Below are 72,089 nucleotides of genomic sequence, written 5' to 3' on the forward strand. Positions count from 1 at the left end.
TGTCTGTAGTCTCAGCTCATGGAAGAAATCAAGTTTTCCTACAGCGTATCACAAAGTTACCACGTTTAATGAAGCCAGGGAAAGCCTTTTACATTTCCATGCAGTAACATAAATGGACTTATTTAATAATTATTATTTTATTTCCCATCATTATGAGTCTGCAGGTATTTGACATATTCAAAGGGAAGATTTCAACTTTACAGTTCTATGACTAAGCTTTGCACAAATGAGGATATGGATGCCTTGAGGAAAACCAACGAGTGGAAATTTTTTGTTATTCCTATGGAGAAAAAAATGGGCAGAGACAAGACTGTTGTCAAATGTACAAAGGATTATCACAAAGGATAGTGAAAAGACTATAAAGTCTGAGCAATGAATCAAGAGAAATAATTTAAAGTTCAACAGAAGGATTCACTCAATTAAAAAAAATCATAGTAGAAGAGTTTGTGAAAAAAATAGGAAACATTTCAGAATTTGAATAAGTCCTGTTCTCTTATCTTCAAGAGCAAGTAAATATTCAAGAAATTAAAATATTATGAATCACAAACTTCAACAGGTCAACCTAATGAGGTGAATAAATCAATAAAAGACTTTGTGAAAAATAAGAACAAATCTTGGAATTTAGGTAAATTATTTCTGATATCTTCAAGAAAAAATAGATCCCTAAGAAACTAGAACAGTTTGTCTTCACTTCAGCTTTGAGAAAAAGATATGACTAAAGTCTTTCCAATATATGCTCAAAGAAAATTCAATGTCCCAGATGACTTCTCTAAATAAACCCTTGGAAGAAAATATGGTCACTAAAGAGATATTAAATATCACTTCATCATGCAAATAGCTTTTACCAAATCTCCAAAATAAGATGGATCTGTGTTACAAAACCAGAAAAAAGTTTAATACCAGAGAATTTGATAAATTACTAAATCACATCATCTCTCAAAGTTGCAGTCAACCCAGAATGTATATAATCAGTACGGCACACAGCTTTTATTTTTTTTTATTGAGAGGTTTTCATGAATTAAAAATTGTTAGTAGGGAGGAGTCAGTCATTGATATTTTTACAAGGGGACTGGGCATCACCGTTTGTCTTCTCTTTCATATCAAGCGGCACATACAGCTGCTAATTACTTTGTCACTAGGTGTAACTAATGCTCATCGTGGCTGTTAGATGCTGATTGCCTTCTGAGCCTCCCCTCAATGTCATGTCAAGCAAAATTACAGTGGCAATGTAGCAAAACTAATTAGGCCACACTGACCTTAGCAGTGGGCAGTTCTCATCGATCTCAGCCCAAGCTTGTTAGAATTTTGAAAAATGAAAACAAAATAGAAAAATATTTCTTCTCGCTACTAGCCCTTTCTAATCACCTATTCATTCCAAGTGACATGAAATTAATGAGTCCTCTTTCAAAGGGGCAACATTCAGAAAAGAAATGAGAGGGAAATCCTTTGAGATACACTTTTAATTACACGTCTGCCTTAGTCAGTTTGGACTGCTATAACAAAATACCATAGACTAGTTGGCTTAAACAACACACATTAATTTCTCCAATTTGGAGAGGTTAGGAAGTACAAGATCTAGGTATAATATTTATATTAATGCTTTATGCCAACACACTCAATGGTTAGGACCCTTTTCCTGGTTTTGCAGATGGTCACCTTCTTGCTTTATCCCCACATGGCAGAGAGAGAGAATATCTCTCTCGTGTCTCTTATAAGGGCACTAATTCCATTCATGAGGGTTCCATTCTCGTGACCTAATTACTTCCCAGGCTCCACCTCCAAATACCATCACCCTGGAGATGAGGGCTTCAACATATGAATTATAGGGGGACATAAACTTTCAGTTCATAGTGATGTCAATCCCCCATTTAAATGTGTGTGCTGCATTTTTTTTTTAATATTTTATTCATTGACATGAAATCATTTTAGATAAATACTCTTTTCAAAGGAGCAATAGAAATGACATAAGGCCATTAAAGTGTCAGAGTCACATTAAAATGACAGTCTCTATTCAAAACAGTGAGAAATTACATGCTTATTTTAAGATTCAATATTCAATATTGAATGTTTTCAAGATTCAATATTTCCTAAGGTTGCCTGTTAAGAGAAGAAGAAATACAAGATTTTGCTTCAGAACAAGCTTACCTGATTCATCTATTGATGACAAGGAATTTCATTTATCACATCATGATTTCTGAGAGAAATTCAGGTGGCAGTTCTCTCAGTTGCATTTGGAGAATGTTAGCACTGGTACTGCTTTATGTTCTAAAATGTACTTTGCTTTACTGTTATATCATCACTAAAACCAGATTCTGGAGTTCCTGTGTTACTTGTTGACTTTTTTATATAAAATCAAATTTCTAATTGATTTACATTTCACTCAAATATACAGAAATTCTAGCAGAAATATAAGAAATAAAATGCTAAAAATGTCAATATATCTATCATCTATAATATGCATATGGATAGAGAAAATGATTGCTTCAAGTGTAATCAAATCATCTCCTACAGCAGTGAAACCTTTCAGAAAATATTTTAATTTTTTGAGCTATATAATATCAAAATAAAGACAGAACACCACAGATTACACTGTAACACAGAATATTTAGCTTGTGAGGGTAGAAGCTTTCTTTTTGGTTGTTTACTAATGGCGTTGGGTTCTGAGAAAAATTCATAAAGTTTTGTACTGCTGAAATCTAACCCCAAATACTAGGAGAGTAAATTCTTCCTATTGAATGCCTAGTGATGCTTAACCAGAGAACATATTTCTAAACATAATTCATTAGTAGCAGCCATGTATTGTATGATTTTAGCAATTTTTAAAAGGAATCAATATGGGAGCAGTTAAAGAGACGTGGAGAAAAACATATGGACACCAAGGGGGAAAGGGGGGGTGGGATGAATTGGGAGATTGGGATTGACATATATACACTATTGACACTATGTATAAAATAGACAACTAATGAGAACCTACTGTATAGCTCAGGGAACTCTACTCAATGCTCTGTGGTGAACGAAATGGGAAGAAAATTCAAAAAAGAGGGGTGATATGTATACGTATAGCTGATTCACTTTGCTGCACAGCAGAAACTAACACAATATTGTAAAGCAATTATACTCCAATAAAATTAATTTAAAAAACCACGTTGCACGTACATGTGTTCCACAGGTATTCAACATATAAAGGGTAATGATGTTTGATACCTAAATGTTCAATGATAGAGAAAGGAAGAATGATAATGTTGGTATGAAGTGTATGAAGACTTATACAGCCTTTGAAAGAGGTAATTATGAAGATTATATGAAAACATAATCCAAAAGTAATGCCAAGTGACATGCAGAATTCAAATGTATAGCTCTAACTAATACAAGTTAATAAACTTACATTTATATGTTTCCCACAACTCTAACAATTGGTCACAAAGTCCTATTGGTTAAGTTTTTAAAATGTCTCTCCCATCTGACATCTGTCTTCTTTCTTCACTAAACAGTGTCACTTCCTTAGTTCAGAACTCTTTTTCTTTTTCTGGGTTATCAAAATATCCTGGCTCTCCTGCCAACAAATCACTCTCCACACCACACTGTAATGTCATTTTGCAGCAACTCTCATCAAGAGGAGGAGTACCCTTCCCTGATCATTTAATTGGGTCCTGCGTGGTGATTTGTTTTAAGCCAATGGAAAATAGAACTGACATCACTTTTGTTTTATAGTCAACTCCCCAGCTGCTTTAATGCCTAAGTATTAGTTTTTAGGGAGGAACCTGAGGAGGTCACTCTGCTCTCCAGGCTTGCCCCAGCTTTCTGAGCCTTTAGAAAATAGCTATCTTACTGTCTGCAAAGGCCTGGAATGTCACAGAGGACTTCTTATATCTCTCCTGTCATGTCTCATATTTGGAGGGCCCTGCCTTGCTCTCATAGAAGGGCCCATGTACTCAGCAGAAATATCACCCAAATTTCCCTTTCTCCTCCAGATTTTAGCATAATACTGCATTATACTAGATGTCAACTTATGGGAAAGAGTAAACAGGTGGATGTAGACCTATGCTGTGACTGGGCTCTTCAGACTAAGTTTCTTAAAGGTTCAACTAGTTTCTCATTACCCCAGGCTGTGGTATATTTCTCCTCTTCCTACTACCTCGCCAGGTATAAGAAGTAATCAAAGCTCTCTGTGCTCCAAGAAAGGGCTCATTACTTTCTGGAATTCCATTCATCACCTTTTGTTTTCATCATCTTTTCTCAGATGGGTTAAAGCTAAAACATTTTCATAGAACAACAATAACAACAACTAAAATTCCCATAGTCGTCCAGATGGTTTTGTTCAGGCAAGAGTGATATCTCTTGCAACTTTCCACATTCTCATTAGACGCTAAAGTCTGCCTTCATGGATTTTTGCTCACCATTGATGATAGAGATGTTCAGTGAACAGCTGTATGCTTGGGAATGTACATATGTATATCACCCCCTGACAATTTGGTATCTAGCCTGGTCTCTAAATTTAATGTTTTATACAGGTAAACTTAAAAGGATCCCTTCCATAGATTCAGTTCTATTGGGAATGGAAGTATTAGATTTAAATGTCAATATTAAAGATTGGTCAATATTTTTCTTCCAATAATTCAATAAACTGACAAATCTGTATTAATATGTTAATATATTCATAGTTAAACTGCATAAGTAGAGACTACAGTATAATCAGAGTCAAGCTGGTCTTAACAGTATGAGAAGACTTTCCAAAGTTATATTAAGAAAAATAGTATGTGATTTTAAAACAATCTGTGAGAGAATAAACAAAAACTCTATAGAATATTACTGAAATTGAGATTGAGTCTCATAAGAAGCTTGAACAACTCCTAGTAGAGGAAACTCATCCATTAAGAACCATCCTGCAGATCTAGCCCTGAAAAATATTGTACAAAGTCTACCACCTGATTATTCCTACTATTCTTGTCTTCATTCATTTTGTCGCTGCCATACCAGCATTTCCCCCTATTTCTCAAACAACCTAAGTGTGCTACTGTCTTAGGACATTTTCATAGACTCTTGCTCTGCCAAAAACCTTTTTCCCTTGGTTATGACTATGCCTTCTCAGCCCTTTCCTTCCTTAAGTCTCCGCTCAAATGACACCTTTTAGCAGAAGCATTCTCTCATGAACATATTTAAAACTGCAATGACATTCCTGTATTTATTATCCTCTCTACTTGCTTAATTTTTCTCCAGAGAAATTATTACAATCTAATATACTATATTGTTTTCTGATTTATTCTCTTTATTATTTGTTCTCTCCCAGCTTCCCAACTACCACCACATACTTGATCATAAGCTGTAAAAAGGCTGAATTGATTTTTTTGTTTTCTCACAGCTTCCCTCTAGTGCCTATAATAATGTCTGGCCTATAGCTAACTGAGTGAGGAAAGAAGGAAGGAAGGAAGGAAGGAAAGAAGGAAGGAAGGAAGGAAGGAAAGAAGGAAGGAAGGAAGAAGCGAGGGAGGGAGGGAGGGAAAGAAAGGAAAAAAGAAAAGAAAAACCTTGAAGTATGGGATCTGGAATCAGATTACAAAGTTTAAAAACTTCAGCTGTCTTGCATACTATAAGTTTTCTTGACCCCTATGAATTATGAATATGAATTCCATAGTCTTTATTTGAGAAGTTTTAACATCTACCTCATAAAAGCTTTATAATTTAAATAAGGTAAAGCCTATATGAGAGTTCCTGGAAAACAAAGAGCTTGAACACTTGATAAACATTTTTATTACATACATTTTAAAAACTGAGCCAACACAGTATTGAAGGAGAAGAACAAAACTGAAGGACCAATACTACCTGATTTCAAGACTCACTATAAAACTACAGTCATCAAAACAGTGTGGTATTTTTAAAAGACTAGACAAATAGATCAATGGAATAGAACAGAGAGCCCAGAAATAGATACATGTACATGGTCTAGTGACAACTAATCTTTGACAAAGGAGTAAAGACAATGCAATGGAGCACAGAACGTCCTTTCAACAAATGGTGCTGGAACAACTGGACATCCATATGCCAATCAAACAAACAACAACAACAAAAAAAAACTACATGAATCTAGGCACAGACCTTACACTTTTTACAAAAATTAAATCAAATGAATCAAAGACCTCACTGTAAAACACAAAACTCTAAAACTCCTGAAAAATAACATAGGAGTAAACCTAGATGACCTTGAGTATGGCAATTACTTTTTAGATACAGTCCAAAGGCACATTCTATAAAAGAAATAATAAGCTGGATTTCATTAAAATTTTTGTAAAAATCTGTTCCATGAAAGGCAATGTTAAGAGAATGAGAAGACAAGCCACAGACTTAGAGAAAATATTTGCAAAAGACAGTTGATAAAGGAATATGATACAAAATATAAAAAGAACTCTTAAAACTCAACAACAAATAAACAAACAACCTGATTTAAAAATGGGCAAAATATCTGAAGAGATAACTCACACACAAAAAAAGAAATATAGGTGGAAAACTAGCATATGAAAAAAAATTTCAGCATTATATGTCTTCAGGGAATTGCAAATTGAAACAACAAAATACAATTACACACCTATTAGAATGCCCAAAATCTGGAAAACTAACAACACCAAATGCTGGTGATGATGTGGAGCAATGGAAACTCTCATTCACTATTGGTGGGTATGCAAAATGGTATAGTCAGTTTGGAAGACAGTCTGGCAGTTTCTTACAAAGTGAAATACACTCTGGCCATACAATCCAGCAATCATACTCCTTGGTATTTATCCAAATGAGTTAAAAACTTGTATCCATACGAAAACCTGCAAAAAGGATGTTTATAGCAGCTTTATCCATAATAGCTAAAACTTGGAAGCAACCAAGATAACTTTCAGTAGATAAGTGGATAAACTGATATATCCAGACAATGGAATATTTTTCAGTGCTAAAAAAAATAAGCTATCAAATCATGAAAACGCATGAAGGAAAGGTAAATGCATATTACTAAGTGAAAGAAACTAATCTGAAAAGGTTATGCACTGTATGATTCTAACTATAGGACATTCTGGAAAAGGCAAAACTATGGAGACAGTAAAAAGATTAGTGGTCACCATGGTTGAGGGGAGGGAAGGAGGAATAGGTGGAGCAGAGAGGATTCTTAGGGCAGTGAAACAATTTTGTATGACACTATAATGGTGGTATTATGTCATTATACATTTGCCAAAACCCATAGAATGTACAACACCAAGAGCAAACTCTAATGTAAACTATGGACTTTGGGTGATTATGATACCTCAATGTAGGTTCACTGATTCTAGTGCAGAATTTTGACAGTGTGAGAGGCTGTGCATATGTGGGGCAAGTAGTATACGGGAAATCTCTGTACTTTCTGCTCAATTTTCCTGTGAACCTAAAACTGATCTGAAAAGTAAAGTGTATTTTTTTTTAAATAAAGAAATATGAAAACATTTTTAAAAAACTGGAGACGTCCACTACTGAAAACAATAGGCTAGATAATCTGAATTAACTTCCAAACAGAGGTCAACTAAAAAAGCCAAAAAAAAAAGCATTAAACATTTTTTTTTCTGTGTTAAAGCTTTGTAGATTTGATACTATAGTCAACAGTTATGAAGTCAAGAGTTTAGAGCAAAAGGAATTAGCGTGAGAAGCAAAACTTTTAGGTCAATTTTCTTCTAAAGACAATTCTAAAGAGAAAATGAGAAGCTGGGCAGCATTGTTGACAGCCCATTATCGGGGAAGCACATTTTGGTCTGAATATGATAAATTACAAGTACACCTTGTAGGAATAAAAGCCCCATTTTGAATCTTAATCTCTAAAATTGGATTGACATATTGCTAATGCCCCTAGCATCCTACCAAAAACAAACATATTCTCTCTATAGGAATATATTATTATCTTAGTTCACAGCCTTTTTTATTCCATAAATAATGGCTGTCCCTTAACCCCCCAATTGCTAATCTCATGAATAAATAAGACCACATAAATAAAAACTAGGAACAAAAGCAGAGAGTAGAAACAGACCCACTGAGGCTCCTGATAATGGTGTCATCAGCTACAACCTTTCATATGACTACATTTAGAATCCTCCAGGAGAAAAAAAACTGAGTACCACCAAAAAAAGAGCCACATAAAAATTCTACAACAAAAAAATAAATACAAAATTTTAAATTGAAAATTAATAGGTGGTATATGTTCAGACTGGAATAGCTGAATAAAGACTTAGTGAAGTGAAAGCAATATAAAAAGAAAATATACACAGTGAAACATGGAGAGATGATGAAATGTAAATTATCAATTGACAGCGAGAAACAACAGCCTGCAGCAGAAAGTGGAAATTTGGCAAATTATAGCCCACAACCCAAACCTGACCTGTAGCTTGCTTTTGTGACAGACACCATATGTGGCTCATAGGGTCGAAAATATATTCTCCGGCCATTTACAGAAAACATTTACTGACATGTAGAATGGAAAAATAAAGTCAACCAAACTTATGTTTGGACCCAGAGAGAAACAAGTAAGATAATAGGGAAGAAGCAATTTTGAGGAGATAATGACTGAGAATTTTTTGCAACTGTGACTATAAAGACCACCACACATGGAAACAATACTTAATAGAGCAGAAAAGTGAAGGACCAAGCAAATTTTAAAATCAGCTAGAAAAAAGACTGAGTATCTAAGAGGGAGCAAATTTAAACCTATAGCTGATTTTGGAAACATTGGTCGTTAGAAGGAAATGTAATAACCCAGAAAAAAATACAAGAAAAAAATTGAGATTTTGCCTCCAACAGATTTTCACTGAAGGAGATAGCAAGGGAATGTTAGTTACTCAGGCAGAAGAGAAAGGATCCCAGAAACAAGGTCAGAGAATGAGGAAAGAATGAGAGCAACGGAATTGTTTCAAATGTGGCTAAATCTAAATAAATATGAATTGTAAAAAATAAACAATGTGGGCTTCCCTGGTGGCACAGTGGTTGAGAGTCCACCTGCTGATGCAGGGGACACGGGTTCGTGCCCCGGTCTGGGAAGATCCCACATGCTGTGGAGCGGCTGGGCCCGTGAGCCATGGCCACTGAGCCTGCGCGTCCGGACCCTGTGCTCCGCAACGGGAGAGGCCACAACAGTGAGAGGCCCGCGTACTGCAAAAAATAAATAAATAAAAATAAATAAACAATGTTTCCTGTAGCTCTAAAATATTCATAGAATTGAAATAATTGTAAACAATAGCACCTAGATAGAAAGAGGCTAAATGGTGCAAAAGTGTCTAAGACCTCTGCATTGTTGGGAAAAAGATTAAAATATATTATAGAAAGGCTTGAGAAGTCAGGTTTGCATGTTCTAGTTTCTAGGATAACTGAAAGGATGAGTAAAATAGTCTATAATGCCCAAGCGAATAAACGGATAAAGTGGAATAATAAAATAATCAAAAAGAAGGTAAGAAAGAAGAGAAACATGGATATAGAATAGAAGGAACAAATGGAAAAGTAAGCAATATTATAGTAGATTCAAACTGAAACATGTCAGTAATTATATTAAATGATATTAGAGTAAGTGTTCTAACTAAAAGACAATAATTATATGACTGGATAAAACCCAATTACAGGCTGCTTGCAAAGAATAATGAAACAGGCATATAGAACACTTGAAAGAAAAAAAATGGAAAAACATTTTTCATGGGTGTTCTAACTAAAACAAAGCTTATACAGCTGTATTATTGTGAGACATAGAACAAAATGTATTGTGATCTGCCCCTAGTTCCTGGCACAGAGCTCCTGAAATCCGTGTAATTTCCTAAATGATAAGAGCATTAGGAGCATCTTTTTTTTCTAATATATGCTCCTTGACCCTCGTTCCTCATACAGGGCTCGTGAAACACTTAGATTTTCCTGCGGAAGAGGAGGATTCTTTTTTCTTAATGAGGCATCTCTTGTTGGGCTCCTGGATGAGGCTAGGCATCTGAAAGACCAAGCCATGATTAAAAGCTTGGAGTCTGCAGCCTGCCCCCCATCTCTTGAGAGGGGAGAAAGGCTCAGGGCGGTGTTAATGATCCATCATCATACCTACCTGATGAAACTCCAGGGTTGGTGCTAGGAGAGGGGTGCGCCTGGAGAGGGCATGGAATTTTTGTGCCCCTTCCCACATACTTCTTTTTTTTTTCTTAACACATCTCTTGCATCTGGATGTTCATCCATATCCTTTAATAATAAACAGGTAAACAGTATGTAAACTGTTTTCCTGAGTTCTGTGACCTGCTCTAGCAAATTCATTGAACCCAAGGACGGGGTAATGGGAACTTCAGAATTATAGCCAATTGGTCAGAAGCACAGGTGACAACCTGGACTTGTGATTGGCATCTGAAGTGGGACTTAGCCCACTTCAGCTTCAAGGTGTGACTGAGCCCTTAACACGTGGGACTTGATGCTAGCCCCAGGTAGTTAGTGTCAGAATTGAGTTAAATCATAGGACACCCAGCTGGTGTCACAGAACAGCTTGGTGGGAGTGGAGGGAACCCTACATACCTGGTGTCTGAAGTAATGTGAGTGTGGCAATAGCGTGAGAGTAAAGTAGACACACAGGAGGAAAGACTCAGACTTTCTAACACAATTACTATCAAACAAAAATGGACTACAGCAAAAAGCATTACTAGAGATAAAGAGTTATTTGACAATAACACAAAGTCCATCATTAGGACTGACAACATCAGAAAGACATACATTTTAAAATATGTATATACCTAATAACATAGTTAAAAATGATGAAGCAAAAACTGACTAAAAGTAAAAAAAGACAAATCATAAAGTTCTCCTAAAACAAAATTTCTCAGTAAATAATAGAACAGAGACAAAAAAAATCAGGAAAGACAAAAACTATTTAAACAGTAAGATTAACAGAACTGACCTAATTAAAATATATGAATCAATGCACTAAACAAATTCAGCATACACATTCTTTTCAAATGCACATGGAACATTTATTGCCTTTCAGCTTCTGTGGGCTTTTAAAAAAATCCCCCCAAATTTCAAAAGCTTGAACACATGTTTTCTGACAAAAGTGGAATTAAGATAGATAAAGAGTAAAAGATAGCAAGCAGAAATTCCTGACTTTTGGAAAGTAAACAATAAATATCTAAATATCTCATACATCAAGGAAGAAATCACTAAGGAAATGAGAAAATATTTGAATTGAACATAATAAAAATATGATATATAAAATGTGTAGAATGTAGCTTAAGACATGTATAGAGGGAAATTTAAAGCCTTAAATTCATATCTTAGAACTTAAGAACTGAACACGTTGAAAAGTTATCTAGAAATCATCCCATGACACTAAAAGAAACACAGCAAATGTAACTCAAATAAAGTATTAGAAAGCACATAAAAAGTGAGCAATTAAATAAATTAAATTAAACAAGTAATAAAGGGCTTGACAAAATCAAAAGGTTTCTAAAACATAATAAAATAGGTAAATTCTGTCAAGATTGATCTTGAAAAATGAGAGAAACAGAGAGAGAAATAAAAAAAAGGGAGGGGAGAGAGAGGAGAAATCCAAATGGATAATTTTATGAATACAAAAAAAGGACTTCACTACAAATTCAGTAGACACTGAATGTGATCACACCATATCATAAGTGACTTTACACCAGTAAATTTGAAAGTGTAAATAAAATATACAAATTGGAAAGCACACCAAAACTGATATGAGGAAAAACAAAATTCAAAATAATTTATATTTACTAAATAATTTAAATCTATAATCAAAAACACTCCCACAAAGAAAATTTCAGCTTTAGAGGTTTCATCTTACAAATATTATTTAAGGAATAAATAATACCAACACCCCAGAAACCCGACTTTTTGCAGAGCAGAGAAAGAAAACACATCCCAATCACAGTTAATGATGGAATATTAAATGTTTTCCCTCTGATATTGGTTACTAGATAAAGATGCCTGATAACATCACTCCAATGAAATGCTGTATGGGAGCTTCTAGAAAATAAAATAAAGATAGAGAAATAAGATATATGAGGATTGAAAAACAAAGAAAAAATTCTCATTATATTTAGATTACATAATTGACTACAAACATTTGTTAATTTTAGAATCCATAAATAATTTGAGTAAAGTCACTAGACACTATATAAAAATCAATTTTATTCCTAAATGTCAAGAATAAGAAAATAAGAATTTTAAATGCCATTTAATTAAAAGGTTCAATATTGTAAATATGTAAATTTTCCGAAACTGTGATATAGCTTCAATTAATTCACAATAACATTTTTAAATTACCAAGTTTTTGTTTTGCTTTGTTTTTTGTGGGATGGGAGTGCAGAAATTGATTATGTGATTCTAAAATTGATATGGCAGTGCAACCAGCCAAGAATAACTAAGACTCACTAAGAACAAAGTAGGAGGTTTGCTCCACAGAATATCAAACTTATATAAAGCTACAGTAACTAATATAGTATAGTATTGGCCCAGAATTGAACTACAAGACCAAAGGACCAAAAATAGATCCACGTAAACATGGAGACTTGCTTTATTATAAATGGGTAAAGGACAGTCATTAATAATAGATAAATGTAAAATAAATTAAAATTGTTAATAACAATAAAAGGTTGGTATTTGGTCAATTTAATATCAATATAGAGAAAGGATACCAATCCTTAGCTTCAGATTTCACACATAAATCAATACCTTTTTAACTCTAGATCTAATTATGAACACTATTTCAACAAAAATTCTAGAAGTCCATACAGAGACTACTTTTGTGACTCTGGGTAAGGAAAAGATTTCTTAAATTAGAAACGGAAGCACTGACCAAAAGAGCAAGAGTGATATATTGATCAGAATCACAACTGGGACACTGAAATGGCAAGCCACCCAGTGGAAAAAGATATTTGCAATACATGCAACAAAGTGCTCATATGCAGAATAATATAAAAGAACTCTTATGAATTGATAAGAAGAATACTGAAAATTGAACAGAAAAAAGGTACAATAAAATAAATAGAAGAAACTAACCAAATGCCTCATAAAACTTTGAAAAAGGAGCCAAATTCTAGGAAGCAATACATGTGAATTCTCCCACCGATATGGCTAAAATTAAAATGACTTAAAATGCCATGTTTTTCAAAGGTTGTGGAGCAACTGGATTTCACAAACACTGCTGCTGGAGTATAGGTTGGTTAAATAATTTTGTAAAATTCTTTGTTATTATCTACTAAGTGGAATTATATGCTGACATTCTGACCTAGCAATTCTGTTCCTAAGTATTTATACAACAGAAATTCATACACCAAATGACATGTCTAAGAACGTTCATGTATATTTTATTCATAATAGCAATAACTCAAATGTTCATCAGCAGAACAATCAATAAATAAGGACATAATTAAGTTAATTTTATTGAATTATAGCTACACGCAATAGCACGGATGGTCCTCTCAAACCTTTTGTTGATGAAATAAGTCAAACATAAATAAAAGACTACTTTTTTGGTAACATTCAGATTATAAGTGAGTCAAAACTAAAAAACAAGGTTAAAAGTTGGGATGTGACAAATTTTTATTAAGATATAATGAGAATTCTAAAACCACATGTTCAAAAGCATTACTTAAATAGTGGAAAATGATCTTAGGAAAAGTGAAATGGACAAGGTGGATTACATACCATAACATAATTCACCAAGATGAACTCCACTTAAAATCAAACACTTGTTAGATCTACTTTAAAATATTCTTAAAATATAAGGAATATTTGTTAGCCATGTGGAGGAAAAATAAATTTCTTAACTTTGAAATCACAGAAGAGGTCACAAAAAACACTGAGAAATTTAAACATATAAACTTAAACTGTTTTCTTATGAAAGTAAAAATTGATAATAATTCAGATATAGCAGTTCAAACATTTATCAGGATAAAATGAGGGTTCCAACACAAGTATATGAAAGGTTATAAGGAATTTTTCCAAAAATAAATACAATTACTAGAGTATAACATGCCAATATTCCTTCTTGCAAAGTATAGAAGAATCGCCAATAAAAGGACCTGGAATAAGCAGCAAAATTTTTATAACAGATAAAATACAAATGATCATAGTGAATGGACATAGTCACCATGAAATTGGCTACTTTATTCAGAACTGATGGCACTGAATTTTATGCATACCTTTTAGAAATTATGATAAGAAGTTATGACAAATATCTTATAATTATACATTCCTTTTCTAAATCACTCTGATTCTAGGATTTTACCCTAAGGAAATAATTCAATAGGATTCCAAACAGGTATGCATGAAAACACTGGTTGCATCATTATTGGTAATACTAAAAAAAGTCCAAACTTTGAGGACACCTAAAGAAAGCCTGGTGTGTCAAAATGGTAAAATTAATCCATACCCCGGCTTCCCTGGTGGCGCAGTGTTTAAGAATCCACCTGCAGGGCTTCCCTGGTGGCGCAGTGGTTGAGAGTCCGCCTGCCGATGCAGGGGACACGGGTTTGTGCCCCGGTCCGGAAGGATCCCACGTGCTGCGGAGCGGCTGGGCCCCTGAGCCATGGCCGCTGAGCCTGCGCGTCCGGAGCCTGTGCTCCGCAACGGGAGAGGCCATAACAGTGAGAGGCCCATGTACCGCAAAAAAAAAAAAAAAAAAAAAAAAAGAATCCACCTGCCAACGCAGGGGACACGGGTTCGAGCCCTGGCCCGGGAAGATCCCACAGGCCGCAGAGCAAATAAGCCCGTGTGCCACAACTACTGAGCCTGAGCTCTAGAGCCCGTGAGCCACAACTACTGAGCCCATGTGCCACAACTACTGAAGCCTGCACACCTAGAGCCCATGCTCCGCAACAAGAGAAGCCATGACAATGACAAGCCCACGCACTGCAACTAAGAGTAGCCCCCCCTCACCGCAACTAGAGAAAGCCCGCACACAGCAACGAAGACCCAACACAGCCAAAAATAAATAAATTAATTAATTAATTTAAAAAAATTAATCCATACCCAGTAGAAGACTAATTAAGACCACCATTCATAATCATTAAGAGTAAAATTTTAAGTATAAAAAGAAATATATAACAGTATCATACTATGATTGGGATTATGTAAAAAAAAGTATTTATGCACATGAAAGAGAATATACACAAATAAAAACAGTGATAGAATTATGGCTGATGTTTTAAAGTTGTTATTCTTTGAGAATTTGTCTTTAATACTAAAATGCCTATTTATAAGAAGAAAATTAATGAACAAATTTTTATTATTCTATATTCCTGCAAACTTACAAAGGACATAATGATGAATAGGATAGAAGCCATTAGAATAGAGAACATCATTGACCTTCTGCTTACGGAAGAATAAAATGACCTTCAAGATAAAGGGGGGGAAAAGAAAAGCAAACTGTTATGCATTAACCAAGTAACTTTGCTAATATCTGCCAAAGAAATGAGATGGGAAACAGGCAAAGTCTTCGCTGACCTTCCAGGTGCCTATGACACAGTATAACTTTGAGGCCTCAAATAAAAACTGCAGTCTATTGTACCTGACAGCAAGCTTTGCACTTTCATTATGCATATAATATCTAATAGATCTTTCGAAATCATTACCTGTCAAGAGGGGAAAAGAAAGGCAGAGGAAAAACCTTGAAGAATAGAGTTTGTCAAGGGTCAAAGTAAATGGCAATATACTTTAATAAGCAATAAGCTCCACATTATCTCTGGGTGGCCTATACACTCAGTGGACTGTGGTATCATAGATTGAATTGCAGAATAACTTCTTAGTGGCCCAGAATACCCTTCTGGGATATCTTTCTATTCATCAGTTTATATGTAGACCAAAAAAAAAAAAAAAAGTCGATGCCACTGTTACCCTAAGTAATACATAATTGAGAAGACAGATTTTTGAGCAACCAAAATCTTAAGATGTATTACATATTTATGATTTGTATTATCTTTATATTATCTACATTACTGTTTCCTCATATTAGTAGTAACACTGAGAACTAATCTTGTGTTTATCATCTTTTTAGCACTCAATATCTAAGCAATGTATGCATTCCAATAATAAGACGACAGAATAGGTATAATAAAATGCAAATTTTATTTGCTAACAATGAAGGAAAAATATTTTTCAGGTATGGCTCTTACCACTGCATGCCAGCCAAACAAGGGAAACTGCCTTTTCACAAACAATCCTGGATCTAAGAACATGGAATTTAATCATTCCTTATTCTCCCAAACATCCCACAGATCACAACCCAGTGGCCGAGTGACTGACATAGAAACAGAAATGAGCAGGAGTCAGATTACTCAGATTCTAGTCTGTGCTCTATTGTAGAACACTAGTCATCTTCTATACTTGAATCTCGATTTTCTCATTATATAAAAAGGAGTAAACCTTAATACATAAGATGGTCTCCAAAGTTACCACCAACATTAGGGCCCGAATTCTAACTGGAAGCTAGACAAAATTTTCCCCTCCTTTTCAATCATGCATGTAAGAAGGAAGCAAAATCGCTGCCTTGGTAGCTACTACAATACTTTTAAACAGTATGGCAGGTTGTTGAAGTCATACAATCAACAAAGTTTTAATGATGCGTACTACAAAAAAAACACAGACTCCCTCCTCCCCACACTACAAAGTCTAATGTGAAAATTGCCCTTGCTGCCAGCTTGCAATGGGCCTAAGGAAAAAAGTAGGGAATTCACTACCAAAATGTGTCTTTAATCTTAAAGGAGGATAAAGAGACTTTCAGGGTTTCCTGGGGCTTATGCAGTCTAGCAGAACACTGTAAATGTCAGAGCACAGTTTTTGGTGTATAGGTGGTTGGTTACCCTCCTTTTGCTGGACCTTTTATGGCTAAAGGTCATAAAAGATCAAATAGATATTCAATTGCCAATTCTAAAACAAAATACCTTTAGGACTACTCTTAAATAGGGATACTTGTTAAATACAGTTTAAAGCTGATAATTTGACTTTCAGTGAAAGAGCTATTTGACTGGACTTGGTGAAATATTTCCTTAACTTTCTGTCATGGAAGTCCTAGCTTTCTACCATCTTTGCCAGGAATTCTCCAAAATGTTACCATTTTTATTATTAATTCCCTTACTAATTCAATATTAATTCAGCTCATTTCACTTTATTAATTCAATATTAATTCAACTAATATTTACTTTCCTACAAATTCAATATCTATACGGCACTTAAACTAGGACTTAGAGAGAAATTCTATCCACCAGGAATACATAGGCTGGTAATTCCCTTTGCTGTATTTGTGTAAATGCAACATAAAATGGCAAGATAAATAGGTGAAAATATGTTTTCATCATTTTGCATTATTTAATTGTGGAAATACTACAGGAATCACTTATCAGGATTTTCAACTGCCATCTTACCAATATCCCTTACATTCAAATGGTCTCTGATTTTTTTCCAGGTTTTTTTCACTTTGTTTTAGATTGTACACCAGACTAGCACTGTCTGTATCATTAGACATTGACTCATATGTAATGTTATGTCCTGAGCTGACTCCCTGCCTATTCATCGAAGCAAGCGCTAAATAACAGCAAGCAATGTCACCAGGAAATTAGCAGGAATGACAAACACAATATACTAAAAACTGGCTATGCTATAGTTCCCTGGGAAATGGACTTAATGGCTGTCTAAACTTGAAAAAAAAATATTTTGTCTATATGTTATAGAAAGGTAAAGATATGTGCATATATGTATATGCATATGCTTGCATGTGTGTGAATAAACACATATAAATGTTGTATAAATGTATATTTTTGAGTGTATATATATATATACATACATATGATTTTGCAACCAAGGAGACTGTCATGTATTTTTAGAAATTTATGCATGGAAAATTAACTGAGGATTAGCTTGTTTTAAAACTTAACTGCAGATTTCACAAGAGGTAATGTGGAAAGCATGGATTGGACCCTTTTCTCATTGACTCTCTCTTTCAAGTACACCATGTCACTTACCATGTACTTCCAATTTCATATAGGTCAAATAAAAAATTTTATGGACATGCTTTTCTATGAAACCATTCAGTGATAATTCACACCTCAGAGCTACTTCATTCAATCTTTATCCATAAAAGAAATAAGCATATAATCTATTCTTTCAAGATAGTATCTCTCAAGAACATAAATATTCAAAAATTTCAGTGCAGTTTTCAAGAAATACCATTTATATGATCAGTATATTGCAAAATATTTATGGCGTGACATTCAACTCTTGTTGGCTCTACCTTGGGAACATTTTATTTTGTTTTAGTAAGCACAGTTTCTGCTCACAGCCTACCATTCAGAGATCAAGATGCACCCCCAGTTGTGGTAACATGTGGGAAGCACAAAGTCATGACCAACCCCCAAGTGGAATATTTGGGTATCGGCAAGAATTCTTTATTTTCCTGGCCACAAGCTGACAAACTCCATCTTTCTTCATACATTACTGAAACAGAGCAGAAAATATAAGACAGTTCTGAAAACTAAGACAGTAGACTGCCCACAGGAAGTCTCAGACTCTAAGGAATTGATATTTTATTAATTGAGTCATAATTTTTACCCTTAAGTGGTCTCATTTTATTGTTTTTGTTGCTGCTGCTATTTTTGTTGTTGTTTGGTAGCAAGGTTGAGGGGAGATAGATTTGGGGAGGTTTAGTAGGCCAAGGTTTTAATCCCAAAATAGTTCATTGCTCATCTGTTGGGAAAACTGCTAATATGATATTCACCACATGATTTATCTTTATGAGCCTTTATTCGCTCACATGTAAAACTATTTTTAAAAATATCTTACTTGAATGAATATTAAGGACTTGAAATATATAAAAGGTACTTATCACAGTGTTAAGTGCACAGTAGGTTCTCAATTAATGGGAGCTACTCATATTACTATCTTATTAATAAGTTTTAGATGCTTATTTAACATCAAATAACTAGAACAGGGGTTGGCAAAATTTTCTTAAAGAGCAAGTAAATATTTTAGGTTTTGTAGGTTAAGATAAAAATTCAATGATATTATGAAGATATTTACCTAATCATTTAAAATATAACCATTTAAAAAAAGTAAAATCTATTTTTAGCTCATTGGCTAGTAAAGATACAAAAACAAAGCAAAACAAAAAATAGAAGGTGAAGCAAGTCAGGGCCACCAGCCACTGTTGCCCACCCCTGAACTAGAAGATTAAAATTGGGAAAAAGAAGTAAAACAATTCAGCCCATTTCCAGCTATTATGGTAAAAAAAAAAAAAAAAGTAGTTAGTCTTAGCTAAAATGAAGAATAACCTGGGAATTGCATCTATCAGTCCTGTTATTATGCCTTAGAATAAAATTATGTCCTACGGAGGGAGCCTCAATTGTCTCATACTACCATCATCCAACAAATCCTAAGACAGGAAGTGCACAAACCTCCATGGGAAAAATTCATGACAGGGAAATTAGTGAAAAAACGTATGGAGAAAAATATGCCAGAAAAGTTTTCTTTGCTGTTCAAAACCAAAATATGTCCTTGTAAATGGCAGAAACACTGAGACTGAAGTATTCATTTCTAGATACACCAAAGCTAATAATAACTTGGTTATCCATTTATTAAAGTAGCATTTATTGTGCACTTACTATGTGCCAGACACTACTCTAGGTCCAGAGGATATATCAATGAAACAAACAAATGAACATCCCCGCCATTTTAAAACATACATTTTGATGGAGGATATAGGCAATAAACAATATGGTACATTAAAGGGTAATGAGTGCTAGTAAGTGTTTTGCATTAAGTACTCTAAAAAATAAGCAAGCAGGAAAGGAAGATACTGAGCAATTCTGTGTGTGTGTGTGTGTGTGTGTGTGTGTGTGTGTGTGTGTTATATGGGACACGGCAATTGCAATTTTATGTAAGGTGGCTAGGAAAGGTCTCATTGATAAGAAGCTGAAAGAGGTAAAAAAACCTTGCTCTGCAGTCATCTGGGGAAAGCGTATTCTAGGCGGAGGTAAATGAAAAGTCTCTAAGGCTGGAAGATGCCTGGTGTCAGGGAGAAACTGCACAGAGGCCACATGACTGAGGCTGACCACAGGAAAGGGAGGAAAGGGAAGATTGCCCTATAAGATGGTGCCTTGAAAGCCACTGTAAAAGGGAAATGCTTTTATCCTCTGAGAGAACTGGGAAGCCATTGGAGGGGTTATAACAGAAAAGTGACATGATCTGTCATTTTGGCAAAATTCCTCAATAGTGATTTGTTTCTGGGATCCTTATTGGTATTTAGTTTGACAATGAGTGTAGGTAAATTATATCACCATAGTGAGAGATATTCTTCAGCCTGGTAAGTATCATGCATTTTATTTTATTTATTTTGATTTATTTAGTTTGTAGACTAATTTTTCTTTCAAAATAAGAGTTTTCAATAACCAAATTATCAATTTACTCATTTATTATGTAAACCAACAAAGATATATTCAACGTATATTAGGTGTTAGATTCTCTGTGGGTCACCTGCAATATAAGAATGGTTCAGATGTATTAAAAGAGTCTATCCTCTACTGGGGGAATTGTAATGAAAACACGGGGGAAAAGTTACAATGAAGAGTAATCTAATACACCATCAAGCTATAAAACCTTCTGTATCTTATTAGTATCACTGATTCTACTACGAACAATGCTAATCATGATGGTGATAAATGATCAACCAGTGAGCAAATGGGTGGCTTCTTGGAACAATAATTGCCACTAACTCTATGTGTGATGCAAAGGACCTCATTTCCCATTTACATAAAATTAGAAGGTATATTATTCTTCTGCCTGTATCTTCCCGTGTTTTTGAGCATTTGTAACTGTTATTGTTGGTTCAATTTCACAAAAGTGTCTACTTTTCTAGAGATTTGACAGTCTTTATCTTGAAACTGAAAAGAATTCAAGTTTTGTGGGGGGTTTTCTTTTTTTTGAGATTTCAAAGAATCATATGCTATCAACTAGAAGCAATCAAGGTGCTACAAAATTAGAATTGGAAATCAATAGCATAAAATCATGTAGGAGCGTGGTATGGATTTCCAATGAAGTGTGTGAGAAAGGACACAGGATTAGACATAAGAAAAAACTTAATTCAAATGCTAGCTTTGTGACTTGCAGTTGTTATGGACATGTCACTTTTGTATCAAGTTAAATTTATTTATTGTCTTATTTATTTCCTTTCTATCTAGGATGAAATTTTATCTCAAGGAAATTAACTGACCTGACCATAAAGGAAGTCAGAACTACTGGGACTTCAGCTCAATTGAAGCTGGATGAGGAAGTACTTGAAATATTGGGTGACTGTTAACAATTGAGCTTAGAACAAATACCATGGGCAATGGTTGATAAAAATCAAAAGAGTGGTATAAATGGTGAAGACTGCCTAAGGGCTCAGAGGATATAGAAATCACAACTAGAAGGAGTGATCAGTAAAACTTCATAGAGGAGGTTGAACATGCTTATGAAAAGATGTTTGAAGGAGAGGTAAGGCTTAAAGAAATGGTAACAGAAAAGGCATTCCAATGCAATGGAATGACTAGTGATCCTAGTTGGTGAAACATGGGGCATGAACATAGCAGGGGAAGATGCCTGACTTTAGCTACAATAGAGAGCTCAGAGATAGGAAGAGGTAATAAACTATGTGAGGAAAGGGAGTTTGTGGCCAAATTATAGGGAATTCAAAACTCAGATTTTTATGGTTTTAAAATTTTGCTTCCAAGCAATGACGTACTCACCTTGCATTACTATTTCGTTTTCTTGTATTTATTATTTCTTTTAGGCAATCATGCCACACTTGATTAGATCATATTCCATACTGAGTTTTTAGGACAACCAATATAATGGACAAAGAGATCAAATTTTAATGAATATGGCCATGAGAATTTGTAATAATGTTATTAAACCTTTCTATAATAAAATATCAAAGCATTTTTTTCTATGTTTAAGCTTTTCAAGTTAAGAGCTTTTAGCTTAAAGCTAGAATTATGGTTACAGTCTGCTTTACACTATAATTTTTATGATTAGCAGTGTGACCTTAAAATTATTGCTTAAGCTCTCAGTTAAAGTTTATTGTGTACACTTATAAATTGGATAGTTTGGATTAGATATCCTCTGAGGTCACTTCCAAATGGAATACTTTAAATTCTAAAATTTTAGTTTAAGGAAAAATTTTCATGAGCAGGTTAATATTAATACAATATAGCCATGTCTAGACAACACATTAAGAAGGTAAATCAATTTACTGTGAAGTTTCTAATAACAAAACCAATTACCCTTATCATTTAAACAATTTCCAGTCTGAACTGTTGAGAAAGGACAGACTACAGGAATAATGCGGAAAGGATGTACTTTTTATATCAGGTATGAGAGTTTGATCCTCAATCTTAACACTCGTGACCTTGAATATGTTACTTAAACTTGATGAGCCTCATTTCTTTTCTCCACATAATGTGGCTAATAATAAATACATACATTCTCTATGCCTATTTGCTTTTGAAGCATTGTCCTCAATCTTTACTGGCTTTGCCATATCCCCCTTTTTTTTTTCTTTTTGTCAGAAGCTGAAGATAAGGCTGGCAGATCATATTTTTCTTTGTATTACAGTTTACTTAAATTCACCTACTTAGATTGGTTTTGATATTTTTGAGAAAGAATTTATCTCATCAGTGAATCACATATCATAGAAACAGTATGTTTGATCTGGAAAGCCAGTCTATTTCTTTCATTTTACATGTGAGTAAACAGTCAGAAAAATTAAATGACTTGCTCAAGATTAAATAGTTGTAATATTTCCTCAGTGATTCCACCCCAGGAGAGTATATTAAGTACTCTATACAGCCATTGCATTTTAACTCAGTTTCTACAATTTTACTCAAATCAGTCTTACCGATTGATTGCAAGTTAACTATAAGGAAAACACACACACACACACACACACACACACAAAATATTTCAAGATTTGGACTCTCTCCCAAATGATGGGCTCTTGAAGCTCAAAGGTCATACTGTATCATATAAAATATTCATCATTTGGTAGAAAGTTTGTAAAAGTAAAAAATTAAGCCTAAAATGAACTCGTTACCTTTTTAATCTTAGTGTTTATTATACCAAGTCCGTGTCATGAGTTGAGCACAGATTAAGATCAGAAAACCTGAGGAGATGTGACAAAATATGTAAAAGAAATACATAAAAGAAAAAATACACAAAACAATATCACTTCTATGACACTGATAATGTTCTGTATTTGCTTTCTTCTTTGTTTATATAGTCAGGATAATTTCCTGACTATAGGATCTTTGATTTCTGAAAGCCCATCTGCTGTTGATGTTTATATATCCTCTAATGAATTGACCATTAAAATTTTCATCACACACTCTGGATTTATTGCAAAATGCAAGTTCCAGCTTAGTTCTCACTTCACATAAACTTGCTTGACCACCTTTAAACATAGTTAGCACCTAATAGAAGGTAACATCATTCTCTGCACACTCCCTAGACTCAGTGAGTAACAAAATAAAGTCTTTTAGCCAACTTCATATGAAAAGGGAAAAGGTGAAATCAATGGAACAATAAAAACTGCAATCTCTTTTTGTCACATTTTATGACCTCATCACCAACAAACTCCACAAGGCCATCACTCTTTGTATTAGTCTGTTAACGTTCTGGGCACAATCACTGCTACCTTTTGAACTGGCTTTTTTGTTGTTGTTTTTTTATAATATTGCTTTTTGTTTGTTTTATTGGATGCTACTACAGGTCCCCCCTTTTGGTTAAAATGAACCTCAAAAAAGAATGCTATCATAGACTACAATAAACCCATGCAAGTAAAATACATGTGGTCTTCCAACACCATCATTCCAGAGAGCTTCTGTTGCCCAGCCACATTAATTATGTTTTATAGTCAATTCAGATATCACATCAAAAGCAAGCAAAATTAGTGCACTCAATATACAGCTAGTTACAATTCCTACTGTGACTTCTTGAGATGTAGCTGAATTAAAAAAAATACTTTCCTAGGCATGAAAAATACATGAGCTAAAATATAGGTAACATAGCATGGAAATTCTTTCAATAAGTTACAGAATTCTGAATGAAAACAAAAGATTAATCCATTGTGGTTAACACTGATTTGGTTGATTATAATCTGGTACTTTTTTGATGTATCATAGCCAAGAAGATTATATTTTGATTCAGGATCAAAAAAATTACTTGTGATAGTTTTTCATATTTATTTACTGTAGAGCTGAGTTTGATAGTGACTTTAGAAATCTGTTCTAAGAAAATATTAGAAAGTTAGGCAGGGACTCTCAGCTATATAGAACCTAGGAATTTTGTTAGGTACCTAGTCAGACATGAGTGGGTCCCGCCCCATCCTAGATGGGGGTGAGGTGCCGTGGTGTTCCTCATGCTCTCTCCTCCCCAACCTGGACCCTGGTAATCAGAACACACCCAGAGACGCTCCCTTTCTGTGGTCAAGGACCACTAAGTTTCCAGTCCTATCGCAACCAAACAAGATAAAACCCGCCGGCACAGTTTGGTGCAAGCACACCAAGACCTACAACGTGACTCAAAGTAACCTGGGGTTCATTATGCCGTGTTTGTAATAAATTACCATTACGGCTTTTGCTCCCCTCCCCACCATGGGTTTCGCTTGGGTGCTTGTGCTTAAGCGCCTGCACACAAGGAGAAAATTTATACAACCTAAAGCCGTCAATCAGCTTATCAGTCAAATGACGCAGGACACAGGGAGGGACTGTCAACCACTTTGAAAAACCAACTCTACCTTCATTGCGGGGCTGCTTCTGGTTTGCAGACAGCCCACTCCTCTTCCCCCACCCAAGCCCACACACACTTTTGCTTTCCTTAATAAGACTCTTGTTACTTAAAACTGCTCTATATGTCTCATTTGAATTCTTTGCTTTGGGGCACAAGGACTGAGGAAATCGCTGTTTTGCCAGTGACAATTTCACTCATTAATTGTCCTCTTTAGATTTAGCACCAAGATATTTTCTGTCCTCTCAGTATCCTCCCTGGGACTTGACTTTTCTTCCCCGAGTCTCTCTCTTACTTCTAATCGGAATACTCTTTCCATCATACTGTTAAGAACATGTACATCCTCCACCTTTTCACAGAAAGTTTTTCTTAGCTCGTGGCATAACTGAGTCCTGGCTCTCATTCACAGTTTCTATCTTTTAGGCAATCTTTAAATTCTTCCATCCTCCCTTTATCTCAGGGCCCAGCTGTCATGTGAATATTCACTTGTCTCCTCATTGCCAATTTCAGGTCATTATTTTGGCACCAATGTGCCCTTATGCCTCATTTTAAATTTCATAGCAACCACCTTAACTTGTATTTCTGTTCGTAACTTCTTATATCGATACCTTAGCCAAGTTTCTCAGTTCACAGAGTATATTGGTAAGTGGGAATATTACCAGGTTGGCGTGCATTGTCTCAAATGACTTCAACCGAGGAGGTCAACGGAAGATCTGGACCTATCTCGGTCCCTGTGATAGCAAGCAAAGAAGTGCTGACTACCACTTTGGGCTTAAGTGCAAAGCAAAGTTTACTTAAAGCATAGTTACACTCTCAGAGGGAGAGCGGGCTGTTTCTGCGAAATAAAACCAGCCCTCCTGTACAGTCTTAAGGGTGTTTATAAGGAGTGTTCTGTGAGGAGACGGGGGGCAATCATGGGTGAGACAGGGGATCATTATTTGATTGACAGTCCTGAGCTATGTAACAAGTTCATTACTGCGCATGCCCTTACCCTTGATTCGCTAAGAAGGGCCCACTCGGGGTGGGTGGGGGGCAAACCACATGTAGATTTTATTATAATAATGGTATAATGAGCTCGGGTTTACTATAGGTTATACACCTGTCTGGTCTGGGCATGCGCAGCCCCGGGGACGTCCTCTCGTGTTACTGTGCTCCCTCTTTATCAGGATAAATTGCCCACCACACGACCATAGTTTCACCCGTCCTGGGTGGGGTCAGGGGAGGGGTCCCCAGATGGTTGGGGTGTGACTTGATTTATTCCCCTCTTGTCTTTTTCGCCATTGTCACCTCCTTGCTGCTAATGTCTGACTACCTACCTAATAGGAAAAGTTACACTTTCCACTTTTAGCCTTCATTATGAAATTGACATGTTTCTGAACAACTCAAACAATGACCTAGTTAGAAAGCTTCCTCTCCTATTGTATGAAAATAAGCTTCACCTCCTCTCTTCCTCAGCTATCAGCTTTCAAGTCCAAAATGGACTTGAAATGGACCTGAAATTGACAAAATGGAATTTTCAAGTACAAAATCTTAAAGCTCTAATCTTTATGCAGAGCTTCTCTTTCTTCCCTCTGCCTTACTTCCTTAATCCTAGCGCACAGGCCTCCTACCGCTTCAATGTGATCTTTATCACCCCCTTTCCCCCAGTTTCAGAAAAGAAATAAAAGTGTTTTTATCCTTCTCAGATCTGGACCCGGATATCAGCTCCATCTTAATTACTTTGTGACCCCAGGCAAGATATTTAGGTTCTTAAATTTTCAGTCTTCTCATTTGTAAAATGAGGTTATTAAACCTCCATCAAATTAAATAAAATAATACACATGAATGCTTAGCAAATTTCCCAGCATTTCAAGTATTCTAAAATGCGGTGAATATTTTGTTATTTATTTTATTTGTTTAAAGAAGCCATCAGACATGCTTGCAAAAATGTATGTCCCAGGATTGTAGTGAGGTGAATGAAGGCAAATACCATAATGTCACACAGTTCAAGGGGAATTTTCTTGAATTCTCAAGTTAGCATTCCAGATCGTTATTAAATTCAGATTCAAGCTTCTGAGAAGAAGGCACAATTTGGTCCTCTAGGAAATTAAGTTCATTCAGGAAGAGGGAGCCCTCTCTCCTGTTCACTCCATTAAAAGGCAACTTGATATTCTGGGGCCAGTCACCCTACAATACTTCTTATTGCTCTGCAAGAGGGTATTTGGTGAATACTGTTTAATAAGGGTAAAGTCAGAATCAATCTCCCATTGGGTAATAGTTTAAAGAAGTTAAGTTATATCCATTTGGTAGAAAACTATAAAATCATTAAAAATGTTTCTTACTGAGAATTTAAATTTTGACAAGGAAAATAATTTGGAATTGTATCTTTTAAAATAGCTTATAAAATATGATAGATATGGGAATATAGTATACATTTAAATTTTATAGAAATCATAATGAATTTGCTTCTAAATAAGGAACAAAACATTAAAAATATAGGATTAAATTTGACAGAAAAAAGTGAGAATAATAAAAATTAATATTATACAAAATATGCATACCAATTAAGGAGATACAGAGTCTTTTTAAAGAGAATCTAAGTACCTATGACTAGTATCTCAAATTCAAGGAATTCTAAAGTGAAGTTTATGCATGGTAGAAAAACTAAAACTTAGGTGGAAAAAGTACAAATATAAAAGTAAGTAGTCTATTTAAAATCATTGTCAGTCCTATTGAATTATAAGGCTTTGTGGAATTTTGTCATTTGCATGTACATTATTCTATTTCTGTTTTTAAGCCAATCTCAAGAGCCAACTCTGCTGAGAAAACCACACACACCAAAACCAAGCATCAGCAGGAGTAGCAGCATCAACAACAATGAAAGCAGGAAAGAAAAAGCCATAAACATTAATTCAGTTCACTAGAAGCCCCATTATCATCACTGTAATCTTCAAAGTTGGATCACTCTGTGGTAGCTTCAGATTTAATGTTAGAATCTTCTACGTCTAAATTGAAGAAATCAGCTGCTATCATCTTCTGAGCGGGGAAATTTATTCTGTGTAATTTAATGTAAAAGAGGCTTTTATACTTGTGACCATTATGCCCTTCCACATTAGAGCAATAGCAAGACAGCGAAAAGCCAAAGGAAGCTTTACAAGCCAGACTGCTTTATTGATGCTACAAAGAAATAGAGAAACTTGCAACCCAGGACACTGCATGCTGATGATATTTCTAAAGCACTTTTCCCTAGTTTGTACATTGCTCCAAAACTGGATTTTTATACAATGAATTCAGACTAATGTTTATGGTGATAAGGGTCGACTATAATGGTGGATTAAAGAGTCTCTTAAAGAGACTTGCTTGTACTTTGAGTTTGACCTTGGGTGATCTGGACTCAAATAATCTACCATTCATAAAGAAGGCTCAGAGTACTTTATAACCTTCACAACAAAGCCTAATAGGTAAGAACCAGTATCCCTTTATGCCTTACCTGCCATTCATCATGTTGAGTGGGACCTAAGGAATCTACAGATGTTGGGTTTCATCAAAATTAAGATAAAATCAACATCTATAACATGGCCTCTAAAATCTTGTAGGATCTGGGCTCTGCCTAGTTCAAGAGCAACTTCTTATGCTTTTCACCCTCTTACCTTTTAATGGAAATGTGCCCACAGGAGCTCCACCACAGTTCTTCAAACTCATCAGACTTTTCTTCTGACTTAAGGATCTTTCTTCTTCATCTTATCTGTGATTTACATTCTGACACAAGGAAGTCTCTGCTACCCTCCATTCCTCATTTACTAGTTATTATAGCATTTTGTACTTTTCCTTTGTAGCACTTTTCACAGTTATATTTATTTAATTATCCAATTAATGCTTAATACCATTGATCTATGTCCTAACCCACTGACATGCAGGTTTCATGAAATGAGAGGCTATATGCCTCTACAGTTCTTTACACTTTTCCCAGTGACTAGACAATAGCTCCACAAAGGCACTCAGTATACATTGGTTGATAAATTTGGGGATGCCGCTGCCAAGTCCTTTGCATGTGCCAAGTAAGGAATTTGTGCATTAATCTGACAGGGTTATAGAAGCCAATATATGTGACCTCTGATGGACTACCAGTCCCCCATCATATTTCGGGAGAGACTAACATCTCTCTTTTGTTTTGTCTTTTTTTTGTCTTAGGAAGGAAAGAGAAATGTTCTACTGGTTGAGTAAGCCCAGAAAATTTCTATCTTCAGACTTCAGGTTGTCCTCATCTACCTGGGAGAAAAGGTGAATGAATAGCAGTCGGCCTGGTGTTGTCCTGCCATTTCCCCATGTGTTATCTCCATTCAGGCACTTTTACGGAACGGGTTCTTCCTAATAATCTCTCCTTCTTTAATAAGCTGAGGGTTCACACTCCACCAAGGCAATGTAAACTGCAAGCCTATACACTTTCTAGCAGTACTCACATTTAGGCATACAGAAGACTTGCCAAAAGTCTTCCTTTCATGTTCGCTGTGGGGCCCAGGGTCATTCATATAAATGGACACTGATGAATAGCTCTGAGTTTTAAGTTCCTAAAGATATATAACCAACTATTTCTACTAATATTCTTGGCATCTATCAGAGTGGGAGGGAGCAGTGGCCTTACCAATATCTTTTCTTTTTAGTCTTGGAACAAAAACTTTTTTCTCACTCAAATTAAAAAGACATAAACAACAAAACTAATTAAGAAAATGGTATTCTAGGCATCGTAAGCATACTACAATGAAGCTAATAAAGAAATTATAAAAGTTGTTATGACTTGCTGTGTTCTGTGGTGACTCAATAGCAGAGTAATGACATAAAAAATGATCCATTAATCTCAGATATTTAGCTAATATACTTGCTACACTATGCAATATATATCCTTCAATTAAAAAGGGCATATATTTTATAATTTAAAGGACAAAATAGCTGAGTTCAAGGCCAATAATGTCAGAAGGACTCCAGAATTTTAAATTTCAAAAGTGCAATTTGGTTATTTCATGTACCATATATCAATGTCCTGTGTAATCAAAAAAGGAAAAATGAAAGTCTGTCTAAATTAATAACAGTTGAGCAGCCCATGTATATTAATCTAATCTAACAGATTTTATTACTCTGCAGAAATTTTCTCAAGGCTTAATATCTCTTATATAAAAGAGAAAGGATGATTGGGAATGATTAAAAAATATAATTGAAGAAAATATTCATTTCAACTATAAATGAAAACTGGTAATGAATGACCATGAGTTCTGTCATTGCTCAGTAATCATATTTAACAGAGAAATACAGTTCAGATTAAAATATGTTGAAATGGAGCTGGAGAGAAATTAAAAAAAAAACACCTAGGTATTTTAATTTCTAATTAGGTGCCTTGAAGCAGTGAGCGATTTCACTAAGACTAAATTGTCCTTGCTACTTAAAGCCTTATAGCCAGATGATATGGTCTAACAACGCTAACACTTTTACAATTGAACTATGCAGGTTTTTGTATGTTTTAAAGTGTTTGATTAAAGCTTTAAAGTACAGTAATATAACCAGTCATTATAAAAAGACATATATCTATAAAGAAAAATACCAAAATATGGTTCTGTGTATATAAATGAGGATATATATGTGGTGCACATTTAAAATCTATAAATATAATACAATAAAGCAGAATAAAATACAATTAAAATAGGTAATAAAAATTAGGCAAAGGGAAAATGTTCACAATAAAGGAACATAAATTTGACCTATGATTAAACCACATAATATGTACATCACTTGTTAGAAGAGGACATCAAAATGGATTTAATTTCTTAGCCAATAAGAAAAGGAAAATCACATCACATGATTCAAAAAATGTGTCAAAAATTATATCAGATATTTAGAAGAAGTAATAATATATATGATACTTAGTACAGAAAAGTTCCTCCTATGGGTTATCACAGGGCATTGTCAAACAATTAACAATACCTGCAGTGAATATGACACACTTGAATTAATTAAATATTTATTAATTATTCTGTGTTAGGCAACCTACAGGGTGGTCGGTATTTTAAAAAGTGAGCAAAACAAAAAATTCTTCACTCACTAGATTTTTATTCCAACTAGGAATGTCATAAAACAAATTTCAGCTCACTTTAGAAAAGTACTGTGTTGGGGAAGCACCTGTTTACTACTGGAGCACACCGTTAGTCTGATGAATTTCAGAGTCTTTTGCTTATAAAGGTATAAATGTACCTGGTTTAGGTCAAAGGCATCATACCAGAACACATTTCAATAGAAGCAAGCCTTTCCTGGTACAAAAAGAATGTGGTGTCTGTGCATACTTTCCTAATGCTCTATTTTAACCCAATGCATGTCAATCATGAAATTGATGGTTGGCATAACCTTCAGCCAGTCATCTATGTTTTAGTCAGGATAGGCCAGGTTACGATGTAGTAACAAATAGTCGCCACAATTTAATAGCTTAGAACAATAATGATTCATTTACACACACTACCTATCGGGCATGCTCAGTGTGATATACTCTACCACCTGGATGATTACCATGGCAGAAAGAAGGGAACACAGCAATTCATATATTGGCCCTTAAATGCTGCTGTCTTGACAGAATGCATGTCACAAAATTCTCTGACCAAAGCAAGTAACGTGACTATAACTAACTTCAAGGGAATGGACAAAATCAGTCCTATCCTGAAGAAGAAAACCAAAACTGTTGGCAAACAATACTAATGATGACCATACCCCATAAGTGATGTCTACAAGGTCTAGAAGATGTTGAGAACAGCTGTGAGTGAGATTCTATTTCCCAAGAAGACTTGTAAACAACTAGGGACTAGGACTAAAATCTTCCTGTAAAAACTTAAGGTGAAACGAAGTCACGGGAGAGGAAAAAGTGTCCATGAGGTCTGACATTTTCTTCATAAATTTGAGGATAACAATAATAGAATAATAAAGGCCTCAAAGTTCTGAGCTATACTGTATGGCTGCAATACTTTTAGCCTGTTTTGTTTTGTTTTGTTTTTTACATAGGTGATAATAAAAGTCCACCTTATCTATAAAAAGTGTTGAATAGATAAGTCTCAATAAAGCATAGCAATGGAACTCCCGGAATGGTTGTGAAAATAAACTAGTTACAAAATCTTTGCCAAGATAACTAAATGAGGACCTCACTGGATGGGTTTATTAGATATTGTTCATTTAAAAGTTGTGGGATGTATACCCCAAGTGACTGATTTTAATTTGAGAATAGATTTAAAATCCTTTCTGGCAATAGTTACATAGCATAAACAGAAACACCTCAATAATCGACACAAATGAGATTCACCTAATAAGTCAATAAATAACACATCTGGCACTCTATTCACAAATCCAAGCATGTATGTACGCACAAGCATTAAACACACACACACCAACACACACACACACACACACACACACCACCCTTAATTCAAGAGAATGCACTTGACAGACGCAAAGATGTTGGTTAAAACAGATTTAACATTTGTAAGTCAAATGACCACTTGATCAAAAATAGAGATTTCAGGGGCTTCCCTGGTGGCGCAGTGGTTGAGAGTCTGCCTGCCGATTCAGGGGACACGGGTTCATGCCCCGGTCCAGGAAGATCACACATGCTGTGGACCGGCTAGGCCCGTGAGCCATGGCCGCTGAGCCTGCGCGTCCGGAGCCTGTGCTCCACAATGGGAGAGGCCACAACAGTGAGAGGCCCGTGTACGGCAAAAAAAGAAAAAAAAAAAAAATAGAGATTTCAGAGAATAATCTCAATATTCCAGATTTACCTTCCACGAAAGAGCATAAAGGCATATTTTCGTTGAGCACCTGCTAGATAACCAAATACCAGTTAACTGTACTTTATATGGGGTATGATTCTCACTTTTGATTAACCTGATAATTACTCAAGATGATGAAGAACATCTTCATCCAAGCTGAAGATGAGATGAAAATGAGATGTAGATAAGGTCCAAGCTAAGATTACATTCATAGTCTAATTTTAAAGCCTCTATTTATTCCACTATACCTAGGTTAAAACTTGGCATATTCTCTCATTCTGGGAACAAATATTAGTAAATCATTAATTAAGGTCATGTTGACACTTCTATTTTCAACTAAAACATCTGTTAATTTATACAGAGGTCTCCTTGGTTTAAACCAACTTGTCATCACTGCCTCTCAATGAGGGATAATGTGTCTGGGTTTTACAAGTACTCTAAGTGTGAACAGGTAAGATTAACAGTTCTTGCCAATGGGCATGCTCTGTCCATATTTTTACATAATAATAGTTATCAAGAAGGCACAGGGTCTTAAGATAATAAATGATCATTCCTCACAACAGATCTATAAACAAGGTCAGGATTAACGAATTTGCTGGCAGCTATTGGTTTTAATTAGCCCACGTTCAACTGCAGCAGAATCATAACTGTCCAAAAGATTTGGATTGTGCTAATACAGATACCAAACAGCCACTTGTCAATTTAATAAAGCAATTGGTTAGATCCTAATTTTAAAGCCAGCAGTTCAAGTGACTTGGCAAAAAAAAAAAAAAAAAATCCCAAAACAAACAAAAAGAACAACCATTAAATCTTTCTTCTTCTTTTCTCTTTACCCCTCTGTGGTTTATATCTTTAATCAAATCTCTTACCCTACCTACCTGCCTTTTTAACTGCTTTCAATAATATCTCATTTATCTTGTCCCTTTACTTTTATGCATGTCTTTCTCTTGTGTGTTTACTTACAGACTTGCCTGGATTTCCTTATTATCTTTCTTATCCTGGACAATTGCAATCAATTCTCAGCATGCTTTCTCATCTTGGCTGTCACTTCCTCCATGAAGCCCTCTCTTGACCTCACACTGGCTTCTAGCTTCCGATAATATTCCTAAATACCATTTGAGAAATCTTCTCTTGCTAAGCTGGAATAGTATAACTGCTCATTATTTTCCTAACTGGACTCTGAACCTCTTGAGAAATTAATGGAACTTGCAAGGAAAGTATGTTTAATAGCCCACTCTTAAGGAAGTATTAGCAGTCTGGCTATCAGATTAAAAGTCTTTATATCCTTCAGCAATTGTCTGCTCTTTAAGTGAGAGATATAATATCTGCACAAAAAAAAAAAAAAAAGAAAACTTTCCTCTGCCTCTTGTGTGCTGTTTTATACAGTCAGTTTGTGCTGACTCCACTCATCCATACTCAACTCTCTTCATTCCTCAAACTTCCCTCCCTAGTCTGAAGAATTAAACACCCAGAAATTTAGCAAGAATTTCAGGAAAGTTTCCTGGAGAAGTACATTGTCCCCTTGGAGATGGTGTCCCCAAAATCACTAACTAAGTGGCTACAGACTGTGCGTTCTGAGGATTGTCATTTTTAAACAAAAGATCAGATATAAGTCCCTAAAAATCAACAAATTCTGGATAGGGGGTGAGTATAATTTAGACCCGCAGAACCTCACCAGATGAAAACCTTTCAACGATGAACAATGGGCTATGAGAGGCATGTTAAAAGAATCTTTTACTCACTTCTAAACTTGAGAAAAAGTTATGTTTGGAAACCTTGTTTGGGTTAAGGTGAGACATTCCCGAAGTTAATGGAGGAAGGATAGGGAAAGAATTCATTTATGTTTGGGCAGTAATTAGGCCCAGGTACTTGGAAGGGGTGATTGGAAGCAGACGATGAGGCATATCTTGACACTTCAGAGGTACTGAGATCAGGGTGTCTAAGTGTTCCTTAGACTCTATGCTTAGCCTCTCCAATATACAGCCAGCACTATCTAAAATGGGATCCCAACATACTCTCTTGGATTGTTTGTCCTTATCCTTATTATGGTCCTCATGCTGATGAGCTCCAATCCTCTAAGTATTTTATCTCATTACTAATGTTGTTCTTATCAATGTTGCCAAAGCCTTGATGCTTAGTCCTGCCATTACAGTTATAACCTTTCTTGATCACAGTTTGGATTTTCCAGTCTACTCTACTGCCTAAACAATAGAACGCAGAGGAATTCTCCTGGAAACTGAGGGACCCTGGTAATGAAGGCCATAGTTATGTTTCTTTGTTGTTGTCCTTGCTGTTTCTTTCTTTTGGTTGTTTTCCTCCTTTAACAGATTGAAATGTTATTGAAATGCAAATGTTAAATAAACGGAAGTCCACACTTATTAAAACCTATTGACTTGGGCTTCCCTGGTGGCGCAGTGGTTGAGAGTCCGCCTGCCGAGGCAGGGGACACGGGTTCGTGCCCCGGTCCGGGAAGATCCCGCATGCTGCGGTGCAGCTGGGCCCATGAGCCATGGCCGCTGAGCCTGCGCGTCCGGAGCCCGTGCTCCGCAACGGGAGAGGCCACAGCAGTGAGAGGCCCGCGTACCGCAAAAAAAAAAAAAAAAAAAAAAAAAAAAAAAACCTATTGACTCCCTACCAGTTTTAGAATCTATAGCAGGCATTAAAACAGAGATGAGGTTAAGTTAATTTGTGACAGATCAGGGGTAATAATGTGTATGTTTCTGACACCAAATCTTTTTCTTTCACTGTGCTACTCTCTTTCCCTATCCTTATCATACAAGATCATTAGAATTTGAATTTCAATGACACCTTCATCTAAAATATAATTGTCAACCCATATTTTTGTTCCAGTCAATTGTTACAATCCTCAAATTAGTCTTTGTTACATTTATTACTTAATATAATCAAGTCTTCTTTGGATTAGCCACGTGTCTACCAATTGCTTCATGCATTCCCCTATTTTCCTCTAGGTTTTTCTTCTTCCTTTAAATGTTAGTCTCTGAAAGGTAATTTTGTTGAATGTAGATATCTAAGTTGACAATTATTTTCCATCATCACTTTGCAGCTTTTATTCTGAATTCTTCCAGCCTCCATTGTTGCCACTGAAAAGTCATTTACCTTTGTGGGTCATAACTTATTTCATTCTGTTTTTCTATTTTCCCTAGACCTTCTCTGTTCAGTTGCACTACTTGTGTCTAGATGTGTATCTATTGTTATAAATCTAACACACATCTCATTTTGCTTCTTCAATGTGAATGTACATGCATTTCTTTTATTATGATACATTATTAGCCACAAACTCTTCAAATATTGCTTCTCCTCAAATCTAAATATTCTCTAGTGAAAATTCTGTTCAACCTATGTTGGAACTTCTCATTTAATTGTCATATATACAGTAAGTCCCCTACATACGAACCTTCAAGTTGCGAACTTTCAAAGATGTGAACGTGCGTTTGCATGTCCAGTCACGTAAGTTAGTTCATGTGTCTGGTGTACACTGTCATGTGTGTGCACCCTCTACAAGTGGTTATGCTTTTGTGTACTTACTTTGTGTAGTTTACTAATGAAAACCTGATGGAACTGAAGGCCCAGAGAAAGGATGAAAGACAAGAGGAAGAAGAAGTAACTGAAGAACCGAAGAGATTCATGACGCAGGAAATGGCAAGGGGATTTTCTTTATTTAAGGAGGCACTGTTAGTTTTTGAGGCACTGGACCCAAACGTAGAACGGTACATGAAGGTTGTAGCAACTGTTGAGAATGAAATCCAGTGCTACTGTGTCAACTATGATGAGAAAAAAAGAGGTATTACCCAGACGTCACTGGATAATGTTTTCAATAGGGTAGATAGAGTTGAATCCAGCAAGGAACCATAACCTATGCCATCAATGTCAGGCGTGAGTGAAATTGCAGCTTGCCCTCCGAACCTAATCTCAAGACACTGATGGGTCTACCAAAGCCTGAACTAAGTAGTGTATGACACAGACGGTAAAAATGCTGGGTTATCTTGCTCTTGTCCAGGGCACAAGGAGAGGTCCCTTTCAATCACGTTCTCCTCTTTCAGAGGCTTCTTTTTGTAGAGGACAGATGAGCTCATAATAAAAGAAAGGATATTCACTTTATCTTTTAAAAAAGAGTTCTGAAGGCAATGAGGCTTGTTATCAAACTTGCATCAGAATGTACCCATTTCCATCATTTTCTGTCACCTTGCTACTAACCTCTCTCCTGGCTTCAATTACAGATCTAACTCTCCTATATTCTTTGCTTGATTTCTTCTGTAAACTATATCCTAAAATGTCATATTGGATTCTGGCTTCACTCCCTCTTAAATTGCAGACTGTTTTTCAAGTTTAATGGTTGTCACCTCAGCTACCAGAGTCCAGCCTAGTTTTATTTTTAGTTTACAACACCTGGTCTATGTATTATTCTTTTCTTCCTGCTCACTAACTTTTCTTTAGTCACCCTTCTTTATGTCCAACTAAGATTTTCATCTGTCCTTGAAATATTGTTGAACAGTTTCAAACATACTTGACCCTGAATAAACATATCTTTGAGAAATAATCTAAGGGTTTTATTACAAGCTACGAAGAACCTAAAACAGAAACAAAACAAACAAAAAACCCCATATAAAACAAAAACAAAACATAAAACAAAACAAACAAAGAACATCTGTGCTGTGACACAAGGTAAACGTGGAAGAAGAGAAGAAACCAAATGTGACGGTTCATATGGTTACTTTTAGGTGTCAGTCAACTTGACTGGGCTAACGGACGCCCAGAGAGCTGATGAAACATGATTTCTGAGTGTCTGTGATGATGCTTCTGGAAGAGATTAGCATTTGAACGGTAGACTGAGTAAAAAAGATCTCCCTCACCAACAAGAGTTGTCTTCATCCAATCCCTTAAGGGGCTGGGTAAAACAAAAAGGTAGAGGAAGGGAGAATTTACTCTTTTCTTGACCCAGGACTTCCATATTCTCCTTCCTTTGTACATCAGTGTTCTTGATTCTTAAGCCTTTGGATTCAGACCTGAACCTACACCATCACCCTTTCTGGCCCTGATTTCTAGGTCTTTGGACTAGAACTCAGACACAATCAGCTCCCCTGGTTCCCAGGCCTTAGGACTGAATCACACCATGGGCTTTCTTGGTTTTCCAGCTCGCAGATAACAGATCATAGGACTTCACAGATTCCATATGGCATTAACCAATTCTTATAATAAATTAATATATATATGGAGATGTATTTAACTATATCTATAATAAATCTATATATCTCCTATTTGTGCTGTTTCTCTGGAGAACCCTGACCAATACACCAAACTTTACAGAATGACTGGGTTGGACAAGGTGGTATATCTAGACCTTTGCTTACACTGTCTTAGTTAATGTTCAGCAAAAGATGAACAAGTTAAGTATTATTTTTCTATTTTAAAGATAAGACAGCAGATCCAAAAAGGTTAAATATTCTTGCCCAGGACTGTATAATTAGTAAATGATGGATCTGAATGTGAACTCAGGTTTTCTGTGACTTCATGGTTGTGCTTATTGCATTGGACCATGCAATATTTATTTCATAAGAACACCTAGACTTATCATAGCTTCCTGGACAGTACATTCTGGACACAATCATTGAAGGATCATTTGGGCAAAAATGTAGTTACAGCAAGGAGAGGGGGGTGGAAAAAGAAATAGGTTCCAAATGGTATTAGACCATCTAACATGAAAATCATGGAAAGTCAAATGCCAATTTTTACTGCATAATATAATAACTCTTCTAAAAATATTTGACTTGAGTTTCTCAAGTCATAGAGTTCCATATTATAATCATAGCCTATTATTTAGAAAAAACAAAGCTTATTAAAACTACATATTCTATGATCAGAGAGATTTCAATAAAATAGGAATTTGGTGGATTAAAAAAATGTAACTGTGTCAGAGAACGTGCCCTTCTGCCTCTTTTAAGTAGACTACAGATATTATGGGTGTGTATTCTCACTGATTTCATTTTATCTGAAATATATATTTGAGTAGAGCAAACCATTAAAATCAAAGTCAGCAATGTGAAGTTCTTTCAAAAGAAGAGTTCCCACTACAGAAAACTGAAGACTGGTGATAGTTACTTTCTCTATATGTATTTTTTTTTCACACTTACGAGCCAAGACTTACTTAACTAACGTATTTGTCCCTGAGGAAAAAACAGACGTGAACTTATATCTACAACTGGGAAATAGCTATTAAATAGTAATTATGACCCCTGTTTTATTGTCAAATACAACCATTTATTTTAAATAAGTTCTTCTTAGTTATTATAGTCAGTTATTATTCCTCTCAGCAAGAAGTCTTATGCTTATATTTCTAAAATATGAAATGTCAGATATTAGCTAATGTTACATTTTATGAAGAAAGGATCCAAAGCAGGCAATATTTTCATAAATTGAGTTTATCAATAAGGCAGACATCTTATTTAAGTTTACAAGTGATTATTATTTGCTATGAATTTGCAAAGTTTTATTCTAATGAATAACTGTACAAAAAACTATTAGCAAATGCTTGGCCCTTGAAAGACTTATATTGAGTTCACAATGGCTCAGTAGGCTTTGTGTACACCACCCCCAGATCTGAGAAGAAAATGTTTTTTAAAAATTAATAAAGAAATTAAAAGGCAAAGACATATTAAGACATATCTGTATTATAATAAATTACCCTTTCCTGAGTTACCTTGGTGTATATTCATTACTTTAATCAGAATCTAATTAAACATAGAGTTTGTAACAAATGGAGACTGGATGAAAGCAGCTACCATTTCTGATACTCTCATATATATGTCATTTTGAATGACCTCAAAAGAATTTGTCATTATAATACATCATGATTTTTAATCAAAATCTTTGAAAAAGACGTCTCCTTAGATAGTACATATGTCCCAATCTACAAGTTGAAAAAGAAATACATTTTTCAAGTGGGAATGTAATGTTTATGAACATCTTCTTGATGTTTTTAATGCACGTGAATGCAGTAGATATCCCAGGGTAAAAAAAAAAGGAACCCTATGTAATTTGAATAAGAACCTTTCTGCAGTGGAGGCAGAAATGTATTGTGTAATTCTGTTTAGGGCAGATAATTCTATTCATATCTGACTTTCACAGACTATGGACTTCTCAGAGGGAAATTCACCCAATGCAATGCCATTTTTAGGCATTAGGGAAGGTATGCTTTAATTCAAGAAGGTATAAAATGAATTACAGTGTTTTCAGAAGAAAAAAACAGAACTTGGTTTAACAACAGCCTTTGAATAACTAAAAGTGCGTTCATAACAAAATCCCTTTGATAATAACCCTATTTTGAAAACAGCAATGTAAACTCTTATTTTCATCAAAATCACACCGATCAGTTCTACACTGGGTATACTCTTGTTCCACTGACAATTCAAATAGAAAACTATATTTGTTGCTGAGATTAGCACATATAAATGATGATTTTCAGAGAGGAATTTTTCAGGTGGGTATACATAAAGACAATAGTATATGATAAAAGGGACTGTAAAATTTTCCCTATTGCTACAGTGGATGCATTGATAAGTTTCATAATTTTCTTTTATAAAATCATAAAAAAGGAAACCATGGTAAAGACAATTGTTTGAAGAGGTGTGTCAGAGAAATACAAGGTAGTCTAAGAATCCAGTTCTTTAGTGATCTGAATTAATACAGAGAATTAGTTTTGAATATCAGGAAAAAGAGGGATAGACTCCACATCCTTTAAGCAGACTTCCTTGATTGATACTATCTCAACTAAGCTTTCAATAAATATTGAGTAACCGTGCATTCAAGATTTTTGTCTCTGAATTATGACTATATTCTGCTTTTTAAAATTTTTATTTTTATTTTACTTTATTTATTTTTTATTTATTTATTTATTTATTTTACTTTTTCGGTATGCAGGCCTCTCACTGTTGTGGCCTCTCCCGTTGCGGAGCACAGGCTCCGGACGCACAGGCTCAGCAGCCATGGCTCACGGACCTAGCCGCTCCACGGCATGTGGGATCTTCCCGGACCGGGGCACGAACCCGTGTCCCCTGCATCAGCAGGCGGACCCTCAACCACTGCGCCACCAGGGAGGCCCTACTTTATTTTTTTAACATCTTTATTGGAGTATAATTGCTTTACATTATTGTATAGTTTCTGCTGTATAACAAAATGAATCATCTATACTTATACATATATCCCCATATCTCCTCCCTCTTGCGTCTCCCTCCCACCTTCCCTATCCCCCACCAGTGGACACAAAGCACCAAGCTGATTTCCCTGTGCTATGCGGCTGCTTCTCACTAGCTATCTATTTTACATTTGGTAGTATATATATGTCAATGCTACTCTCTCGCTTTGTCCCAGCTTACCCTAAAAAAGCCATACATCCTAATAAGCAAATGCACTGTAGGTAAAGTTGGTATCTTTTTTTGAAAGCAGAAGAGCCTAATGAGGAGTTTTAACCAATTACAATGCCATTGCACCTCTCTCTGAGTTGTGCCTGGAGGGAACAGGATTCTCTTCTGATGATTGTTTCGGATCTGCTTCGAGCACAGATAAATGCATAATCAACACACTAAAATTCTGTGCTATATAGAATGGCTGACCGAGTTAAAGTTTGGGGAAAAAAATGAGGCAAATATAATTATACACGTACTTTGACTAGATTAAAATTTTAATAAAGTACTCATAGCATTGCACAGCTCTGAGGTATGTTGCTTCCAGCTGTACTGTAAGATATATATTATTTATTAAGAGGAAAACCATGTTATTAGGTGAGGTATCATGTTTTTAAAAAATCATTACTTTAAATATCATTCAATAACAGAGGGAGGTGGTAAGTCTACCAAAAATCACAACACCAACTTTGGAATGGTTTAGCTTTAGTTCTTCTTTGAGGCTTTAATTACTTTGTATAATCTGTTGACTATTCAGATTATAAAAATATGTAATATGCATATAAATGATATGTTTTCCAAACGAAAAGGGAAGAAGGAACACATCTTCTTTTTAAAATGTAGTATCATGTCATTCAGAAAAACAGAATTTAAAAGAAGATTCCTGCAGCAGCCATTACCCATGACCTACCCACATTTCTTCTGCATTCACCTCTACCCTACAAAGGCCACTTACTGTGAATGTCTAAAGCTCTCTGCTTGAAGGCTTTTTGCCACCAGCTCATAGGAGGCCTAATAGCGAGGCAAGCCAGAAATGCCAGGAAAACAATGTATCTGGAAGTATTCCTTGATAATGATATTCTTGAACAAGATATATGCACACGAGAAACTGAAGCAAAAAGCAAAGTAGCAATTAGTTATTAGCCAGTGTATTGTATTGAATAGTGTTCCCTCCAAATCCATGTCTACCTGGAACCTCAGAATATGACCTTCTTTGGGAAGAAGTTTCTTTGCAGATGTAATTAGTTAAGATGAGGTCATGATGGATTAGGATGGGCCCTAAATCCAATGACTGGTGGCTTTGTAAAAAGACACACACCTGAAGACACGCAGTAAAAAAAGCCATGAAAAAGGGGAGGCAAAGATTGGAGTAATGAAGCTACAGCCAAAGAACACCAAGGATTCCAAGGAGCCACCGGAAGTGAGGAAGTTAGAAAGAGGCGAGGTAGGATTCTTGCTTACAGCCTTTAAAGGGAGCATGAGCCTGCCAATATCTTGATTTTGGACTTGTAGCCTCCAGAACTGAGAAAATAAATTTCTTTTCTTTTAAGCCACTCAGTTTGTGATACTTTTCTTTATGGCAGCCCTAGGATGCAAAACTACCAGGTAAACCCAGAGAAGTATGAATGAAGTCTGCAGCCTCAGACTGTAATCTAAAGAGCCTTCTTGTTTTGTCACCCTCATGAACACACCTACCCACATTCCCTTCCCTGCCCGAATCTGAATCTTAATACCTTCCACAGCCCAGAAATCTACTTGGAAGGAAGAGCTAAAGAAAAAAAGCAGACTCTAGGAAATAAGTGGCCTGGACTGGCCTAAGAAGCAGATTCTGGGTCTGTTTATTTGAGTATAAGAAAAGAAAAGAAAAGCCACATCCACTTTCAGACTTCAAATGCACATTGAAACTATTTACAAGTAAATTATACCAACCAGAGTTTTGAAATTTAACTGGTTTAATTATTAATTTCCCCAAAGAGACGGGGAAGAAAGAAAGGACAAATATTTCCTTGGACAGTCCCTTTCCATCAAAAGATGATTGTTCTCCATTTTGTTTTCTTTAATGGAGACTTTGAGCTTACTATTCAAACCTTTGGTTCACCAGAGCATAACTGAGACCGGAAGACAAGAGTACAGCCATTTTGGAAAAGGACCAGGGAACAGCCTTGTGTAAAGCAGGCCTTGAAAGCTAAAGAACAAAGGCCCTGGGGACCTGAGTCTCAAGGATAAAAACCAGGCTCACAGGAATAAAAAAATTAACTTTACCTCTGTTATACTAACAAGTATACCTAGCTGCCACAGGACAAGAAGCTCAACTATAAATTTTAACCTTATCTGTTCCTCTGTTCCAGTGCTTTCTTTTTTTATTTTTTTCTTTCAGTTTTTATTGGAGTATAGTTGATTTACAATGTTGTGTTGGTTTCAGGTGTACAGCAAAGTGAATCTATTATACATATACATATATCTTTTCCCATATAGGCCATTACAGAGTTCTGAGTAGTACTGTGCTATACAGTAGGTCCTTATTAGTTATCTATTTTATATATAGTAGTGTGTATGTGTCAATCCCAATCTTCCAATTTATCCCTCCCCCACCCCTTACCCCCTGGTAACCATAAGTTTATTTTCTACATCTGTAATTCTATTTCTGTTTTATAGATAAGTTAACTTGTACCCTTTTTATAGATTGCACATATAAGCAATATCATATGATATTTGTCTTTCTCTGACTTATTTCACTCAGTATGACAATCTCTAGGTCCATCCATGTTGCTGCAAATGGCATTATTTTGTTCTTTCTTATGGCTGAGTAATATTCCATTGTATATATGTACCACATCTTCTTATCCATTCCTCTGTTGATGGACATTTAGGTTGCTTCCATGTCCTGGCTATTGTAAATAGTGCTACAATGAACACTGGGGTGCATGTAAATTAGTACAGCCACCGTACGAAGGTTCCTTAAAAAACTGAAAATAGAGCCACAATATGATCCAGCAATCCCACTCCTGGGCATGTATCTGGAGAAAACAAGTACTTTCTTGCAGAAAATTCTCACACACTCCTCTCCCCTCACAGAAGCATTTCTTATTCCTGAGAGCCCCTATGGAGCAACCTGCTGCCAATCAAAGAAGTTTGACTATTTCTGATAATTATCAGTGATCATGAGACACACCCTCCCTTTTGTTACAAAAGCAACTTGCCCCTTCCACTCAAGAAGCTGGCACTTTTTTTCCACCTTCTCCCTCTGAAATCGAGCAGGACCCTAGGGGGCTCCTGGGCACAAAAGCCTCTCTGTGTCCCCCGTTTCTTGTTTGTAGGAAATAGGCTTCATTCAGCCTCCATGACCTTCCCTGAGTTCCAAAGGGCAGGTTCAAACAGTTGCTTATCAGGGAAGGGAGGGATGCAGAGACAAGGGAAAAGCAGTCTAGAAACAATAGTGCAGCCTTGGGGCAGGGACCTGGTTCCTCCTCAAGGGATACACATAACAATATCTTTGAGCTCTTTTGCAGATACTGAAACCACCACCAGGTGAAAGAAGTTAACAGTATGCTGCCCACAAGCATGTAGACCCCAGACCGGGTGGATCCAAAGGTTGATGGTGCTGATTCCCAATTACCTCACCACCAACCTATCAGAAGAATGTCCACAAGCTGATCACGCCCTCCTCTTTGAACCATTACAATAAAACTCCTCAGTATTCCCTCCAGGTCAGGACATACAGTTTTGAGGGCATTAGGCCGCTGTGGCCCCCTTTGCCTGGCAAAGCTATAAAACTATTCCTTTCCACTTCACCCAAAACTGTCTCTGAAATTCAATTCAGTACCAGTGCACAGAGGCCAAATTTCTGCATCACCTTGTACACAAGCTATCTCTCTTAATAAAAGCTTTGATTGCCTAAGAGTCTTATGGAAGCGATATTCATTTCTATGATATTGTTGCCCAAGAATCTAGAAAGGGCCTGATAACATAACAAGACTGAATACCCCAAGGGGAGAAACTAGGAATATTAGGACCATCCCAACCTTGCTTCCATTTGACCATGTTCACTATTTTCCATAGTGCCTACCTTTCCCCAAATGATAGCCTTTTGAGGAGAACATCTATAATGTTGTTCCTAAATTCTTTAAAACTTGGTTATGACAATGCATTATTTAACTGAATTTTAAAATGCACTGTCAAAGAATCACCCCTATTTAGCTCCCATAACAAATTATGCCCAACTACTGTTAATGTGATCCAAACTCATCATAGACTTTTAATTGATTTTGTGAAAGGCAAAATGTCCCAGACAATTTAGGAAACAATTTTATTCAGGCTCCTGAAATAGGAAGAATGCTTATTAAAGAGGAATGTATGAAAAACTGGGACAAAATCTGGGATTTTATAGAGGCAAGTAAACAAAGGAGTCATGAAGAAAGGAGGACAGTTAGTCTCAAGTAAAAACACAGCCCAGAGAACAAAACCACCCATATCCAAATCTCCAAACTAAAAAAATAATAACTATGATATTGTTATTATCAAATTGACCTCTTATCCCAAAACAGAAATACGAAGTCCTCAGATACAATTTCCTTTCACATTGTGTAAGCAGATAGAGTAGGGGGTCCCCAAAGAAAGAGAATCAGGCATGGCTTTCTCGACAGAAGAGAAGCCATTTTTTGGCCTAAGCCATTTTGAGATCTAAGCCTGGCCACAATGCTTGCCATAAAACAGGTCTCAGTAATAATCTTAAGGAAACAAAAGAACAAACTGTTATCAAGCAAGAGAAGTAACAATAGCAAAGATAACAAATCAGTTGTAAGAACTCCTAGTTCTGTTTCAATGGTAAGGACTAGCTTGAAACACTTTCTTTTTTTCTTTTTTTTCTTTTTTTTTTTTGCGGTATGTGGGCCTCTCACTGCCCTGGCCTCTCCCGTTGCGGAGCACAGGCTCCGGACGCGCAGGCTCAGCGGCCACGGCTCACGGGCCCAGCCGCTCCGCGGCATGTGGGATCTTCCCGGACCGGGGCACGAACCCGCGTCCCCCGCACCGGCAGGCGGGCTCCCAACCACTGCTCCACCAGGGAAGCCCCTGAAACACTTTCTTGAGCTGTTGTGCAGAATTTAAACCCCCCTGCCCTCCACCCTGGACACTCAGCCACGAGATCAGCTGGAACTTAAGAGATGAAGAGGTTGACCTTTTCCGACCCTTGTGACTTCAATCAATTAAAGCTTAGACTCTGCCTAACCCCTTCATGAATATGCACATACCCTTAGCTTCAAACCTCCCCAGTTTTGCTCTTGGGGAGACACTGCTTTGGAAGAGATCCCTGGTGTCTTCCATACTTGCAGCAAGTAATAAATACTTCCCTCTTCCAAACTTTGGCTTGGTTATGTCTTCTGGCTCGACACCCACCAAGAGGCAAACCCAGTTTTTGGGTAGCACTTCCTCTCAAGATACCGGGAAAACATAAAGCCAATAAAAATCTTCTCAAAATGAGAAATTAAAAACCAAATATTCCCCTCTCTAAAACTGAATCCCTTCTTTTCTGGTGTAATTCTGAAAGCAACTGACAATGCTGAACTTTAAGCCCTGAGTTCCCAGAAAGTAGCAAAGGTTATGAAATCTACCCCTACCCCCACATACATTTTTGTGTTCCAAGAAATAGCTAACTATAATAGACCACTCTGCCCTTGTATATCCTCAAATAAACCTCCCACCCTTCTAATGGAGATCCTCTGTCCACCTTTCCTAATGACTCTCTCATTTACCTGCCTCTATAAAACCTCAGGTTTTCTCTCTCTTCTTTGACACATTCCTCATGAATGAACACAACCTTATGGCAATAGCCTGAATAAAAGCATCTTCTTAATTATTGGGGAGATATATATGAACATAAATGTATGTATGTGCATGTGTAATGAACAAGTTCAGAGACGGTCATGGCTACTACTAAATTGAGAAATCTGCCAAAATACCATATAAATTTCAATCCAAGACAAATTAAGGGCCCATTTCTCTTTTTAAAGATATGTACATTTGAAGTTAAGAATCAAATAACAATGGGTAAAATAAGTAATTGCACCTTTATTCATTTCTTCTGATTTATTTAGAATTGAACATCAGTCATTTAGTTGCCCAAAGTTAGAAATTAACTACTTTAGCTTCCAGTCAACAAATTTATCTTCTGCACTTATTATATCCCAAGCATTTGATTACTGAACATTATAGCTGACATATTAATTAGGGGAACATGCAGAGAAATACAGCATCTTCCCTGTTCCAAAATTATATCTTGTTCTAGTCATCACAGAGCTGTGAAATAAGTCATTCAGGTGGCAAGTATTCTACCCAAATATTAATATTCTTGTTTCTTTGTGAAAATTATTTAATTTTGTTTTCAAGAAAAAATAAATAACAAAGTGAAAAACCTTCCCTAATAGGTGGAAAAAAGCTGTAGTTATTCGAATGACAATTTAATTTTTCAAAAATGACCTCTGGGATTATATATCATTGCTTCCCAATTTTTTTCTTTTTTCTCTCATCCTTAACACATACAACTTAGAGAATGAGTAAAAATACAAATGGACAAAAGAAATCCTTTGAAACACTATAAGCAAAAATATTAGAATCTTTACTTGTTTCTTGATTTTTGTTCAAGTCAACATGAAAGCAGGGAAGGGAAAATGAAGTATAGGCCAGAATGAAAAGTCTAGCAAGTCAAATAATATTACTTCACAACAGATATAAAAGAAGATTAAGGGTCAGGGTTCATGGACCAAATAGTGTTCAGGTGGAAAGGAGAGCCCTGAATCTAGATGACCAGTCAGGTCTGGAAGTTGCATGTCACTACTAGAAACACAACAGTGAAAAAATATGAGAATGCATTTTTTTTCAATTGTGGAAAGAACTCTTTATGTTTTTGTGTCTTTTATGGCACCTGCTGGTGATGGGGAGGTATTCCAGTGCTACAGTGTAACAGAAAGACATAAGAGGCGAAGGTGGAAATCCTGGTGACATCATCAACATCATACTGTCACTAACATCATTTATAAATTTATACCAGGGACACTGTGCTAAGTTCTTCAATTCTTTCAACTATTCACTTATGATATTATTCAATTAGTATATACTATTATCTTCTTTTGATAGTTAAGGAAATAGGTTCAATAACTTGTCATTGCTCATATAACTAATAAATAGCAGAACCAGGATGAATTTAAGTCTGAATTCAAAAGCTCAGTTCTTCAACTTTGCTATACTATCCTCACTTACTTGACATTTTTAGAAGTATGGTCCAGACCATGGCCCGTAAAAAGCATAGGTCCAACCTAAGGATTCACACCTGTAAAGGTCCACTAATGTGCACTGGGCTTTGGAAGAAATTCTCTATATTTTGCAAAGCCTCAAAGTACACTTTTATTCAAATTAAAGTTTCATAGACTAAAATGCCAAATTTTATATTCAGTGGCAGTTTGATTAACACATATAACAATACTGTTGCACTCATGGTGATCAAAAATAATAATGGGACTTGCTAACACTTTCTTGTGTCTTTATTTTCATATTTCTTTGATTAATAAAAGTGGGAAGCAATCTTGCCTTAATCTTTTCATTGTTTTAGATGTGAAACATCTATCTTCCACCATAACCAAGCTTACAGAAGAAAAATCCAGAAAATTTGATCTCTAGAGAAATAACAGCTATCTCATTTTTAACTAATTCATTCATTCTTTCCACAAAAAGGTATTGAGTTCCATCCATATGTTATGCACTGGTCTAGTCTCTGACAACAAAGCAGTGGAGACAAAATCTGTGCTTTCATGAAGCTTGTGATAAACAAATACAAAACACTGTATATAATGTAAAGTAGGCTTAAGTGCTATGAGGAAAAAATAAGCAGGACAAGTGCTAGAGAGGAACACAGATTGTGATTTGGATAGGATGGTCAGTGAAGGATTCTGTGAAGAGTGGTATTTGAACAGAGGGGTATTTGAACAGAGCGGTATTTGAAAGAAAGTGGCAAGCAGAGGGATTGGCGACTACAAAGTAACCAAGGCAAGAATATTTTTGGCTTTCCAGAGTAAAAGAAACAGGCCACTGAAAAAGGTGAGTAATAAAAGAGATGAAGGGAGAGAGATAGCAGAGACATTCATGTTGGGCCTTGTGTGATGACAGAAACCCAAGGAAAGATCTTAAGCAGAGGAATGACATGATCAGTTTTACATGTTAAAGAATCACTACATCTTCCGTGTTGAGCACCGTGTGTGGAAGCAGGAAGGCCACTGCAAAGCTACTGCAGTAGTTCAGTTAAAGAGATGATAGTGGTTGGATATCCTTCACAAATGATAACTGTCACAGTGTGAGAAGTGTGCAAATTTATCATGCATTTTAAAGATATAACCTATAGGACTTGCTGAGGGATGGGATATGATGTATGAGAAGAAGAGTAGTGAAGGATAATGCCAAGGTTTTTGATTGGAGCAACTGGAGAAGAGGAGCAGCTATTGAAAAGTTTGGAGACCACAAACTAACAATGCTGCTCTTTTGATATGCCTCAAGAGTAAAGAACTCTGGGCTTCCCTGGTGGCGCAGTGGTTGAGAGTCCGCCTGCCGATGCAGGGGACACGAGTTCGTGCCCCGGTCTGGGAAGATCCCACATGCCGCGGAGCGGCTAGGCCCGTGAGCCGTGGCCACTGAGCCTGCGCGTCCGGAGCCTGTGCTCCGCAACGAGAGAGGCCACAACAGTGAGAGGCCCGCATACCGCAAAAAAAAAAAAAAAAAGAGTAAAGAACTCTTTAGAGAGATAATATTGTTGGGTAATGCTATCAAGCCATGAAGCAAGGAAGGGTAGAAATATATGTAATAATAATAATAGTAATATAAATAATATTTGTTGACTACTTAAAATGAGTTAGTTCCTATGCTAACTTATTTATATACATTATATCACAATTAATTAAAATTAATAACGATCTACATGTACACAGGCCTTCATTATTGATTCATAGGTTGCACATATTATTACACTATTTGACTTTCATCACAATTTGTAAATTAGCCACTTATTATTATTATCCCTATTTTCCAAATGACTCAACAAGACTCAAGGAGAGTGATTCACATCATGAAGATAACAAATAAAAGATCCTCTAATTTCTAGACTAGCCCATTTTCATTATACCATAATGATCCATGTATACGGGCAGTTGAATCTCCTTGTACTCAGGACCTTCCTTAGTTTATACCATGCAGTAGATCCCCTACGCTCCTGTAAGTTTTCACTGCTGTAATGACCACAAAGGAGTCCTCACCATAGGCTAGTTAGGAACTAATTTTTTCTACATTTCAAATATTCCTCAGAGTATCTCACACTATACTGGTAACCTGAATGATGCTGAAGAAATATTTGTTTCAAAGGAAAGACAGGAGGAGGAAGGAAAGATAGAATACTGCAGAATATTATAATAATGCATAATAAACAATCACATAAGGAACTAAGAGGATAATGTACTGAACAAGTACATTTGTACCCTTCACATTTTTACGTCTATACATGAATCAATAAAAAAATTGAATTCACATTTTTGGCAGATATCCTACATCCTTAGTTATGCTGAATGCGGTGTTCCCAGTTGTTTTAGTAACAACTAGAGTTTTAATTAGTTTTCATCTTTTGTTCTGGAAAAGGATACTCTTCTGAGGGAAAGCTATGGTATGTGGAACTGTTGCTACTTTTGTAGGCAATGTAAGAATGAATGCCTGGTGATGATGGTGACAGTGGAGTGCCAAACAGGAGTAAATAAAACTCTTCCTAGTGGCATAAAAGAAATATGATCCAGTGTAAAAATGTGCAAAATGTATCCAGAAAAACATTAAAGAGCAATCAGTGTGCTTCACTGAAAACAAAAGAAAAAATAAATTCTGGTTAACTGAGCAGCGAGACTACTTTTGTCAAGCTATTGGAGTGTTCAGTAAATCAAAAATACGCTGGTAAACCAGGCTCATAATTCAGACGGGAACTAAGTCTAAGAAGCCATGAATATAGTCATGGGGAGAGTTTAGTTATGGGAAAGAGGTTATGGGTGCTGCCACCATCAGACATCATTGTCTAATGGGTCTGCAGGAGCTTCAACTCCAACACTACCTCTGCGCTTCCCAGTGGGCACTAGACTCTGGATGCTAAGACCAGGATAAATTCTAAAGGTCCCGAGAGTAGCAGCCAATTGACCAAGCATTTATTACCTGCCTTCTTCAGACCAAGAAACATAGCCTTAACATTTCCTTCAGCTTGACTAAACTTTCGACTGGCTTCTTCCTGACATCCCTTTGCTTAAAGAATTTACTATAAAAATTACAATTGTAAATTCTTTCTCTGCCTCTTTGAGATGTAAATCTTCTCTCAGCCTCCTGCCAGTTTTACAACTCAGAGATGTCTTTTTCAAGGACTTGAGAGCCATCCCTTTGATATATAATCATCACAGAAGATAGCACCCCTATCTCCTAGTCTTTGTGGAAAGGTAGAAGTCTAATTTTGATAAGTGCCAATTAGCAAACACAAATGGTCTAATTATGTTTGCTAATTGGCCCACTGCCCCATAACATTCTCTAGTAAGTTTCCACTAGCTCACCCCAACATTCAAAAATGTCCCCACCTTTTGTTTCAGGGGACTTGAGTTTAATCTCTCTCCCCTATTTCTATAGTCTTGAATAAAATCTCCCTGGTCTGTTGAACTTCTCTGATGCAATTTTTCTGTGACGTGCCCCAGCTTCTATGAATCTGAGAGAACAAGTATCTGGTCTTTGACAATTTTCATGGGTAGAGGCAGAATCACCTCTCACCAAGACTCAGACTGCCAAAAATCCCTAACATAAGCAGGAACTGTTCATGCTGGTTGGCCAAAAACAGACTAGTATTCACTACATCTCTAGAATATAATGTCTACAGGAGGATTGTTCTTTCTTGCATACACTGAATACTAACATATTCATATAAAATGATCTTTAAGGCTGTTTCCCTGTTGCAATGAATTTCTTGAATATCCTTAGACTGGGTTCTATGACGGTAAGCAGCTTCTGAGAAACTACTGTGGCTAGCCTGAGTTCATTTGTTTGGTTGGAAGTGGTAAGTGGCTCTCAGCATGATGGTAATTAACATTTGCTGAGTGCTTATCAGACACATAGAACTTTTTTGAATGAACTGTTAAAGCTTAGAACTTTTAAAAATGTTATTTCCTTAAGAATAAACATCAAACAATGAAGGGGAAAAAAACCCATCAATTACTACCCACCTCACAGGTTGTAAGCAACCACTCCACGTCTGTACTTGTAACCAGCACTGTATAGAAACAACTCAAAAGTGTAAACCTTGAACACACACCAAAGCAGTGTATAGATTTGAGCTTGGCTCTGCCTAACTCCAAAATCCTTACTTTTGCTGCAATAATATTTGTAGTAAGGTGGATGGACCTAAAGTCTGTGATACAGAGTGAAGTAAGTCAGAAAGAGAAAAACAAATACCGTACGCTAACACATATATATGGAATCTAAAAAAAAAAAAAAAAAAAGAAAAGAAATGGTTCTGAAGAACCTAGGGGCAGGACAGGAATAAAGGAATAAAGATGCAGACGTAGAGAATGGAGAACGGACTTGAGGACATGGGGAGGGGGAAGGGGAAGCTGGGACGAAGTGAGAGTGGCATGGACATATATAAACATATATACACTACCAAATGTAAAATAGATAGCTAGTGGGAAGCAGCCGCATAGCACAGGGAGATCAGCTGGGTGCTTTGTGACCACCTAGAGGGGTGGGATAGGGAGGGTGGGAGGGAGACGCAAGAGGGAGGAGATATGGGGATATATGTATATGTATAGCTGACTCCCTTTGTTATAAAGCAGAAACTAACACACCATTGTAAAGCAATTATACTCCAATAAAGATGTTTAAAAAATAAAATAAATAAATAAATAAAAATAAAAAATAAAAACTCTATTGAAAACGTTAACAGTTAACCTATACAGTGCATTCCTTTCCTAGAGAGAGGTCTAGTGGTCATCTTTTTTACTTCAAAGGAAAGAGCACATATAATACTCCTGTCTTTTATTAGTCCTAATTCAGTTTAATATATAACTCATGTAAAAAAGGCTTTGAATGACAAACACAATGCAAGCAATCTTTTCTGTAAGAAATATAGCTTTCCCTTGACCCCACTGGTCTACCTCACTTCTCTCTCTTCTTTACAGATAAAGCCTTAAATACAGTTGTCTGTACTCCATGTCTTCTCCCCTCTTGACCATCCTCTCTTGAACCCACTCCAATCAGGATTTGTTATTACCACTCCAACCAAAATTGCTCTTTAGAATGTAAATTCTTAGTCATTTATTTGACCTTTCTGTGATACTTGTTAAACTTTCCTTTTTCTTGATTTTGGGACAACTGTTCTCTTGGTTCTCGTCTTACCTCCCTGGCTCCCCCTTCTTGGGTTCTTTTTGTGGTTACTCCCCACCATCCTGAATTCTGAGTTAATTGAAAGTCTCAGGGTTTAGTCTTCTGATATACTCTAACATCTGTTTACATTACTTTAACTCCACAGGAGAGTTCATCCAACCCAAGGTCTTTAAATGTTGTCTAAATTCTGGTAACCCACACATGTTTACTTGTATCCCAAACCTCTCCTCTGAACTCTAAATGTATATATCAAATTGGCTATCCAACATTTCTGTTACAGGAGGCAGTTGCAGTTAGATATAATTAAAAATAGACACTATTTTTAAAAAGACAGAAATGTGTATCCTGTTGCCTACTCTCAATTAGAATTGCTCTTTGTCCTGTTTCACTGTGCTAAACAGTTATAACCACTGTACTGAGAAGAGGTTGTAAGTTAAAGCAGGATGCCTTTACATTAATCCACTTGCTACAAGCCTACAAGTGACTAATTCAAGGGTTTTTTTTTCATGGTTTTGTTAAGAAGGACATCTGAGAAGTATTATATAGTGTTAAAATAATGACCTGTGAAACACACCAGCAGGATGTAATTGTGGTAAAAATTTTTCAGCATAGAAATGAACTTACCAATTTAAGGAGTGGATGTTGAAACAGTTGAAACAATGTGTGACTAGATCTGAAGTAAATTTGATTTATCTACTTCACGTATTTTTCTTTCAGATTGCACAGACAGGAAGCATTTGAAATAATTTCTAATACAATGGTTGTCTTCCATTTCTGGTCCCTCAAGAAATATCAATAGTCAATTCATACACTGGCTTAATTAGGGTTTTTATCTTTACTGAAAACTACATATAAAGAGGCCTAACTTTCAACATGTTGTATAATAATTCTAGTGTACCTATTTCCACTCCTGTTTTATATATATATATATATATATATATATATATATTTTTTTTTTTTTTTTTTTTTTTTTTTTTTTTGCTGTACGCGGGCCTCTCACTGCTGTGGCCTCTCCCGTTGCGGATTCCAGGATTGGGGCACGAACCCGCGTCCCCTGCATCGGCAGGCGGACTCTCAACCACTGCACCACCAGGGAAGCCCTATATATTTTTTAATGTGGCTCATATTTCAAAATCTAGCCCAGGCTTTTAAAAACAGGATAATTATCTAGAAAACTATTAGAAAATAGAAATAGTCAAAAAAAGTATTTTCTGTCATTAATTATTCAGTTTTGGCATTCATTAATAGAATTTAATAGACATCAAAACAGAACAGAAATTATACAACCTTGACTTTATAAGTTAAGAAATCTTGTCCGGCGGGTCAGATAACACTCAAAGTTCTCAAAATCTGCCAGGGACCTTTTCCCAAAATCCTTCCTTTCCTTGAGTTGGAATTCCAGACTCTGACCTTTGGACTAAGCATTACCCTACAACATGGAACCCATTGTTTTTAGTCAGGAGGAATCCAAGGCCCTCAATTCAACACACAGGAGATTTGGAAACTACATCATTTTCTGATAATACCACAGGAAACAAGTGTTTCAGATCTGAAGGCAGAATATTTTCTTCCACAATCCTGTGTCTAAGGCTCTACCTTTTCACTTCATTTCCAGTAAATGGATTTCTACTTTGTTCCCTTATGCTTGAGTGTAGTCTTAATAAACTGTTTGCAAGCTTTGGCTTTCTACTACTGAAGCTCCCCAAAGCCCTTTCCACCAAGAAATTGAGCCCTAAGTCCCCTTTCAGGCAAAATCTAACTCATCTGCAGAGATTTCCCAGATCCTAACTGCCTTTTTACATACCTAAACTGAGTCCTAATCAATTTATCTGATTAAAAGTAGTGACTATTTTGACAATAACTGTACCAGGGTTTTGTGAGATTGAGCCAAACTGATCCTGTGCTCCAAGAATCTTTATGAAAGTGATTCAATATTGGATCAGAGTTCTTTAAAGAGGTTAACTGTGCTTACCTTGCACAATAATAAGTGATTAGCAGAAAGCACTATAGAATAATGAATAGACTGTGAACACAGCATGGAAGTCCAAACAGTTGTCTTGTCAGGTATTTCATAGCCCTTATGAGAGGTGCTGTTTGAAGAGATTTTCTCCCCCATACTTATTTATTGAAGAGTGCCAGGCCACGGTATAGCTGAATATTTAAAAATACGTTCATAGAGATACCCAACTACAGTTTTCAGGTAGTAACTCTCTTAGAATCTGTAACATTTCATAACATTTTTGCTACACACACACACATACACACACACACACAGTCATTTAAAAGCATTTATGTTAGGTCCACAATAGAGAGAGCTAAATGAACTCCTATGAAGGCTATTTATCTTAATATCCTGTCTTCAGAATCCACAGTGGAAATTCACTCTAAAAACCAAATTTGGGATAAGAATGTGGCAATAATGGTCACACTCTCCCCAAAAGAAATGTGAATTACTTTTCTTTTGAACATTTTTATCATTAAAACTTTTACCTACAAGTGAAAGAGATTGGAGGTCCTTTATTAGAGACTCTTTGCTATCAAGACTGCTTTTTTGGCATGGTTACATTATCTAAGAGATGCCAACTACCTGTAATTAGTACTCACTGAACCAAAGGTGTTTTGATAACTATATGTAGAAATCTAATTTCCTGCCCACAAAATCTCTCTCTCTTTCATTTTTATTTCATTTTGAAAGTTCTCCGTGACCTACCAAGTTCCTCTATCCACTGTCATCTTTTGCTTCTTCCTTTCCACCATTTTCCAACCCATAATCAGGTGTTCTCTATCATACATTCAATGGATTGCATAGAAAATTCATCTCTAACACAAGAGTGAAATCGTCTCCAAAGAATTCTAGAAATTTATCAACATCCGATTTCCCAAGGTGCCAGGGAGGTAATCCTTGTTTCCAGAAATACCGGGCCACCTCCAATAGAATTCATGAGAAGCAATCTGAGAGTAAAATAAGAAGCTTTAATTAATAGTTCGTTGTTACAGAACTGAACACACATAAGAGTACATCAATAAGCTGAAGATGAACTGGATTATAGAGTATGGAGAAACAGGAAAGTGAAGGCATCACTTGAAAAAAAAGGAAATGGGAAGCCAGTAAGATATACTAGAGTTGAGATCAAACTTAAAGAAGAGATGGGAAGAGCCACAAGTGAGAAGCTGGAGTCCAATCATCTCTCCTCTTTACATGCCATCTTGTAATGTTTCTATTGTATATGTAGTAAAGCATGAGTAAAAATTCAAAACTTAGAATGTGCTCACATTAATATGCACTACCAAATGTAAAATAGATAGCTAGTGGGAAGCAGCTGCATAGCACAGGAAGATCAGCTCGGTGCTGTGTGACTACCTAGAGGGGTGGGATAGGGAGGGTGGGAGGGAGGTGCGAGAGGGAGGAGATATGGGAACAGATGTTTATGTATAACTGATTCACTTTGTTATACAGCAGAAACTAACACAACATTGTAAAGCTATTATACTCCAATAAAGATGTTAAAAAAAAAAGTCATAACTTTCCAACCAAGTCATGTATCTCATTAATCTGGATGAATGATACCAAGATTCCTTCCAAATCACTTCAGGGAATGTATCCAAAGGCCCATTATTTTAGGGAATGCATCTAAAAGTCCACCTTAGGGCTTCCCTGGTGGCGCAGTGGTTGAGAGTCTGCCTGCCGATGCAGGGGACACGGGTTCATGCCCCGGTCCGGGAGGATCCCACATGCCGCGGAGCGGCTGGGCCCGTGAGCCATGGCCGCTGAGCCTGTGCGTCCGGAGCCTGTGCTCCGCAACGGGAGAGGCCACAACAGTGAGAGGCCCGCGTACTGAAAAAAAAATAAAAAATAAAAAAATAAAAGTCCACCTTAAACATTCCTCCAAACCTTCATAGTACCATGTTTAAATAGTTAAAATAAATATTAAGAGATTAAACCATGTATTAACTGAGTTTGTTAGGCAGCAGTAGAAGAAAAAAATAATTACTAAACCTCCACAGAAATTATCCTCTAAGGGTAATAACTGACTAATTTCTAAACAGTGAATTTGACCTCAGTATCTCTTTTTTCTGATCACACTTGTCGTTGATCTTCAAATGTGAACATGAGATGTCCCTCTTCCTGACTCAAACTAAGAGGGTTTAGTCTTCTTAACCTCCATTCAGGTCTGACACTGGACTAATAATTGGACTCACAGTTCTCTTATTTTACTTATTAATCTTGACTTTTCCTGAAACTGTGATCAATCTTCAGTATTAAATTCAGTTCTTCAGTATTAAATTATATGTATGCCCAGTCAAAACAATGAGCATAAATATTTTTGGTGACTTCAGACAAAAGGAATAGTTGTAAATATTTTAATAGCATAAAGCTTCACTTCTGGACAATGTGTCAGAGCTAATAGAGAAAGTCGAGGACATGGATGCATTTTAATAGACACAGATATAGATCAGAAAAACACTATATCACTTTTTTATGTTTTCTACTATAGCCAATTACTTTATCATCCATGTGAGATGAAGCATAAAACACTGCAAGCCAAATACTGTTTTTCATATGGGAGATTTCTGTTGAACAAATATTTGATAAGACAGTTTAGGCAAAAAGCTGCATTTTGTTCAAAAGTGTCTTTCAAAAAGAGAGCTATGATGTTGAGACTTGGCTATTTAAATTATATCTTAGTGTTTATCACAGGGTATTTTTATTAGAATGTGGTATTTACTGATTTTGAGATAATGTTTCATTTTCCCCATAATATTGTATACACTTTCTAGAAAGTATGAGGACCACTAGCAAACTCTTCCAACTTATCCAGAATATTTTGGACCAGTGAAAGCAATGGCATGTGTTTGTTTAGGAGTCATTCCCATTATAAAATCTGTTGCTAAATATTTCTGTACTGCTTCTTCATTTGATCAAATTATTGTACCATTTCCTTTTAGCCACCTGGAAGAATTTCCCATTATAGGATTTTTCTATTAGTATCCATTGAAAGTGCCCCATCTGCCTGGCTTTATATTTGCTATTCTACAGGAGTGTCAAAAGCAATCTGAGGTCCAGAGAATGATGAAGTCCACTGTGTGTAGTTACGAGTTCTTCTTCGTTTTCCATCCTGCCAAGTCTCTGTTTAGTTGTTTTGCATTCTCTTACTGTTCTCCTGGTATTTCTGGCTTTATTTCAGCTTATTCCTCTGTGGATGTTTTTAAAAGAGTTAGACATTCAATTAAACGTTTTTTATTTCCTTCCACATGGAGTTCATCTCATTCTTCTAGCTGTTCGCTCATATTTTGTTTTATCTTAATGATATATATTCCCAGAACTAGAACTAGATCAGCAATTTAAAATGATCTCTTTTTTCAATAGAAGATTTTTAAGGTTTATTATTACTTTGTATTTTTACTTAGTTCTAAGAGTAAAGTACTATTTTAAACAGCCTTTGTATAACATGTAAAAACTGAGTTGGTAGTTTGTGAGTCTTGTGCATTAGGTAACCTCACCTTTATGGAGATAAAGTCATGATACCACTAGCAAAGATTTTTGCTCATTTCATTCCATTCCTACATGCTACTGAAAATCATCAACTCTCCAGTACATTTTCCATAATGTTCTGATCCTCTCAGTGAATTACCTTGGGCCAATTTGTGAAGAGGTCCTTCTGCCTATCTCCACATATCATCTACCACAAACAGTCCAGAACACTGCTGGACCTATCCACTGATATTCTATAATCTAATGCTAGTTTAAATTCAGCTGAAGTTTTCAAGTTGAGGCCACATGGAAATAATAAACAAATGAAATAATCTGTGTATTTTTCCAAAAGGAGTGGGGCAAATTCAGATCCCTTTCCAGCATTATGTTTAACACTGCCTCTATTAGACTGGTGGGAAAATATCTTCCACAAAGGGGCAATATATTTCTTAAGGTCCTGTCTCCAAAAGGTAAATATTTTATAAAATCACTTCCACTGATCTGACTGGGCAGATGAACTCGTTAGTGCAAACATCAAGCTGTGATGCGAGAGGTAGTTTGCTCCTTCATTTAATAGAGTGAAATATACATTCTACCCCCACTGACTACTGAGCCAAAGTACAGGCCAGTCAAAATCACCAAGCCATTCAAAACAAGGTCATAAAAGCAGATTCATCCTAAACTGGGAATAAAATTATTAAATTTTAGGAATATTAGATACTGCTAAAGCATCCTTTGGGAATGAGAGGTAGACACCAAAGACCAAAACATATATGTTGGTGGTTATTTTGTTTTTAGAATCTTCATTTTCAGGTCAATTTACTTCCTCACATTATGTAAGCCTAGATTTCCTAAGGGAGGAGACAACCATTAGAGAACCAAATAATAGTCCTTAATAAGCACTTGTCATTTGTGTTGCTGAATATAATGTGTATAAATAAATGTTCATCCTTTCAAGGAAAATCTATGATCCTTTTAAAAAGTTCAGACTTCCATTTTTAATTGTAAACATTTCTTTGTTTACTATGGAGAGTAAAATGAGGAGATCTTATCCTAATTGTGTAGTGGCCTTCACTTCCCTCAAGTAGTCTGATATTGTCCTGAGACTGCAGAAATATTGGTCATCTCCTTCAAACATTTCTAAGTAAAACAAATAAAAACAATGTTGAATCTGTCCTGTAGGCTGGGCCTAGAGTTGAAACTAAATGGCCTATACATATTGCTGCCATGGTTTTATGAAGTTTAGGCTGTACAGGAACAGTGGTTATCTAGCCAGCAATTTATAGACTCTTGAATTAGAAGGGAGAGACTGCCTTCCTTTGATATACAATAAACCTGAGGTCCTCAAATAACAAGGTACTTCTGCTAGGACTTTGTTAGTGCAACGTGAAGAAGTGAGTTTAAGTTCTGTCTCCACTAAATTCTGTTAGATGTTGGTAGGCTATATTATATTTATTAGCTTCAGTTTTCCTTCACTTATAAAATGATGAAAAATGAAGAAAAACTGTGAGGCTAACAAATATTAAATAGCCTACTCCTTTGTGTCATTTTAATATAATTTGTCTTAAATAAGCAACTGACTACACTATAAATTTTTAAAACCCTATTGTTTATTTCTGTGTTTCAAGCACGGACATTATGAAAATTGAATGATGAATTAGTTTCTCTCTAGATTCTCCTAAGTATCCAACTACATACTCAGCATCTCCATGCAGGTACCCTGAAAGAACTTCAGCCACAATATGAACGAAAAAGAACATACAGATTTCACTTCGGGGGGCAGGTGGGGGGACAATATAGCTCCCATCCATGTGATCCAAATTTCAATAAAAGATATTAATAGCTCTCAACTTCTCCAAACTGGAACTATAACAAAGTGCTGTTGGGTTGACCTCTTGGTATCTCTAAAACCGATACAATTTTTCTTTTCATGGCCATTATCCTAGTCTACATCAACTGCATTTCTTAGTTAAAATATTATCTTAACCACTAAGAGGTCTTCCTGTCCCCAGTTCTGTCCATTTTAATTATTTTTATAAAATATAGCCTCTGTGAGTTTTAAAAAATACAAATATGACTATATCACTGGCCTGCTTGAAATGGTAAAATAGGTCCACATTTCCCTTAGATAATATCCAAACTCCTCAATAGTAACATCATTATGGACTTGATGTTTGTGTCTCCCTCAAATTCATATGTTGAAGTCCTAACCCCCAATGTGATAGAATTAAGAGGTAGGTCCTTTGGGAGGTAATTAGGTTTAGGTGAAGTCAAAAGGGAAGAGCCCCCAAGATAAGACAATGCCCTTAAAAGAAGAGGAAGAAACACCAAAGCTTCCCCTCTCTCTACCTTGTGGGGACACAGAGAGAAGGTGGCCATCTTCCAGCCAGGAAGAGGGCTCTTACCAGTAACCAAATCTGCTGGCCCTTGATATTGGACTTCCTAGTTTCCCAAGCTGTTAGAAATAAATGTCTGTTGTTTAAGCTTCCTAGGATATGGTATATTGTTACAGCAGCCTGAGATCACCAAGACAACAAATGATACCAAGGAGTAGAGATGCTGCTGTATCAAATACCTAAAAATGTGGATGTGGCTTTAGCATGGGTAATGGGTAGAGGCTGAAAGAGTGCCTTCTGAACATTCCCCCACCCTCAGCCATGAATTTAGGCGAGTAAAGGATCACTCCAACATCAAGTGGGAAGGGTATGTAAGAGATCAGGCACAAGTGAGTCCTGAAGACACAAGCAAATTGCAGGAATCGATGAATCAGATTTCATAGTACCTACCCCTGCTGCATTGCCTCTTCTCCCTCAACTTCCACCTGTGGCCTCATAGGGAGTTTTTTTATGTCCAGCTGACTTAGGGAAGAAACATTTGGGACTCAGGTTTATAGATGAAACTGCATGATATGCTGGAATTCTGCACAACTGCAGCACAACAGCCTCAGTCTTGGGTGACCCAAGAGGAAAACAGAAAAAGGAACTGCTCCCAAAGCAGTTTAAGCAGGGTACACCGTTGTTCATTTATAGCAGTGATTTATAGCTGGTGGCTAAGGTTAGGCTGGATGCTCAGGAACTGTGAATGAACATGATTGAAAAACTGGTGACAGGGAGGTCTTACATGGACTGCACAGATTACTAACACAGCCTTCTAAATAGTCTATTTCAAGTTTTGCCCTGTTCTAATCCATTCTCTAAAATATAGCCTGAAGGAGCTTTTAACATGTCTATCTGATTATTTCACTGCCCTGCTTGAAATCCTAAAAAGACTTCTTATTTCTCTTAGATAAACTCCAAACTCTTTAACATGACTTACATATTCTAACCACTTACTATCTGACTCCAGTATATCTTTCTAGTCTTATATCTCATTGTTTTCCATGGGAAAAAAAAGACTATATTTTATTCTCCACTTATGCATGATTATCTTTCTTCCTGGAATTTCCTTTACACACACCAGCTTTAAAACAGTTATATACCAGTTTAGATATCATTTCCTCTGGGAAGATTTTTTGACCCATCTTTCCATCTTCATATAGCTATCCCTTTTATACATATTTATAGTAGACCATATTTCTATGTAAGTCTTCCAGGGGCAGCTCAACCCTAAACCCAGAACCAATCAAGGTTTATTCATGCTTCAGATTGTAGGCTCAATTCTCCTTCTTTATTAGAAGGATGGAGATATTTGTTTTTATAGTCACTTCTCCCTGTTTCTTCCTGCCTGGAATTAACTTCTTTCCAAGACAATTCAGAACAGTAGTGATGATTTCTTTCAGTGGAGACTACTGCAAAGTAAGCCTCATCATTTGGTTTTAACACAGTAATCATTAAACAGTACAACATTAGAATATTTCACACAATTGGGTAAATCATGAGCATCCACAGTCACCTACTGCACAGGTACACTCCCTTTATAAGTGCAAGTGTGCTGTGAATATATATTATAGATATCATAGAATTTCAAAGCTGAAAGTGATCTCAAAAGACACTCAGATCTATTCTTACGTCTCAAAAAGATGCCTTCTAAGTGGTTGTGCATTTATGCTTTCGTATCTCTAATCACTGAAAGTTCAATACCTCACTATGACAATTCATTCCAATATTAGATATTTCTGAAATAGAAATATCAATTATATATCAAGTCAACATTTCTCTCACAATAGTTTTAAATTAGTTCTATTCATTAAAGGCTGTATGGTCCAAGTTTAATTCTTCTTATGATAGTCCATTCATTCAGTATACATACACACACACACACACACACACACACACGTGCAGACACACACACACAGAGGTTTCCAAAACATCATCGCTTTCACTCTTGCAAATATGTGTCTTCATATTGCATATAAAAAAAATTTAGTTGCTCTGGAAAAAGAAGAAGAAGGAGAGGTGAGGGCAGCGGGGGCTGAAACAAGAGAGTTAGATACTTTTTGAATGAGAGGGTTAAAATACCTATGTGTGAAGAAAACAGTCTGGGGTATTATTTGTTTTAATCACCACAATTAAAAAACATTATGGCCTATAAAATTAAGGATTCAGAAATTTTCCTTGAGAAATTAGTTAAATAAATAGCTACACAGAAACCAGGTACAAGAAATTGTTTGCCTCTCTTAGGAACAGGAAGAACAAGTTATTTTCAGATAAGCAAATCTCTTTATGTAAGTAATTTTTTGTCATTGTTTTCAGTTTTCTTCTATCATTTCCCTCACAAGCAATTGCTGTTAAATCTCCTTGACATGTGACACTAGTAAATTTTAGAAAAGTAAAATCCAACAGCTTTTGGATTTTTCACCTTTCTTTTTTGGAATTTGTCTGGGTGACTAAGGGAAGCAGATGCTTCTTTGCATCATGGATAGACTGAAGCAGATCCAAAGCTCAGTGCAAATGGCCCTGCATATTCATCATCCTCCCCATTTATAAATGGCAAAGGCAACAGTAATCGTGTTTATTAGCACTAGGCATCTGCTACAAAGGATCATTGTGAGGTTATGAGAATGTTCTAGGTGTCCTTGAGTCTAGAAAAATAGGAAATGGTGAAAACAGACATAAAATACCTTGTGAACAAAAAAATTCAGTGAATGTTAATACCAGCGTCCATATTCATTTTAATCTCCTTTCATACACGTTTATCAGAGGTGATATAAATTAATTCATTTACCATGAGGTAACAGACGACTGTTAACATATTTCAGCAATATTATTATGAAACACATGTTCCCCTGTTTATAGGATCAGCCAACAAAACCTTGACACAATTCAGAAGGATTGCTATGTTACTGACTGCAAGGTCAAACAGTGATGTCTAAAGAACAAGCCATGGAATTAATCATTATCAACACACATTTCATGGCATTAGACTCAGATGGTAGGATTGTAGATATAAATTCCATATACTATAACTGGAAAAGGAGGAAAGAATTGGTCCCATTATTGCTTATTCTAGAAGATCTGATACATCATCAAGAAATTTCTCCAAGATTATTTAAATGAAGGAAGATTTCAGGGAAACCTGAAGTTTTCTTTTATTTGAGAAAAACAGGAATTGTTGTATATAAAAGTGACCAAAATCCACCATGGAATATGGACATATAAATGGGAGAGCTGATAGAAGCAGTATCTATGTATCAGTAAACTGGGCTTTATTGCTCTTATATCCATGTTTTTAAATCAATCCTGAGACCACAGCCTAATCAGTTTTGAATGTTTCTATACTTGTTGTTAATAGAGCGAACATAATCAGATTGATTATGCACCATAACAAGAGAGGGAAGACTCCTCATCCCCACTACTCTTCCGGACCGGGGCACGAACCTATGTCCCCTGCATCGGCAGGCGGACTCTCAACCACTGCACCACCAGGGAAGCCCCCCACTACTCTTGACATAGCATTTATAACTCAGTCTTTCAAAGAGAAGAATACATATTCCTCTACTTTATCAAGAAATTATTAATTATAACTTTCTCTAGTTCTCATCTGAAGCAAGGTGAGCCATTCTCAGAGATGCTGAGACTAAACCATGATGTCAGTGGTCCAGCAGCTCTGTTTTCTCTCCACCCATCCTAAATTCTGGTGACCCACTTAAACGCTCACCTAATTCTGACCTCAGTTTTTTTTTTTTTGTGTGTGTGTGTGTGTGTGTGGTATGCGGGCCTCTCACTGTTGTGGCCTCTCCCGTTGCGGAGCACAGGCTCCGGACGCGCAGGCTCAGCGGCCATGGCTCATGGGCCCAGCCGCTCCGCGGCATGTGGGATCCTCCCAGACCGGGGCACGAACCCGTGTCCCCTGCATCGGCAGGCGGACTCTCAATCACTGCGCCACCAGGGAAGCCCTGACCTCAGTTTTAAGCTCTGTTTTCATACTCATGTTCTCAATACCCTCTTGATATTAGTTCCCTTTACACTGCAAAATAATGTGAAAAATTATGTTCTTGAGTATGCCAAGCTCTGTGCTTACATGGTTTTATATAATCCTCACAACATCCCTGTGAGATAGGTATCATTAACTCACTTACCACAGGAGGAAATAAAAGCTCAGAGATGTTAAATAACTTAATAAATATCCTACAAATTGTAAACAGCAGGGCCTGAATCCAAACATGGAACTGTATGACTCCAAGGTCCCATGCTGTATCTACTAGAGATCAAAGACAACAATGCAACTCACCTGTTTTACTGGGCCCAAGGTATATGCCTTACATTGTGAGTAAAGAAACTTTTCTCTGTAAAGGAATGTAGGGTAAATATCTTCAGCTTTGTAGTACAGATGGTCTCTGTTACAACTATTAAAACTGCTGTTACAGCATGAAAGTAGCCATAAACAAATGAACATGGCTGTGTTCCCATAAAACTTTATTTACAAAAATAAGCAATGAGCCAGATTTGGCCTATGGGATATAGTTTTATGAACCTTTTCTCATATCATTTCATGAAATGTTCAGCTTGATAAATAATCAAGCAAAAATTATTTCATACAATAGAGTTTTCATCCAGAACATTATATAAGCTTTCACCCAGAACATCACATACATAAATCACATAAGAGTTTTCATTCATAAAATCATATAAACATGACCAATATGAGGGGTCATCATGAAGTCCTCAATGCCATTTGTAGAATTAGTCCTCAAACAAGTCAGAAACCCACACTCTTGGCATGGATGGGGTCAGTGGACATAAGCGACCCTCAGTATATCTGAGGGTGGTCTGGGAATCATTATAAGGCCTTCTCTATATTAGTATAGCCATGTTTTCTTACATACTATAGTATGATATCTTGAAATAAAACTTCTGTATTTTAAAATATCAAAGTAGAATAATAAGTATCATGATTACATTAGGTCTGTGCTAAGAAAGAAGGAGTTGCATAATACATATATGGATTGATCTTTACAAGACACATCAGGTATGGCTACTAAAATAATATTAACTGTATTAAAAAATTAATTTGAGAATTTTTAGTGATTATTTTTGTCAAATAAGAGACGCAGCTTCATTTGATGATACTGGTTCAGAAGCTTTGCCTTCAAAGCTGAAATATTCTGTAGATGCAAAGAGTAACCAGCCAAAGTAAGTGTTCATGTCAAAGGAAGCCGACCTCAAGAAGAAGGCCAGAAGGTTCCTATTTCTCTCTGATGAGCTAACTTTACGTTCCCTTTCTCCATATATTACCTAAGTGTAATACATGCCTACATACTTAAGCATGTATCATACTTGGGTAATAACTTAAGATCTTCAGATATCATGAAGGTTTGATTAATGTTAATAAGTAAAAATATAATGATACAACATAACAGAGGTTATTTTACTGTATTGTAACAGTTTTATGAATTTTTTCAGTGCTGTTTTTCTAAAATCAGTAAGGTTCTGAATTGGTCGGTTAAATTTTTCATGCATACTTTTCTGAATTTGGGGTAAAATTACATGTGTTAAAATTGAATTTATAGATTTATAAATTTAAGAATTCTTAGGGCACATTCCTCCAATTGTGAACCGTAATGTGTGTGTATGTGTGTGTATGTATTCATTCCACGAAAAAAGTTTCTACTGTGTTTCTTTATTCTACCTCCTTATATCATTTTGCACTGATTTGTGACAAACTGAGTTGTCTAATGAAATATGACATGTTTAATTAACTGTTTAATATTATTCTTCCATGATGGATTAGAAAATCCATGACTGTAGGAACCATATTTTTCTTGTTTCCTGCTGTGTCCCCAGACACAAAAGTACAATGTCTGAGATGTAGTAACCACTTAATAAATAGTTGTTGACACAATAAATTAAATGATGCTTTATTTTATCTAGGTGAAATATGCCCCAAACACTCTTCACACAAGTAATCTTCAATGTGAAGAGTTAATATCTCATTTCCTTTTTAAGACTGATTTTTACATTTATTTTCTAGAGGATGCTGAAAACCCACCCTCACAGGCATGCACCAGAGAGGAGAGAATGCATTTGTCTAGATGTTGGGCTTTGTCAAAGAGGAGAATCAGTCTTAAGCTGCTGTCAGCTTATAGGGTTGCACTGAAACTGCTCAATTAAGTCTCTGAGAGAGTATCAAGTAGATTGCCACTTTGGGCTACTGGATCGATACTAATAATTCCTTGTATTTGTATAGCAAGCACTTACACTTCCACAAAGTCCTTTCCCATCTGTTGTCTAATTTTATCTTTATAAGAACAGGGTCAGATATGAGGGTCAGATCACCTTTTACGTTTCACAAATGAGGATAGTTCAGGACCAGAAAAGTTAAATAGCATTGTCAGCAGAGATGGAACAAAGTATAAGACCCTAGCTTTCCTACATCTGAGTTAATTGCTCTGTTCACTGGATAACCCTGCCCCATGACATAACCACCTTTTATGATGTACATGTACTTATATTTAAGTTCAGCAGCAGAACCACATTTAACCATTTTTCTACCATTTCTAAGAGGACAGAAAACGATGAGGATTAAGCCCAGTAATATAATGATCTGCTACCAAATCAGTGATAGCACTGCAAGGAAAACGATGTGGTATAATGCAAAGATCATAGATCTCGGAGCCAGACAAATAAATACTCTATCTATTCCCAGCCCTGGGACATACTAAACTTCATGGCCACATCTGAAAACAGGGCTATTATTTACGGCTACTAAAGAGTTGTTTTGTTTTAAGAATTAAACATGACAATGTGTGTGCAAGTAGGCAGTTTAGCATCAAATCCACTTTTCTATACCTTGTCTGAGATTACTAGTTACCTTTCCAATGTCCATTTGTCTCTTCTATATTACCCATATCAACAACAAAAATCTGACTTGATAGTGGTGACACCATATTCCCTAAAAGTCTGTTTCCCAGACTCCTGATAAATAGGGGATAATCAATACTGTTTTGACAAATGAGAGGTAAAAGCAAGTTGTTTTGCAGGATTTAAATGGATGTCAGAAACAGCATGTGCCTTTTTTCCTTTGTCCTTCCACATCTTGCCTGGTACCTAAAGGAAGGTGAAGCAGCCAACTTGTCACCACAAGAGGGCACAACTACAGGTTGAGCAGACAAGATAGAAAAATCTTAAGCTCCTAATTACATCATGAAGCCACTGCATTACCCTTCAACCCCCTATATTCAAATCTTCATTCTGTGACGAAAAGTAAAGATCCCAATTGTTTAAGTCACTGTCTGGAAGAATTTCTGTAAGAGCCAAACAAAATTCCCATCTGATATAACTAATTTCCTTTTATTCAGTTTCTTTAAAGGGTTTCATAATCCATCCTGAATACCACTAGATTAACATTTCTAAAATAAAAATAAACAACATGGTGAAGCGTTCTGGGTCAGCTACTATACTAAGAATAAGAACATGCCGGGCTTCCCTGGTGGCGCAGTGGTTGAGAGTCCGCCTGCCGATGCAGGGGACACGGGTTCGTGCCCCGGTCCGGGAAGATCCCACATGCCGCGGAGCAGCTGGGCCCGTGAGCCATGGCTGCTGAGCCTGCACGTCCGGAGCCTGTGCTCCGCAATGGCAGAGGCCACAGCAGTGAGAGGCCCGCGTACCGCAAAACAAACAAACAAACAAACAAAACCTCCTAGTGAAAGAACATGCCTAAGGAACAAAATTAGCAACTGGTGGAGCCAGAGTTCAAATTCAGGAAGTATACCATCAGACCAAGACTATGAGCTCTTCCCCGTGATTTGGGGTCCAGTATAGTATGAGTTTTGGTTTCATGATTTGCCAGCTGTGTGACATTGCCAGACATAGATCGAAGGGCTTGATTTGACATTACATAATCAAATCCTTACAACATTCCCAAGAGGTAGGGACTGGTATTATTACATATTAGCTATGAGGAAATCAAGGCTTAAAGAGATGAATCAACTTCCTAGGAGCACACATCTAGTGAGGAGCAGAGCCACATATGCAGCTCAATTTGATTCCAAATCCATACTTCTAATGACTACACTATGCTGTCTTGACTCCATATACATAATGTCAATGTCCAATTTCTGCTATGAGAAATTGGAGTACTAAAAGCAGAAACCCTCTTCAAGAAAGTCTAGAAGTTTATAGGCACACAGAAGCCTTTTCTGGTTGGAGATGAGGCCACATCACATTAGATTTTCACTCTACTCAGCTGTGTTTTAGAGAGCCCATGCTGACTAAATCCATAAAATATGACATAGTCTGCTGTTAAGTCACTAATAATATGACAGATTTCACACAGCTTAAAGAGTCAAATATATTCCTCGGCGTATTCTGAGCAGTATTTTTGGTGGCAGATATCTACATCTATAGAAAAGTCCCAGGATTAACCCTTCAACCCCTAGAGATAGAGATAAATCAGTCTCTACTATCTAGTACAACATTATCAGACTTCTTATTTCATTTTGTCTTTAAATACTCTCATGTGAAGTCAGACAGCAGCATTTCTGTTTTTCTTCCCCTTAGCATCTGGAATATCCATGATCTAGGACATATTTCTGTGGATTTAGAGCTTAAAATGTCACCACATGCTGCTGCTAATAATAACACATAATAATAACTGCTGTGAAAGTTCTTTAGCTGTCATCTCTATTTTTATTTCACTTAAAAAATAATAATTTCAGTGCCCATTGCTGTGCCTCTGAGTGCATTTACAAACCAAAAACATATTTTACATTAAAAAAAAAAAAAGCAAAAGAACAACATCCAGCTCATTCAGATCTCAAGCCTCAGGCAAAAGAATTGCTTAGGCTTCCAGCAAAGAAAAGTGGTGATGTTTAAGTGGTCAAGAGCTGTACTAGGGCAGCATAAGAGGGTAGATTCACAGAATCATAAAAGCAGGTATCCTTCAAGTTTATCTGGTTCAACTTTCATCTGTTGTATGAATATTTCCCCCTTCATGACCACATACAAAAACACATAAAATGTATCCCAGGAAATGACTGTCTACCCTGGTATTTCCTTCCATTGATGGGAATTTTATCCTGAGTCAGTCAATTCCATTCTAAGAGTCTTAAAGTTAATGGCAAGGTGTTTTTGTTTATTGGTTTTGCTATTGTTGTTGTTGTTTTTAATTATGACTAAATCATACTCCATGAAGCTTCTACTCAGTAAACTCTGCTTCTGAGCCCTGTAGCCAACAGACTACTCTACACATAATCTTTCAATTATTTAAAAATGGCAAGCATTTCTTTAAGTCCCAAAACTTTTATTATACCGAACATCCCACATATAAATGCTAAACGACTCCAAAACACTTAGGATAGAACATACTCAGTTGACTTTACAAAAAAGTGTCCATATTCAAAATTAGCCGGAATTCCAGATATGGTTTAAGGACATACAGCACTGAAATGAAAGGGACACTTGTAAGTGCCAATAATCTTTCCTTTGAAACCCTTCCACACAGAAGGCTGTGAGGATGGTCTGGATACCTTCAACACCAGTCATCACGTAAATGCTTCATCTTTTCTGATATCATGGTAGGTGTCCCATGTTCAACCCTATCCCTCCTCCTCACTTCTCATCTCCTTACTTCTCACCTCCTCCCTGGAGCCACAATCAGCAGAGCACTGCTAAAGGACTTTGGCACCTGCCTTTTCCTATTGGAATACACTCTTAATTCCTAGTCTTCCTTCAAATAACAAAGCATTCACTGTTTGCCTGACCTCCTAGGTCAAATTTCATGTTATATAGTCTCAAAACACCATTGATCTCTGCATCCACAACTTGTGAAACACATAAGCCATTGTGATTTTACATTTACTCAATAACCATCTGTCTATCCATTTAGATTATAAACTCCACGGGGAAGACAGATTGGTTTTGTCTTTGCTTATGTATCCTCAGCACTAAGCTCAAATCTTAGTTCACAGTGGGTGATCAGGAAATGTTTGTTGAATAAAAAATTGTATAGATTACTAAAAGGAAAATGAAATAAATAAAATTTTTTATAGAGAGACTGAGTGGATTGGTGGCAGGAGATTTAGTAGAATGAACATGCTAAAACCTAACTGACCCCATAAATGTGTGTGTGAGTGTGTGCACACATACACATAAGTGTTCGTGTATGTTTATGAGTTAAGGACATGTGGTAGAATGGGGATGGAAATGAGTAATAAGAACCAAGCTGAATCTCAATACATAAGCCAGTAATGTGGGGTAGAGAAATCAGTAGAATCTCTGAATTAGACACTCGTAGGCTCCTGGTCCCCTCCTTGACTTACACAGGGAAGCCACTGTCCTTCCCCCACTCCCATGGAAAACTGGAGGTTTTATTCTCTGAAGAGTAGAACCAAAGATGTCCACCTTTACAGACACAAGGCAGTACTGAGAGTGATGGTAAGGGCAGATGTGAGAAGAAACGAGAAGGGGGATAAAATGAATGTCTACGAGATTGCCAGCACCTTTCCTAGAGTAAGGTTGTCAGGTTTATGCTATCCAGGTGGGTAATTGGAATATTGCTGTGTTCAGGTCCTCAGAGAAGTAAAGGTCAAGACAGGATTAGATGTGCAGGTGATTTAATGGGGAAAGCATGATAGGGACTAGAGGGGAGAAAGGAGGAGTAAGCAGGGGAGCCTTCCGCCCGCATGTAGATGAAGGAGAAGGGGAAAGCAGGATTGGTGAGGAAGAGTCTCAGACCACACTGTAGTTCTAAGAAAGTTTTGCCCAGGCCAGTGGGGAGTCCTTGAACCAAAGTGGTCCATTAAAGAAATTCCATATTGTACATGAAACAGCTGTATTAGTACATGAATGAGGACTGCAGTGCTCAGTTACTGGCCGGGGCGGTCTTGGAAAGAATGGCCTCAACTCAGAGGTGGATCCAGAGGGAAGCAGCTGTGGCCATCCGTCAATTATGTTCTCTGTGGCAGGAGATATGAGTGGTAAATTCTGGCGGCCACCACCATTCCTTTTTGGGAAAACTGAGAAGCCCCCTTAAAATATACATTGGTATTTAGGCTTCTCC

This window comes from Hyperoodon ampullatus (assembly GCF_949752795.1).
Source record: "Hyperoodon ampullatus genome assembly, chromosome: 6".
Taxonomy (NCBI): domain Eukaryota; kingdom Metazoa; phylum Chordata; class Mammalia; order Artiodactyla; family Ziphiidae; genus Hyperoodon; species Hyperoodon ampullatus.